The sequence below is a fragment of the Erythrolamprus reginae genome, chromosome 1, assembly GCF_031021105.1.
Source record: "Erythrolamprus reginae isolate rEryReg1 chromosome 1, rEryReg1.hap1, whole genome shotgun sequence".
Lineage (NCBI taxonomy): Eukaryota > Metazoa > Chordata > Lepidosauria > Squamata > Dipsadidae > Erythrolamprus > Erythrolamprus reginae.
Genome location: NC_091950.1, coordinates 212650947 through 212723035, shown reverse-complemented (window position 1 = coordinate 212723035; position 72089 = coordinate 212650947).

Genomic DNA, 72089 nt, shown 5'->3' with positions numbered 1-72089 from the left:
GCTTACGAAAGGCAAGGAGGATAGGGGCAATTCTGATCTCTGGGGGGAGTTGGTTCCAGAGGGCCGGGGCCGCCACAGAGAAGGCTCTTCCCCTGGGTCCTGCCAAGCGACATTTTCTAGTTGACGGGACCCAGAGAAGACCAACTCTGTGGGACCTAACCGGTCGCTGGGATTCGTGCAGCAGAAGGCGGTCCCTGAGATAATCTGGTCCGGTGCCATGAAGGGCTTTATAGGTCATAACCAACACTTTGAATTGTGACTGGAAACTGATAATGCTGAACAAGTGACTTTTCCACATACTCTTAAAAAAAATGCTGAAGCTATAACCTGTGTTAGCTTGGCATTTACTTACTGACCACCGAGAGACATGAACTGTCACAGTCATGTAGGATGTATTTGCCTGGTTTGACTCTTGTGTCTGTTCAGGACCATCAGTCTGAAGCTCGTATTCAGATGGCTGAGAGGTGAATTGCACTACCAGCAGTGGTGGGCTGCTGCCAGTTCGGACTGGTTTGCCCAAACCAATGATAGAAATTTGGTCCCGCTCACTGAACCAGTGATAGCTGGCTGGCCACAGCCCCAAACCAGACTTCAAGTTGCTGTTCCTTGAAAGTGACTGGCAAAGAACCCTCTGCACATGGGTAAAGGCTTCTGTGCATGCGCAGAGGGTCATTTCCCTGACATGATGCAAAACGCACACTTCCGATGCAATGTGAACTGGTAGGGAAGGTAAGTGGAACCCATCACTGACTACCAGGCATATTGGAAGAACCTGTTCAGATGTGTAACAGTTCCCTGGAAGAAGAAAGCAAGGAGGTTAAGCCTTGGAGAGAAAATGAAAGATAGCCAAAGCAGTACTAGTCTTATTATCCAAAGAGCTGTGATAAGTATCTAATTCAATAAAATGACAAAACCAGTTATCATTTGATTGTTATCATGGCTGCTCATGCCAGTGGCAGTGTCAGGCAAGTACATCACACAGTTCATTCTCTCCCCCTCCCCCATGTGTAGAAATGAAGTTGCAACCCTGAATTTTGCCTTGGAAGCAGCACAGGAAAAAAGCCTTGAAATCTGCCAATAGCTTCAAAAGGCTAAGTACTGCTTTATAGCTGCATGGTTTATTTCTCTGCTTTGAATTTGATCCCCCTTCAATCATGAATCTGCTTTGATGGAATGATGTGATCAATGCTCCATCAAATCAAGCACCTTCCATATCTGTAGGCAGCCTGACTTTTTATCTCCTCTGTATGGAAGGTGCGAGAGGCTCAATTTCCTAAGTTTTTCTCTCCCATTGCTAAACTAAATGTTAAGTCTTGCTCAAGACCATTTTGATCTGATGCCAAAAATGAAATATTGTGCCTCTTCCACAATTCTAAATAGGAAATTCAAACAAACTAGTCATTGAGTCTAACAATTCAAGATGTCCTCCACATGATGACTAATTCTGCTGACTGTTAGGTGTTCGAACCTGAACCGCTCAAAGTTGACTCAGCCTTCATGTTTCTGAGGTCGTTAAAATGTGAACCCAGATTGTTTGAGGCAACATGCTGATGTTGAAAACTGCTTAGAGAGTGCTGTAAAGCGCTATGCAGTGGTATATAAGTCTAAATGCAATTGCTATGCTATAAAGATAATTGCTTAAAAGCTTTTAGTATGATTACTACATCAGGCTGAAAAGTTCTGAATGATCACTAGATGTCAGCAAAGAAGCTGACAACTCTTTACTGCCAACTTAGTGTCATCCAGTATTTTGCAGTTCAGATATATGAGACTCCTAACTGGTTTTTATTGCACGATCTTGCTGATCCAACACAGAGAGGATTTCTCTTCAATTTACCAGTTTAGCATTACTCCCTTATTGGCTTCCTGTCAGTTCTTATCACTTTGGCATATCCTTTTGAAAGCACATGCTATCCAAAAATATTTTTCCCCCTCCCCTATGTTCAGCCAAGGAAATGGCAATTTTGTTGAAAAGCAAATGGAAAAATGGAACAGGAAATTCACACTAGGAAGAACATTTATTCCCTTGATTCCTTTTACAGGATGATAAAAAGAAAAGTGAATATTTGGGAAAAATAATTGGCATTGTGCATCACACTACTGAATATACCAATGAGATTATTTAGTCACAGTCTAAATATTCACACTACAGAATATATCCATGAGATTATTTAGTCACAGATGAAATATGATTTTTAAAATATAGGAAGCATGCAGATTATGAAAAGCTACTGTGATGTAAGTTTTCATGCTTATGAACATTTCATGCTTTAAATATATGGCTGCAATATTGTATTTAGGAAGATCTATGAAGTGAAACATACTATTATTGCATCATACTCATGGAAAAAATAACAGCAAAAGCCAGAATTTCCATTCTCATAGTTTCAATAATAAATTCTCATTGAAGGCTGATTGGACAAGATTGTATATAATTATCTTACCTGTAAAAATGGTGTAAAAGCAATAACTGCAGCAGGTAAAAATTATCGTTTCATGTTATGAATATTTAAAAAAAGCCCCACCACTTTATTATCCAAAGATGGTAATTACCAGGTTTATAGAACAGCATCGATTATTATTTCATTAAACAAATAAAACAAATAAAAAGTGTTTACAAGAGCAACACAGGTTTACTTGGATGCTCAGGGAACTGGTGGGTGGTATAATAATTCTTTGAACTAAATTGAAGCTTCTGTTTCAGGTTTTTAAAAACCTGAAAGCTTTAGTTATTTAGTGCCTCCAGAATCAAGTCATACGCATTACTCGCTGCAATTTATTTTTCAAAAATATCATCTCACCCATGAAATATTATATTCATTTTGTAAACTAGATAATTTAACCTGAGTTGAAACTGCTCATGTTTTTTTTAAACAAGAACAACATGGAGTGCAGTCAAATATACATGTCCCAGGATAATGTTGCAGAATCCAATCTGGATCAGGGTCATCGGAACCAGATATTTCAGGCTTCTGGAAGATTAAATCTGTTTTCCTTATACAGTGGTACCTCTACCTAAGAACGCCTCTGTTTAAGAACTTTTCTAGATAAGAACTGGGTGTTCAAGATTTTTTTTGTCTTTTCTCAAGAACCATTTTCCTCCTACAAACCCGAGCCTCCAAAACTGAAACCGGAAAAGGCATGGAGAAGCCTCTGTGAGGCCTCTCTAGGAATCTCCTGCGAAGTAACAGGGCTGGAAAAAGTGGGGAGAAGCCTCTGTGGGGCCTCTCTACAAATCTCCTGGGAGGAAACAGGGCAAGAAAAGGCAGGAAAAGCCTCTGTGGGGCCTCTCTAGGAATCTCCTGGGAGGAAACAGGGCCTCCACCCTCTCTGTGGTTTCCCCAATCGCATGCATTATTTGCTTTTACATTGATTCCTATGGGAAAAATTGCTTCTTCTTACAAACTTTTCTACTTAAGAACCTGGTCACGGCACGAATTAAGTTCGTAAGTAGAGGTACCACTGTATGTGAAATTTTGTGCCCTAAGATTTAAAGTTGACACATGTTTAGGCATAACTTGTTTTTTGGGAAGGATTGGGGAAATGATGAATGGAAGAAATGTGGGGTGATTCAGGCTATGTCGTCACTGGGGTCTAACCTCACAGAAAAGGTTAACTGTTAATGTAATTATATGGGGAGTGTTTACAGATAAATGTTTGACAAAACAATATGTGGGCTGCTTTACATTGTACAAAATATAGGTGAGATAGAAATCTAACCAATAAAAATTTGCTTAAAAGTCTAAGGATGATTTGTGCTGCATAGTATTACTTTTGCTGCAGCATATACAACATAAAAGCCCACACTTCATTGGAATTTCTTGCATACAAGAAATAGCACTTAGAGATTCTTGGTGGTGCCCTGCATGTTTTAATTTGGGAGACATGTCATCTTCTCAGAAATTAGGTTGACATATGTCTGAAAACGTTTGGCATTTAGCAATCACAATTGGGACCAGCAATTCAATTTTTAAGTGAAGTGGTAGCTGAGTGAAAACATTGACTGCACTTATTATGATCTGATTTCAACTTTTCCTTGCTTTACAGATCTGCAAAAGGTGTAACCGATCACAAAGTTTTTCATCACTGCTGTAATGTGGAATAAGGCAGTCGCTAGATGAGAACCTGTACCAGAAAGATGCTATAAATTGCCAGTGTAGATAGCTTCTGAAGCTTTGAGAAGGTTTCTTTTCTTTTACTCATTGAACCAGACCTTCTGGACCAAGGTGGATTATTTCCTAGGCAAAGTAATTAATTTCAAAATACAGTAAACAACTGGGAAAAATAGGAATGGAACGCTAAGGGGAGGACTTTAACATGAAATAATGGAAAATTATACTCACCATTGTATTATTTTCAGGGAAGCAATATTATGATTCTATTCTTCAGCTTAAGAATACAATTAGCTTTAAAAATATGTGACTTACTGCCATAAAATAGATTCCCACTGAATGTTGAAATGTTTGAAAGCTCATATGATCTGGAAGGAATTAGACTCTGTATTGCTCTAATTTCTTGGACATTCTTGGAGTAAGCAGCTGGCACTGATAAATTGCGGGTACCAGTGTCGAACAGAATGCAAAATGCTGTAGTAATGATAAGTGACCTAGAACAGGTCTTAACAATTGAGGGATCACTAAGGTGATTGTTGCTGATAAGATACAGAAGTAAGCCAAAATTGGAAAAAGTCTTATAGTAAAGTTGTGCATATTCTACTTCAGAGGCAAGATTTGTAGGTGACATTATCTGGTTCAAATTTTTGATCTGAGATTTAAAAGTGAGAAGATTAAGGGAATCATTTGAAACAGATTTACAACTCAGTTAGTTAAAAGTAATGAACATTGAGTACAATAAAGAAACAACAACTTTTCTGAAGGTTTCCCCCTTCTTTTTGGGAACAAGGGAATTAAAATAGTAGTAATGGGAGGCCATTTAGAGAATATTGAACCTGAAAAGTTACACCTAAATTCATGGTAATAATGTTCTGAAATATTTTCCTGTACTTCTTTTAAGTCAAAGATAGCAGAGATGAAGTAAGACCATTTCAGCAGCCTCTATATTATACAATAAAGATTCCACAGAGAAATTGTGTTACACCAATGTCCAAAATCCCCTGCTCTAACTTTTAGAAATCATTTTCAAATCAAGCTCTTTGAAAAATGGAAGAATGATTATCCTCTTGATTGTTTCCTATTCTGGAACATTAAGGGAGAGAGAAGAGGGAGATATGTGTGTATGGAAGAGAGAGAGAAGGAAGGCGAGAAGAAGGAAAGAAGAAATATCTTTCAATGTTTCTCAAATTTGGTAAATTGCCCCAAGAGAAACACTAGGTCAAGCATGTGACCGTGAACTACTTGGGTCAGGTTCATGGTTATCATGGAAGCCATGGACTCCTGAGCTGCATCAGAGGATTTGACAAGTGATGGCAAGTTAAAGTCCCCCAACACTATGAGCCTGGGGAACTCCACCGCCAGTCTGGCTACCATCACTAGCAGCTCAGGCAGGGCCATTGTAATGCAGCTGGGAGGCAGGTATGTCAGCAATAGATCCAACTGAACCCCTGAGCCCAACTTCAGGAGGCGAGACTAACACCCAACAATCTCCAGGGCAGGGATCCTGTGAAGGCAAAAGCTCTTCTGAACAATAATTGCCACTCCCCCACCCCTTCCCTGGGGTTGTAACTGAGGCCATACTTGAAACCCATCGGGGTACATGTCTGAGAGTAGGACATCCTCCTCCTGGCCAGCCAGGTCTCAGTTATACATGCCAGGTTAGCTCCCTCCTCCATGATTAAATCATGAATGAGGGGAGTTTTGTTGACAATAGACCTGGCATTAAACAGTAGCAGCTTGAGCCCAGGTTCCTGACATCCCAAGTCGCCAGGTGTATGAGCTGAGCTAGGGGGGATGGAAGACGTAATTGCTTTGAAACACTGAGCCCTAACTCCCTGTGAGCAGCCTACCCCTTGGTTCCCACCATATCTACCTCTCCCAGTTATGACAATAATACTCTGGCTCTCCCCCCACCCCAGAGATCTCCTCCCCTACCCATCAGCTCTCTTCTTCTCCAGCAGGCGACATATCTCACTCATACCAAGCCTAGGGTCATAACCAGGCCCCCACCTGATTCTGTTTGCATACTCAGCTGTGTGTGTGTGTGTGGATCCATCTCTTGCTTCCATCTCTCTCATTCTTCAAAATTCAATCATTCCAATCACTCACTCTATCCGAATTATCCACATCCTCACACATACACCCAAGTGCGCGCGCGCGCACACACACACACACACACACACACACACACAAGGTAAGATATCAATGTAAAAACCACAGTGAGTTAATGCAGGGACATACAAGAAAGTGTGTATGGCAGCTGCCAACCAGCCAGAGTTTGACCTTTCTTTTTGATGTCTTCATCATAACAGATGGTAGCTCTCAGGGCAGGAAATGTCCTCTGCATTTCCAGGGATCTCCATAGCCATCCATCATTCGCCCTTGGAATTATATTTGATCCATAGCACTTCCCCGGTGCGATGACAAGCCTTGGGAGAGTAGATGGTACAGATGACGATGGTAAGTCCCCCAGTGAAGATGGTATCAATGCCCCAAGGACCTTCTCCCCTAAAACAGTCTGCTGTTTTCCCCAGCAGAGTCCCACAGCAAAGTGCTGCTAAAGCCAAAAATATTGGCCTTGTTGTCCCATTTCCTCCTGCTGCTAGCTGCTGTGACACCAATAGTAATAGGTGAGGCAGTAGCTGGAACTGTAGGCAGAACTGCATGGGGGTCCCATCAGTTGAAGTAGGCCTCACAGCGGCAGTGGCACTCAAAGAAGAAGCAGCAATATTAGGGAAAGAGAAGGCTGTGTCCATGGCAGTGAGGGTCATTTGGACATTAAGTTGACCTGGCCATGCGGGATGCTGCGAAAAAACCTGCTGCCTCATAGGAGGCTGGTGGTGCTGGCAATAATGCTGGTTGGGCAGGTTGGTGTTCTCCCACACTAAAAAGTCAAGCTTTGGGTCTAAGCTTGGATCAGAACAATACCACAGGTCATCATTACATAAAGAAGGCAAAGAAAGTCAGACAGAATTTCATCTTCTTTTTCTTCACCCAAATGAACCTTTCTAAACAGATGAGTAACACCCAAACTGCATAGCTGCTTTTTCCCAAGCAAGGTTTACAGGGGAGATTAAACTCACTGGGTCGCTACCCATATCTGTATGAAACAACCATTCATACCGTGAGCATCCCTTTCACCACTTTATCCATTTTGGAAGAGAAGCGGCAAGCATCTTTCTGAAAATTCAGGTGGTTCAACAACTCTCCAAATTGTCTTGAAAGTTTGCTTTGAAGCCTTGGATAATTTTAAATAATGTAAAGTTACATCTCATAGTAATTTGATCAAGACCTGTTCAAATAATTTCTTTGAAGCTTTGTTCAGCTCCATTAAATAGGGCAGAGTTACAGTATCTTGAGATTTTGATAAAATGGGGGAGAAAGTGAAACTGGCAAATGCCCACTTCTAGGCACAGTTTTTCAGAGTTTAGTTCTCTCTAGTCTAAATGAATGTGGCCATGTGTTTAATTCTGATGCACCTTTTCTATGCAGACAAATACAACACAATTACAGAATGAGAAGTTGGGTCTTTTTTTTTTCTTAATTCAAAAGTCTTAATTTAAATTCCTGTGTTTGTGAGGTTGAATTATAGTCTTCTCTCTCTCTCTCTCCTCCTCCCTTCTGAACATTTTTTTCCTCTTTCCTGTGTACTGGTGCAACAGAGCTCTGTCCTTCCAGGGATGGTTGCATCCATGGACTTGATAAATGCAAATGTGTGAAGGTTTCATACCACTCAGATTTCGGAAATAAGAGTTACCAAAATTCACGCTTTTCTTCAAAAATGCAATGGGAAAAAAAGTAAAGTTTTAAATATTCAGATGTGGGAGGAATCAAAATTGACAGATTCATCTGTCCCCAGCTGCCCCCCACCCCACTCCCATTTACAGAACCCCAGGTGGGCACTGAAAATATATCTCTTCCGGAGGCTCTATATGGCTAACATTCAAGGTTGGTGGGTTGTATTGGATGAGTCACAAGTATTATTAGTCTGATTTAAGTTGTACACGACTCCTTTCTACTGTAGAAAAACATCTTGCAAAGTGACTATAAATAAACAGAGAAGCACTTGAGTGTTTTTGTTTTTTGCTAACATAAAGTTTTCATTTTGCATGTCATCCCATGTTTATGCATTTGAATTTCTATGCTTCTTTTATGCCGAAGCAATACCAGCTCCTGATCGATGATGATATTGCATCTATTTCCTTGTTTATGTCATGGCAATGAAGGGAAGGAGAAAATCAATTCTTGGCCACAGCATAATTTACCAGCAATTAAATATTGTAGGGTTTCAAATAAACCATCCATTTTATTTGCCCTGATGGTGCCAAGCAAACGTTGCCTGCTCTCTTCTTTGGGAAACAAATTGCATTCAAAGCTACTGGATTAATGATGCTTATAAATAAATAAGAATCTTCAATTTACTGTTAATAGAAGACCAGCTGGCACCCCACTGTTGAGCTAGAGGGGCAGGAGGTGCTGACAGAGATTGGTGATAAGCTGCTGATTCATTTTTCATTTGCCTGTTAGCTGCTGCTAGCACCACCATGGCTTCTGTTGCATGAAGAACTTCCAGCCCCAATGCGGAGTTCTTCTCCTGAAAGTTAGTTATCACACTGGAAAACAGAGAAATAAGGAATTTGAAGTTTAAAACGAAACATTTAAACTCTCTGCATCTCTCTTCCATTCAAAAGAAGGACAGATTGATATCCTATTGTATTTTTCAGAGTATAAGATGCACCTCCCCCCCCCCCCAAAAAAAGAGGATGGAAATGTCGGTGTGTCTTTTGTACTGAATGCAGTCATTTTTTGCTGTCCCGAAGCTCTGCCTCCTGCCTGCAGAGAGCTCTTGGGTGCTGGGGAATGACAAAAGTGCCCCTGTTTTTGCCATACACTGGCATCCCCCATCCCCTTCTCAGGTGCTGGGAGATGGCAAAAAAAACCCACCTGTTTTTCACAAAGATCGGATCATTTTTACAATCCCCCAGCACCCAGGAGCTCCCTGCAGGCTCCCCAGATCCTTTGCCTACCCAATTTTTGTGAAAAAAAATGGGCAGAGAACCAGTTCATTGTTTGCAAAACTGCCTTTTAATTGCCCCATCTAGCATGACTGGAGGAGGAATTCTGGGAGTTGAAGTCCACTAGTTTTAAAATTGTCAACTTTGAAGACACCTGGGTTAGGGATTAGGGGTGCAAGGGTATTCAAACTTGGCAAGTTTAAGACTTTTGTATTTCAACTCCCATTCCTGAGTTAGCATGACTAGAGGAAAAATTCTAGGAATTGAAGTCCACAAGTCTTAAACCTATCAAGTTTGAAGTTGGTAAAAAGTATACATGGTTGTAAACAGCATACATGTCAGTAAAAAGTATTCTGCTACACTTGTATTTTATTAAATTATATATTACTACACCATTTGGTTCAGAATACTTTTTTCCTTGTTTTCCACCTCTAAAATCTAGATGTGTCGTATACTCCGGTGTGTCTTACACTCCGAAAAATACGGTATTTTATTCTAATTTAACATAACTATCAGTCAGAAGACATGTGTGAAACCCCTTTACTTCACAACACATGGACAAACTCAACCATAGTTTCAGCTGGGAAATTGTGAGCATCCTAGAACAAGCTAACCCCAAAAGTGCTCATCAGACTGAGTTAGGATTCATCTTAACCTGTTATCTTCATTGGAAATTAAATTATTTAGAGTGGTATGATATACCCATCCGATAGCAGCCCTGATGATTAGACAAGTGGCAGAGAATGTAATGATGAACTTGTTGTGCTCTTGGGAAATATATTAAGATATTCCTGAACTGGGAGAGCCATGTTAACAAGGCATAGCAACTAAGTCACTCAATAGAAGCTAACCACTTCTGAGTTTGTGCAGAGAATCAAGATTGGAAACTTAAGCTTAAGACTGAGTGTGCTATTCCATTCTGTGCTATCTGTCTACTCTGCGCTCTCTGCCCACTCTGTGCTTCTCCGCTCTGCTGAAATGAAATTAACTCTTCTACTTGAAGAAATAATCTACCTGTAGTTTATGCATGCATACATGCATGCATTCATACATACATACATACAAACAAACATCTATATGAAGAAGTTAATGAATCCAGCTGAATCAGTCATCTGTGTGAGCTTCTGGAATTGACTTTTTTGCAACAAACTCTGATGAACCATGACAAAACCTCAGCATGCTGAGGTTTTCGAAAACATCATAGAGAACGGTGTAGCTATTCTATAAAAGGAAGGGCAGGTGCCACTCCTAAGCAAAAATATTGTAAACCAAAGTATTTTTTTTAAAAAAATATTGTATACAAAATTACAGCTTTATACAACAGGAGCAGATCCTGTGGCAAATCTAAATATGGAAATATAAAAATAGGTAGTAGAATTTAAATAGAGTATAACTTGACAGAGTGATGACATTTATGCCTGTTTCATCTCCAGTCTTTAAATGAGGATAGGTGAACCTCCCTCTTCTTAGGCTTCAAAGTGGTGTTGAACTAGACAGTGCTTCAAAAAGAGGACTCTTTCAAACAGAGACCCTACAACAAATGACTTTTGTTTAGTTAAGTAGGGGACCGGGCTACTGTACACAGAGGTAAATTTGTGCTATGGGAAATGTCTGATGTCTGATTTGTATCTCTTAGTCTGATACCAGAATAACTCTGTGAATAGACCAAAGGAACTCTTTTATTGTAGGTAACCAGGACCAGAGGTTTTGTGTTTTGAGCTTTCAGACTCATATTGGATCCCATCTTCAGGAAACGTCTTTCTATCGGAATGTTAGAATTCTAATAGAATTCCATTAGAGAGAAATTCCCTGAGGATGGGCTCCAGGATGAATCCAAAAGTTCATAAGAGTAAACCTCTGAACCCAGTGACCCACCCAGATTGGATATTGCATCATTATCCTGGTCTATGTACATATATTCACCTTCACTCCTTTATTGTTGAATGCCTAATTACAGGAATCTTGCGAGACTGTCTTCCCTTTGGAAACAATAAATATATTCTTAAGGGTTTGATATTGCATGTTTCTTCTCCAAAATTGACTCTATGCTGGAATGTGTCTTTATTTTCCCCCCTACGGAGGTACTTATCTCTTTTGGCCATCAGCTCCATATATGTGATAAACATGTAGGAGCTGTGGTTCCATGAAGGGGGGGGGGGTGAGGGAGGGAGGGAGAGAGGGAGAGAAAGAGAGAGAGAGAGAGAGAGAGAGATGGCCCTCATGTAACATTAAAAGTCAGATCATAGTTGATGAAAAAAAAACTTTATTTTCTCTATTTTGGGAAAGAGATCACCACCTCAATTATTTGATTCAATGATTTGCACGTGAGAAGAATAATTTGCTAAGAAAAACAAGGATAATAATATTGAGATGGCAGAAGATAAAATCCACAATAAGCACAGCCATGCAGTCTTTGGAAAAGGTTTTCCTAATTAAAAAAAAAAAGACACATGGTCGAGGACAAAATACGATTTTTTAAAAAAAATAAAGCCTGGTTAGTTTCTTGAAGCATATGCCATTCTGGTTGGTACTTCCAAGTGAATTTAATCTGGACAAAGCATCTCTGCATTGCAACTTATATTAACTCACAGTAGTGAGTTGTGAGAGTCAATTTGGAGCAATGGGCTAAAGCACCAAGCTAGAAACAAAGAGTCAGTGAGTGAAAGTCCTACCTTAGGTTTGAATCCAGCTGCGTAAGCTTGGGCCAGTCCCTCTTTCTCAGCTTTAGGAAAGAGGCAATGACAAAATCACTTCCAAAAAACCCTTCCCCACCAACCAACCCACCCACCCCTCGCTTGCAGGGACTTGTCCTACCAATTGCCAGGAGTCAAGTCGGATACAAAAAGAAGAAAATAAAAAATGAAAAAAGTGAGGTCATATCCCCTGAAGTGTTTTAAAAAAATGTTAATTATAGTATTTTGATAGTTTGAAAAATGGAATTCCATTCCTATAAAATGGAAGAAGATGAAAAATGATAGAAATTAGATTTCCACTAATAGATGTATTCAAGGTTATCTGAACAACGTCTGAAAAATTGGGTCAATTTTTTTGTTCTAAGTCAATTCTGGGCAGTGTTAAGCTTACACTTAAACCAAGTATGCTTGAAGTAAACATGCAAGCTGCCACCTGTTATGTACTGGCTTATATCTGATAACTTCTTCTGTGCAGGAGTGTTTACTTCACTAAGCCTTCATTTGCTGAAGGGATATGAATGTTTCATTCAAAACCTTTCCACTGCATGATGGAGATTTGAAGCTGAATAGGAATCGAATAGAGTTTTGCCTTTTAAGCAGCTTGTCCAAATTAGTAAAAGTATTCACAGAAGCAGAAAAACAGTGGCACACTCAAGAACTGAAGAAGCTTCTTGAATGAGAAGTAAAACATTTTCAAGAAAAACAAAGAAAGCCAATTGCCATTTGGGAAAAAAAACCCCACCTTTGGGGCATTCATGACCTGGTGATTGAGAATTTCCATAGACAGTGACCCATTCTGTGGAAGCTGAGGATATGATGCGGAGGCTCAGGTCTGGCTTCATTGATGAAGTCAGATGTCTTCAGTTCTTTTGATAGGTTTGAGTTATTTGCTCTGAATAACATGCAGGAAGCTCTCGGACCAATCTGATAAATAGAATATGTATTTCTCCCCCAAATCTGATACTCCATCCACTATATTTAGTAATGAGATAGCTAACTGGAATCAAGTTTGATTAAATCCATTGGCCTTTATTTCTCAGCAGGCTTAGAGTTCTCAGAAAGATCTATGCCTTCCTGTGACTGTGGGCTATTCTATTCCCATTTAACCATGCTGCCCAAACCTGGCGACAGATTCATTTATTTCTATTGGCAAAACAGTTAAAGAGCTTGTAAAAAGGTGAAAGTTGTTGCAGACCCCATCTGCTGGTTAATCGCAGGCCTTGTAAAAGGTAATAAAAAATAGAAGCAGTAGCCCGTTTAATTAAGATTAGCTGAAAACCCCAAAACATTGTGCCAATTTGGTTTCAGTGGCTTGGAGTGGTTGCCTCTCCCAAAAATGTAACACAGGAAGAAACTCGGTGAAAATGCATAAAAACATATAGAGAACAAAAGCTTCAAATCTGTTTGAAAACAATGCAGATTATATAAAAGGTAAGAATAAAGTAATCCCTATGGATTTCATTCCACCAGTCATTGCCGACTATAGGGGGGCAGGTATTCATCTCCATTTCAAGGCTACTGAGCCAGCGCTATCCAAAGACATTTCCAGCGTCGTGTAGCCAGCATGATGTTATGGAGTGTTGATACCTTTACACTGAAGTGATACCAATTTTCTACTCGCATTTGCATGTTTTTGAACTTGCTATGTGCAGGAGCTCACCCTATTGCCTGATGCTTGGGTCTTGAACCTGGCCTGATGGTTTTATAGATGACAAACCTAGCATCTTAACCACTGAGTCACTGTGCCACCATGGATATTATATAGAAATAAATACTTGCATTGTTCAATACTCATCTAGGTCCTGTTTCTTTTGAATAGTACCTTCATATTAAGGGCAGGGAAAATGTATTCAGGTGACATTGCAATAAGAAGCTCTGCAGTTCTTGACTCAGAACAAGCAGAATAGCATATGTTTCAACCAAATTTTAATACAAATTTTAAATTTATAAATATAAATAAATTTTAATATGTATGAGTGTAACATATTTTTTTCTAATAATGAAAAGGAAGGAATACACACACAGAGAGACACACACAGAGAGAGAGCAAATGCATGCAAAATGTGTGTATTCATGAAAAGAATAAAGAAATGTAACTAGCAATAAGGCATGCATTTAATAAATTTGTGTGCACAAAGGTATTCCTTGGACAAACTTGTAAAAATGTAGGTAGTTAGAATTTTTTTTAAAATACATATGATTTTCCCTTGTTTTTAAATGTACAGATGTATAAAATAAGCTTTGAGAAATTTAAATATATTCCTGACTTTGGGATTCGTATGTACAATGGAAATAGTCTGTTTAATACATGGCATTCCAACCATTTTTGTCATGATAAAAACTATCATGCAGAACAAAAATATTGTCACCCCATCTTTGAACAAAGGGGATAGTTCAAGGGGCAGTTTGTTTCATTGGCCTTACCTTTGGCACAAAAAGTTGGACATTTGATCAGCAGGGGGTACAATTAAGAAACCTCATCAATAAATAAATACAAAAAAACAGAATAATCCTTCCCTGTTCCTGTAACTTGAATTGTGGTATCTCTGACTACATTGTTTTGACTGCCACATGTACATAAGATGTGGACGAGGGATTTGTTTGTCTTGTCTTAAAATTAATTTTTATTGAAGAAGTTTTACAAAGTAAAAACCATACAAATTAAAAAAAACAAAGTACTGTACAAAAAATAGGAAAGAAAGGAAAGAAAAGAGACTTAGAAAATCAAAACAAAATAAAGAAGTAGCATCCAATCTTCTTCACAGCGGTTACAAATGCATTTATATTTTGTTCTTTCTCTCTGAGGTTATGTCATGTCTCCCTTCTCTCCATATGCTACCCTTTCTAATTATCAAACCCAGAAATCACAAGTTAATTTTTTTTCCCATTTTCAGGTTTTTTAAAAAAAGTACATAAAGGGTTTCCAGTCAGTGAATACATATAGTTAGTGTCTTCATTCTAATTAAATGCATCCATTTTGCATCTCTGGCAAAATTCTCTCATCTTTGCCAACCATTTCTCTGTTGTGGGTATTTCATAAGTATAAAGAGTGATGTTTTGTTATGAAAAATAATTTAATCACATTAGCGTTCCTATGTTAAGGTAGGAAGATTCTATCCTCTTCCCTTTTGGAGCAGAAATATGAACTTACCTTGTTCTTAACACAGGAGTTTGATCATCCACAGTGAACCATTTTCTTTGTAAGAAAATGATGAGTATAATTGAGCAGAAAATGGAAAATAAGTCAGATAGAGGCTTTGAGGTGAAGAAGGGTGACTTGACTTACCGGTGTTGCATTTTCCCACTTATTCCTTAGAATTTTAATTTGGATGGGATTTCTTTCAGTTCCACTCAGTTTATTGGTTGGTGGAAAATTTGGGCATCCCAGCTGTTGTTTAATGTATTGCTAACCATTGCAAACTAGGATGAGAGAATAGGGGTGAGGGTCATATTTGGATCACATAATTTGCACTCAATGAGTGCCCAAGTTGACACTGTCAAACAAAAACCCCTTTCCTACTATCATAGAATAATCATATTAAAGTAATCCAGCTTTTGGAACAAGAAGGCTGAATAAAATCATATCAAGCAGACAGCATTTATAGGATATCACCTATTAAGATAGTAGATACTTTCTCCCATAAGAGGTATTGGCATTTGAGAGCTGTGGCGGCGCAGTGGTTAGAATATTTCTGCCAGCTGCCTACAATTTGGCAATTCTAATTTCACAAGGCTCAAGGTTGACTCAGCCTTCCATCCTTCTGAGGTCAGTAAAATGAGGATACAGATTGTTGGGGACAACATGTTGATTTTGTAGACCAGGTCTAAGTGCTATTGCTATTGAGGTACACCAGGTATTTTTTTAAAAGTGTGCTCTTGTACCCATTGCAATAACCAGCCAGAGAAAGGCTGCAAAATGAATTAACCTTAGAATTGCAAGCAAGTAGGGCAGTATCAAAAAGTAACTGAAGTGAAATAAGAATGTGCTATAGGAAAGATAAAGTAAAAGATAAAGGAATCTCTGTGGATTTTATTATGCAAGTCATTGCTGACTATGGAGGGCAGTGCTCATATTTGTTTCAGCCAGCATTGTCAGAAGACATTTCTGCAGTCATATAGCCAGCATGTATGGTCACTCAAGTAATGGGTGTAAGTCAAGGATTACCTGTACTATCTACGCTCTGCTTTTCCAATTGCTATGGGCAAAACATATTTATGTACATTGTGATTTAATGTCATGAAATATCTAGAGTATTAAATTTTGGGAGAATATTATGGCAAATATTATACGACTTCAACACTGATTACTAACATCTTGCTGGATCATCGCCAGGGATGACTTCCACTTATCTTTGCCACCAATTCACATTGCGATGTTTCGCACATGCCTCCTCATGCGAGTTCACTTCCGTGCATGCTCCGAAGGTGGTTTCAGCCCAAAACACAGCTGAGGAGCTGTTCAGCCCTGCTTTGGGTGAAGAAATAAAGGTCGGTATTAACCCAGGGACAGGCGGGATGGCTTTTTTCAAAGCAGAGGATTAGGACAACCCATCCAAACATAGCTAGATAGATAGAGAGAGAGAGAGAGAGAGAGAGGAGAGAGAGAGAGAGAGCAATAGCATTTAGACTTATATGCCACTTCATAGTGCTTTTACAGCCCTCTCTAAGCATTTTACAGAATCAGCATATTGCCCCCGATGGGTCGCTAACGATTCAGGCAATTTGGTCCAAATTGGGAGGATCATTGCCTTGTATAGGTGCTTCCTGCAAAAAAGTACATGGTTTTCCAAAAGAGCAAGTTTCCAGATAGGATAAATCCCACTTGTCTTTTAACCCAATTATCCCAGTTTGGGAAAAACATTTCTAGTCAGAAACAGTAGTGTTAAACAGACTTGATTAAGCTACTAAGAAAGGAGGACTCCATCATTGTGATCTGTCAATACTTGAGGTATTGGCATTGTGGGAGCTTGGCACAGAGTTTGGCAATGAGGATCAATGCTGTGGTTGTCAGAAAAGATGCCATACATCAGCAAAACAATATTCACCAGCTGACATTTCCTAAGTGGCATTTTAATTAAAACATTTTAGGAGTTCATGGCCAATAATCGTATGATGTGTTTCCCCTTAAGTATTATTATTGAGTTTGATATTACCCTCACAAATTGTATGACACTTGTGGACTTTATTTTTTTCTTTGGCATTAACGAAAGAAACTGGAATAATGATTTTTCCATTGGGACTTGTTCAGTCTGGTGTAGTGTACATGCAGTATTTGCAAAGCTTCTTGAAGTACAGATTGCAGTGGAGTCATTTCTGGTATTATTGTCTTTGGATTGAGATATAACCAGTTCTGAAATTTTCATGTTGTCATTTTTTTTTAAAAAAATGTATGAATATACCATGTTTCCCCCAAAATAAGATCCTTTCTTTTATTTTTTTTGAACCCTGAAATAAGCACCTGGCATTATTTTTGGGGAGGTCTTATTATTTTGTGGAGCATTTACCAAAATTGGGCTCCTCTTGCCATCTTACCTGATTTCCAGCTTTGTCTCCCTAACTCTAATCAGAGGAAGTGGCAGGGACCAGTTATGTATACATTTAAATATTTAAAATATTTTTGGGAGGGCTTATTTTGGGGGGGAAGGGCTTATTTTTGGGGAAGTGTTTATTTTCAGAGGATGTCTTATTTTGGGGGAATGTCTTATTTTGGGGGGAATGCGGTATTTGTAGTGAGAAGCCATGGTGTCAGTATATCCTGTTTTGATCAATTATTCTCATAATGTCAAGGGATGGTCCCATTCTCCAATTCTAAGTGGATTTGATAGTGGAAGTCTTGGTTAATTGAACCCACATTCAACAAATATCCCTAAACTGCTGTAAGCTTTGATGTAAAGACACCATGGCCTCAATATAAATAACAGATTAATATAATTGTGTTTCTCTATGCTGTGAAGTCTGTTTCTTTACATACATATTGAAGCTAAGCAGGACTCTAGCTGTTATGAGTTGATCATCACAGTGTTTTTTTTGTAGGTAGAACAGAAAAGCTGAGGCTAAAAATAATCTTATTGTGGATATAACTACTAAATCTATATAACAAACAGACACATATAAAGATCCTAATGACTGATCTGCGAGGCAGGCTTGGGCAATTGTTTTATCATGTGATCACTGAATATTTTTTCAAGCAAGAGCTATTTCCATACCCTCCTGCTTTTAAAAAAAAATAGCTGTATCTCCTGATTACACCCAGATCATCAGCACTGTTTAATGAGTCATCTAGAGTTATGCACATTCTAGTTAAATTGTTAATGCTCTCTTTTAATTACACATTAGAATTATCTGAGATTGTTTGTTAGTGTTCCTCATTAGCCTTGAGATTGCTTTGTAATTCTCCCCTGATCTCCACCACGGTATTTTCTGAATTTGCTATTAGCATCATTCCTTTTTCTTTCCCTTCATGCTCCATGCAGGAACAAGGTGCAACCAGTATCAGTTATGCTTGTTTCAACCGATCTGTCATGAGCTCATTTGATGGGGGTCTTTTTCTAAATACCATGTGAACCAAGTAGTAGCATGCTTTATGTGGACAAGGCTCAAAGACAGTGAAGCTATAATAGAAAGTACAGAATACTGTAGAAGAAAGTTCGAGTTTGCTCCAGTAGCAGCTTAGATCAGAAGAGTTCCTGATCATCAACTGGTTGTAGAAAGTGAGTTTGATATTTTCTGCCAAACAAAATTTAACCTGGAGACAAAGTTTAAGCCAAAGGAGTAGATTTGTAATTCAAAAGAACTAAAGTACAGTACATGTGCTGTTTTACATTTCTATGTTTCTGATTGCTTACCCACAAAATGGATGGACGGACTGCAAAATAGTTAGATGGTTTCACTTAGTAGTTTAGTAATTTAGAATCCCATTCACAAAGTAGTTTTACAATTTAGTAAATTAGTCTTAAGCATTTAATTGTTTTAGTGTTTTCTCATATTTATAGTGTATTTTATTCTACATATGAGTGTGATTCATTTATTTCTATCAGTCATCTAGTACATCTTTATGTATTGTAATTTGAGTTTATTGCATAAAATGCTGGGCACTGATTGTAATAAAGATACTTCAGAATAAAAATCATGGCCAGGTAATTGAGGGCCATTACTAGATAAGACAATGTAGGAAATCTCACGTCAAGAGAAAAGATAATTCATATGGCCAATAATCTGTACAATGGTTATGTTCTCTAAGAAACCAATTTCAGGGTAATGAGAAGTATAATCTCATTACCACTATTACCATTATTAAGTAGTAATCCTTGCCTGTCAGAGTAAACAAATCAATACCCACTTTGTACCAGGCTTCTAGGGTGTCTTTATTAATCCACGTAGGTTCTTTGTTATTTCTAGACTAGACTAGTGCATGTATATGATTGTGACCATCCTTTTTAATAACTATTTAATGGGGTTTTGTTTTAGATAATGTTTTAGTCTTTGATAATGTTTGACTTCTTTTATCGCTTTGTATCTATTTATGTTGTATTTTTATTGTTGTTGTAAACTGGCCTGAGTCCTTCGGGACTGGGCGACATAGAAGTATAAATAAATAAATAAATAAATAAACAAACAAACAAACAAACAAACAAACAAACACATACATACATACATCGGGAATCACTACTCACAGTCACTCATACCCTCATCATCTCGAGATTCAACTACTGTAATGCTCTCTACATGGGGCTACCTTTGAAAAGTGTTCGGAAACTTCAGATCATGCAGAATGCAGCTGCGAGAGCAATCATGGGCTTCCCAAAATATGCCCATTTTACACCAACACTCCGCAGTCTGCATTGGTTGCCGATCAATTTCCGGTCACAATTCAAAGTGTTGGTCTTGACCTATAAAGTCCTTCATGGCATTGGACCAGAATATCTCCGGGACCGCCTTCTGCCGCACAAATCCCAGCGACCGATTAGGTCCCACAGAGTTGGCCTTCTCCGGGTCCCATCGACCAAACAACGTCGTTTGGCGGGTCCCAGGGGAAGAGCCTTCTCTGTGGTGGCCCCAACCCTCTGGAACCAGCTCTCCTCTGAGATTAGAACAGCCCCCACCCTCCTTGCCTTTTGCAAACCCCTTAAGACCCACCTCTGTCGTCAGGCATGGGGGAATTGAAATATCTTCCCCAGGCCTATACTGTTTATGTATGGTATGATGTGTGAATGTTTTTTAAATTATGGGTTTTTAGTTTTCTAATTATTGAATTTGTATTTTACACAGTTTTTCTGTTGCTGTTGTGAGCCGCCCCGATTCTGTGGAGAGGGGCGGCATACAAATTAATTAATTAATTAATTAATTAATTAATTAATTAATTAATTAAATACATACATACATACATACATACATACATACATACATACATACATACATACATAAATAGTCTGAGAGGTTACATAATTGATATTAATAGGAATATCCCACCTTTTTAAAAGAAAAAGCTTGATGCTTTAACTCCTCCATCAGATTGGCTTTCTCTTCACAATAATGTAGACTTGAGAAAGCCAATTCCTTGTAACTTTTTATTTATTATATATTTATTAATAAAATTTGTATGCCGCCCAATCTTGAAGGACTCAGGTTAGCTTACAACAATAAAAACAATAAAAGAAACAGTTTAAAATCCCATTAATACAGTCATATCATGTCATGCAATCTTACAGGGGGCCGGAGTTAAAAGTGTCAATTTTCTCACGGCACCCAGGATTTCAAGATTTTCTGGAAAGCCAGTAGGTGGGGCAATACGGATCTCAGGGGGTAGTTGGTTCCAGAAAGCTGGTGCTGTCCCAGAGAAGGCCCTCCCCCATGCCTCCATCAGCCAACATTGCTTAGTTGATTGGACCTGGAGAAAGCCAACCCTGTGAGCTCCAATCTAATTTTTAATCTTCTGCTTATTTGTAACCCTTGAGAACTATAATGATTTGGTAGCCTGTAGTGTACCTGCCCACAGAAGGAACAAATCTTTGAATATTTATTTATTTATTATTTGGATTTGTATGCCGCCCCTCTCCGAAGATCTTAGTGGTGTTCCAAAAATAGCATATTTTATATTGCCTACATTTTTTTGGATCAACATATAGCCCATATTCTGATTTTTGTCTTCCAAATAGGTGAGTTTATGACCTTGCCATTTAGATTATTGTCTGCTGGATTTCAGGTCAGCTATTTTAGTCCATTCCCACAAATGTCCAGAGTGGTCTTTCTTCGAGCAACCCTACATTAAGAAGTCATCATTATACCAGGAACCCCATAAAATATTTCATGTACTGTCCTATTAAATGGAATCATTTTAAAAAGTAACTCCCATATTCTTTTGACATTTGCTGAATATGGATCAAACCCTTGACTGAAATCCTAAGTTCTCTCTTATTGAGGAGACCATTTATTGAGCAGAATTCAGCTCACAGAATATCCTACCCTAAAGAAGGACATGGTTAGGATTTCTCTGTTTCCCCTTCCCCGCAAATCTCATGTGTTAAACCTTTCCTTCAGTTCATATTAAACCCCTCGCATTTGTTCTTAGTGTCTGGGGAGTTATCATAAGACAATCAGAAGGCTTGGAGTCAGGTCCCTGTCAGGATTTTCCTTCTCTATTGCTTTGACCTTGGGTCAAACAACTTAATCAGAATCAAGGTCTGAGCCAACTACACCCAATCAAAGATGCCTCAAGAAAGTTTCATGTCTGCCTATAAGAATATACATAAGATGAATGAAAGGGATAGAGCCGTGGAAGATAGTGAGTTGCCAGATGTCTCCTGAAGAGCTTGCTTCATTTAATTCCTATATAACACTCTGACAGTAATGATGTATCACTTAGTACTTTAAAAGATTCTTCAAACAGAGCAGAAAAGCAATGAGCAGCTCTTTTGACCCTGACACCCAGAATAATCATGATTATCTGCACTATTTAACCTCCAAAGAATTGAACACTGTTCATGGTCTGTTACTTTAGCGATGATGGTTGATAATTTATACGTGCAAGTCAATGAAGGTCATTCAGCCTTAGACCACTTCCACTGCAGTTGGTTCACCTTTACCCCAATCATGCTGTCAGCTCCCCAGCTCTGTTGGCCCTACCCATCTTGCAAGTTTTGGCTGAAAGATGAAAATCAATTTCACTTTATATCTTGCCTATAGAATGATATAAATAAAGCAATTGCTTGGCTTGAATGATTAGCATGAAAGTTGTTACATACAGTACTGGAGTCTTGTGCCAGAGAAGAAAATCAGAGTATAGTCCAAAATACACAGCTAGTATGAGCATTTTCAGAAGTCAGTGGGATGAGGTTCAAGATAGCAAACTTCAGCACATTTAACTGGGTGAAAACAATTTAATAAAAACCAGTCTAATTTAGTCCCAAAAAAAGGGGGGGGGATAGTACCTAATGTGACATATACATGCAATTTGCTTCTTTGCTTCAGATAAAGTAGTCCAGACTTGTCATCTAACAACCCAATGGGAGACATCATATGACGGAAAAAATGTCTAGTCGTCACTGATGTCTGCAGTGCAGTAAGAACTCATTTGGATTTGTCAACAGTTATAATGATTGGTTCTCACCCCCCACCCACCCCACCCCCCAAGGTAATAGAAGTTTCTCTGAACTTTGTGAGATGTAGTAGATTGTTATAATGCAGATTAGACTGTAAACCATCAGTTTTATGAGTCTATTAATGATTTAAAGAAACTCCTTTACATATTGAAATAAAAGTGGAAATCAATAAACAATTATTTTTGTGCAATTATGTTACTCTAGACTTTTTCTGGATTTCCCTAGTTAATCATGAATTAATTTTCATTATATATTAGGCAAGGGCATAATTGATATTCATAAAGCAAGATAAAATAAAGCACACTGCAAATTATAATTTATAAAAAACAATACTGTATAAAGGTAACAGATCAAAGAGGTATTCCCATTGTTATAACACAAAATAAACCTCCCTGTTTTATGATTTAATTCAAATATATTATTTAAAGTAAATTTTTGATCAGGGCACAACCATCTACAAATCTTGTTTTGGAATATGATGCTTTAGGATGTAAACATTGAAAAAGAGTTATATTAGATTAAGAATCTTTGCAGAAATATGATATTGGTTTTGGAAGAACCTTTAAGGGGAATTTAATTTTTATTGAGTAAGTTAAAAGAATTTGAAGCATTAGCTAGATAAGGAACTAGATTTCAAAATTTTCACTAAAATGCCACTAAAGACAACAGATCTACCATATTTTTTGGAGTATATGATGCACCAGAGTATAAGAAGCACCTTATTTTGGGAGAGGATAATAGAGGGGGGGGGGTCTACCTACAAGGCTGGCTAGCATCCTTAGTCTGTTCAGCTTTAGGACATTATCTTATCCCTTGGTTAGGGCTGAAAAAACCTTTTTCAGAGGGATTAGGAATGAAAACAAGCCTGCAAAGACTTAGGGCAGGGGGAAAAAACCCCTTCTTCCGAGGGAGTAGGAAGCCAGGAAGATTGTTAGCATCTAGTTAAGGCTTGAAAAGAAAGCTTTGAAGAAGTTACATTTGTAGTATAAGATGTACTCAAATTTTCAGTCTCTTTTAGGGAGGAAAAAAGGTGCATCTTATACTGTGAAAAATATGGTAAATAACAATTTATCTCAAGATCAAGAAAGAGAAGACAAAGATGTCAACAAAATGCATGAAGATACAAGATAAAATAGAACTGATGAATAAGCAAAATTTAAGATTGAAAAGAAGGCAAAATTCTTGGGTATTATTATATATGATTTCATGTTGTTTCAAAATAACTTAATACATGAAATGAAATTAAAAAGTTATGCTAAATGGGATAAATTGTCACTATTGAGGAAAAATTTATGTGATTAAGATGAATGTTTTATCCAGAATGCTATTTTTGTATTAGCAAATATCTATTTTGACAATTGATATACCATTTAAGCAATTGCAGAAAGATATATCTAAATTTGTATGGAGAGAAAACTTCTGAATTAAATATAAAGTATCAAAAGATGCAAAGATAAAAGGAAGATTGGGTTTACTAAATTTGAAATTGTACTTTACAACTTGCCTGAAATGTAGTTTGGGAGAAACAGTGGATATTGCTAAAAAGAAGGCTATTCTGGAGATAAAAAGACATGATCTACGATTTGGGTGGCAGGGATATCCAGTTATGACAAAGTTAGAATATGGAATAAGTATAAATTTAAGTTTTCACTTTTCTGGATCTCAACACAAAAAGTATTTTAAAAATGAGAAAGAATAAATAACCATAAATGGTTAACTTTTGTGATGTACTAGACTTTTCTCAAGAGCATTATAAAATCATTGAGAGAAAATTTGACAATAGAAGGATATACTTGTCAATGGTTTTTTAATGTACAATTATCAGAATGGTTTAAAGTGGATAAAAGATTTTGAACAATGCATGATTGAGGTTTTAAACAGAATTACATACTAATGATAATGTTATTGCTAAAATGTATAAACTTTCACTGACATATGAGACTGAAGAAAAAAAATGTAAGAATACGTGATACAATGGACCAAAAGTTTAGGAGATTTTCAGGAAGCCATGTGTACTACACCTGTTATTATTACAATTATTGTAACTTCCTGTTGCAATCAATAGATTAATACTCATTTGGTCTGAATAAAGCAGACCTTACACAAGGTAAATTAGCTCTGCAGCAGAAGAGATGGTTTGCACGTTGAAAAATTCTAGAACTTAAAAGGCCATTACTGGTCTGTATGTATTACAGTGGTACCTCATGATACGAACTTAATTGGTTCCAGGAGGAGGTTCGTAAGGTGAAAAGTTCATAAGATGAAACAATGTTTCCCATAGGAATCAATGTAAAAGCAAATAATGCGTGCAAATCCTTCCCAAACTTTAGAAGGGAGGGGAACAGAGGGCAGGGAGGAGCAGCTAAAGGGGCGGGTGGAAGAAGCAAGGCTAGGCTAAAGGGTGAGTGGGAAGGAAGAAAGGCAAGGGGGGCGCCCCTCCCTTTTCTTTCTTCAAAAGACACTCTTTCAGTTTCTGCAAGCACGCTGTTCTATTTTTTTACATGCAAACATTTCCCCTCCAAGCGGCCCCTCCCTTTTCTTTCTTCAAAAAAGGGGGGGAAAAGAAACCCCCTTCATCCCAGCAGCAGCTGCTTGGGTTTGTAAGGTGAAAATAGTTTGGAAGAAGAGGCAAAAAAATCTTAAACACCAGGTTCGTATCTCGAAAAGTTCGTATGATGAGGGGTTCGTATCATGAGGTACCACTGTATATTGTATAATTGGCAAGATGGAAAAATGCTCTGCTGTCTATCTGGCAATATACTAGTTTCCTATATCTATTTATTTTGGTAATTACAGGGTTTTGTCAAAGGCTTCACAAAGCAATTGGTGTTTGGGACATAGTAGCCAAAGAAAGAGGAACCAGAACACCAGAATCTTGATCAAGGATGACTTTGGTAAGTGCTATATAATTATGTAATTTCTTCTATTATCAGCTCAGACTGGATCACACTCATGGCCCACCAGCTGGATGTGTCATATGATGGCCACGCCCATGTCCAGTTTAGCAAAGGGGGGAAAAATCCGGATGCGACACATGACGCTGCCAAGATGATGCCATGGCCAACTCACCATGGCTAACTTACCACAAACAAGTTGCTGCAGGGCAATTCAGTACTGTACTAATTGTTTCATTCTGTTACTTTTATTAAGAGTTGTGGTGGCACAGGGGTTAGAATGCAGTACTGCAGGCTAATTCTGTTGATTGCCAGCTACCAGCAGTTTGGCAATTTGAATCTCATCAGCTCAGAATTGACTCATCCTTCCATCCTTCCAAGGTTGGTAAAATGAGGACCCAGATTGTTGGGGAAAATATACTGACACTATAAAACTACTTAAAGAAGGCTGGAAAGAACTGTGAATCAGTATATTAAGTCTAAATGCTATTACTATTATTGGTGACCACATTTTCATAGAAATTATTGTACTGTAATTCTTGTATTTCTGGATTTTCTTTATTTTATTATTACTGGACATGGTTCCATTGAAATTAATTTAATTTTTGTATTTGTTGAATTGTCCTTCAGCGAGATGTTCTGCAGCAAGTTGGCTGTGGTGAGTTTTCCTGCAGTGAATTGGCCACGGCAAGTTAGAATTGGAGTTGTCCCATTATGGTTAAGACCAACTCATTCAACTTGTTTGTCTTTTGTAATTGTGTCAAATTGTAACCAAGATAAATTATTGTGTGGGTATCATTTAGGTATAATTCACAATTAGTAAGAGGAATTTGCATTCCTCACAATTTGCACTAATTCAGTTTCTATTGGATTTTTCTTTTATTTGATTATAATGGAATAATTGTTTCAAAGAAACTGTCCGCCAGAGACCTATCAGTGAATGAAACCTAAAACAACAAGAAGAGATGAAATCAATAGGTACTAATGACAATTTCTAAACCCACATACAATAGAGGAGAAAGCCTGAGCCATACGATGAACAAGAAAGACCCATTAATAGAAAACAAACACCTGCTTAGAAATCAATAGAATCTACTGCAGTAAGAATTTTTTTAAAAAAAAGGGTGATTATTTTTGATCCTACCATGTGGTTACAGATTCCCCACCCTCAAAACAAAGTTATTAGATTTGTAAACATTCCATATTGTTGCTCTCCTTGCTTCATCCAAGATGGAATCAATGAAAAACAAAGGTAGCTATTCCACTCCCATCCATACTCTTAATTTTGCCACATTGGGATTTGACTTGGAGAGGAGAAACTGTGTACTTAGTCACTGTTGAAGGATGGGAGTAGCAAGACACTCTATATAGGGAAGCATGGGAGATGGTATGAATTTCTCTCTCTCACCAGAGCGCAAGACACTGGGGCATCTTGGCTTTCCCAGCCTTCTTTGGGAGAATGCCTTGGATTCTACCAAGAGATAATATCTTAGAGGCAGGATGAAGAAGGAGTTCCCACTCGTGGAAGCCTCTCATTCTGCCATCCCAAGGGAAGTTCCACAAAACTATTTTTTACTGAAGCAAAATTAATAATATTAGCTTTCCAAAATAGCCAGAAGCCCTCATTTTAATGGAAGTATGGTACTGATGTCAAGGTGGTATATCCACTGCATTTTTAAAAAATGGTGTTTTCAACTGGCAACATTTGAATTAAGAAAGATATCACATTTGATTCTGGATCTTTTGTTTTGTTTTTTGTTTTTTAAAAATACATTTGTGGCTTGTCACCAAAAAGTGAACACTTGGTCAGTTTAAATTCAAGCCAGTGGTGGGATTCAAATAATTTAACAATCGGTTCTCTGCCCTAATGATTTCTCCCAACAACCAATTCTCCAAACTGTTTAGAAAGCTAACCACTTCTCCCCGAAATGGTTCAAAGTGGAATGGTTTGAGAAAAGGCCAAATATAGTTTCTCCCTTTACAGAATCCTCACCAAATTGAGCCCTGCAAACTCACACATTTTACATCATCAACCATAGAGCTTCATTGGATGATTTGGGCTCAGTCATGGGATGGGAAGAATAACAAGCAACAAATCCGGGCAAGGGATTAATTCTTGGATGCACCAAAATGATGAATAATAATTTCCTAGACTTGTATTAACTTTGTGGCCTGGGGAAGAAGTTATAGGAACTTTTTGAGGTCCATTTTAATGAACTTTAGCCTGCTGCTGTGGCCTAGAGGTGAAGCCCCTGCCTCACAATCAGGCGATTGTGAGTTTCATCCTAGGTAGAGGCTGATGTAGGGTCTCATGCTTGGACGTCCCTTCTAAGACTGAGAGTGGGAGCTTTGATATTAGTGAACTTGCTAGGTTGCCCTGTCCTTCCAACTGAGTTTGATAAATCTGACTTGTTCATCATAATATAGATGGCATGACGTTTATTAAAATATGTCTTCCTTAGACAATGTCCCTACACCGGTAAGAATAATTTCAGATCCTTCTGCATGTAGTAAAAGTGTTAAAATGGTAGTTGCTATTTTTTTTTTGATAAATGTTCCCTGCCAGATCTTTGTCCTCTCTGGGGCACAATATTTATATCAATTGCAGCAAGCTTGGGTTGTTCAGGAAATTTTACAAAATATGGCAGGGTTAAACTGGTCAGCTCTCTGTTTATTCAACAATTGCTTTATTGTTTCCATCAGAATGATCAATAGAGCCGATGAACAGAAAAGGTCTGTTTGCTAGATAAATGTAATTCTAAAAAAAATATGAAATACTGTACTTGCATTTATTTGCTAGGGATTCTTGGTACCTTAAATCAGAGTTCTAACTTCTATTGGTAACATAATTATCAGCACTCAGATCCATTAGTGATGGTTAAGGTGCCACAGTGAGGCGTGCTTTCCCTTCCCTTTCTAGTGCCAGAAAAGACAATAGAAACATAGAAACATAGAAGACTGATGGCAGAAAAAGACCTCATGATCCATCTAGTCTGCCCTTATACTATTTTCTGTATTTTATCTTAGGATGGATATTTGTTTATCCCAGGCATGTTTAAATTCAGTTACTGTGGATTTACCAATTATGTCTGCTGGAAGTTTGTTCCAAGCATCTACTACTCTTTCAGTAAAATAATATTTTCTCATGCTGCTTTTGATCTTTCCCCCAACTAACTTCAGATTGTTTCCCCTTGTTCTTGTGTTCACTTTCCTATTAAAAACACTTCCCTCCTGAACCTTACTTAACCCTTTAACATATTTAAATGTTTCGATCATGTCCCCCCTTTTCCTTCTGTCCTCCAGACTATACAGATTGAGTTCATTAAGTCTTTCCTGATACATTTTATGCTTAAGACCTTCCACCATTCTTGTAGCCCGTCTTTGGACCCGTTCAATTTTGTCAATATCTTTTTGTAGGTGAGGTCTCCAGAACTGAACACAGTATTCCAAATGTGGTCTCACCAGCGTTCTATATAGCAGGATCACAATCTCTCTCTTCCTGCTTGTTATACCTCTAGCTATGCAGCCAAGCATCCTACTTGCTTTTCCTACCACCCGACCTCACTGCCATTTTGAGACTGTCAGAAATCATTACCCCTAAATCCTTCTCTCTTCTGAAGTTTTTGCTAACACAGAACTGCCAATACAATACTCAGATTGAGGATTCCTTTTCCCCAAGCGCATTATTTTACATTTGGAAACATTAAACTGCAGTTTCCATTGCTTTGACCATTTATCTAGTAAAGCTAAATCATTTACCATATTACAGATGCCTCCAGGAATATCAACCCTATTGCACACTTTAGAGTCATCGGCAAATAGGCAAACTTTCCCTACTAAACCTTCCCCTATGTCACTCACAAACATATTAAAAAGAATAGGACCCAGAACAGACCCTTGTGGTACACTGCTTGTAACCTGTCTCTGCTGAGAATACTCGCCATTAACAATAAATCTATGATGTCTACGCTTCAGCCAGCTGCAAATCCACTGAACTATCCAGGGATTAAGTCCAATCTTCACTAATTTATCTATCAGCTCTTTATGTGGAACCATATCAAAGGCTTTGCTGAAGTCCAGATAGGCAATACCCACGGCACCACCTTCATCCAACACCTTTGTGACATAGTCAAAGAAATCAAAGAGATTAGTCTCACATGATTTGCCTTCAGTAAAGCCATGCTGATTTGGGTCCAATAAGTTATTGTTTTTTAGGTGCTGATTTATCCTCTTTTTGAGTAGAGTCTCCATCATTTTAACTACAACTGATGTCAAGCTAACTGGCCTGTAGTTACCAGCTTCTTCTCTACTGCCCTTCTTGTGGATAGGCACAACACTGGCCATTCTCCAATCCTCAGGAACATCTCCTGTTAACAGGGATTGGTTAAACAAATCAGTCAGGGGGCTAGCAATGACAAATCTGAGTTCTTTAAGAACTCTGGGGTGGATGCCATCTGGACCCATTGCCTTATTTATCTTTAATTATCTTGACTGAAACTTATGACATACCACATGGTGTTTTGAAACTGCTAAATAACAGGAACAAATAACAAAAGGCATTAGTATCTGTGAACAAAGATTGGCTTTTATGTGGGGAATACAACCTCATTCTTTTAATTGGCAATGGTAGTCCAAAGGTGCTTTTTCAAGAGGCTACTGGACATTCTTTGTTTTTCCTGGAAGACGTTTTTCTTCTCATCTCAAAAGTGTCTTCAGTTCAGAAGAAAAATGTCTGAGGGGGAAAAACCCATCTTCACAGAAAAACAAAGAAAATTCAGTTGCCTCTTGAAAAATCACCTTTGGGACGACCTGGTTGAGAATCTCCACAGACATCCACAACGATAGTATTGATATTGAATGAACATTACAAACTAGTTCTGCTTTATGACTACGGTTGCTCAGTATCTGTCATAGGCAGATAAAATGTACGATATCTTTGATCTTTGGTAAAGTATATGTGTATACACCATGTACAATATCATGACAGGTTATTTTATGCAAGCATGGAAAGCATATGCAATTGTTAAATATATATCTGATATATCTTATGGAAGGGACACATAGAAATCCTTGTAAAGTACATGAGTAATTACATCATATGTAATTATTTTTAATCCACATACATACATACATACATACATACATACATACATACATACATTGATTAAAAGAGTCTACAAGACTTACTGATTCTACTCACATTTTGCCTATAGGATTTCTTTCACTGTGACAGTGAATCAAAGTTGTTGTGTTCACAGGATAGAGACTTTTTAATTCCTTCTGAACTGGAACATTTTTAAAGAGTAGCCAGGAGCTGATTTATGTGGCTTCTCCTTGTTTGTTTACAGTGTGATCTACATAACGGATCATTAATCTCATGATCCAAGGGGTGGCCTTCTCTGAAGGGACCTCATTCTTCACATTTGCCATGAATGAACCAACAGGATGGAATGGTAATGAAGCCCAGATCACAGAGGCAATTCTATTATATGAATGCTTAGAGCGTCCTGATAATTTCACAGTTAGAAACAACATTCTCACACTTGATTTAAATTCTGTTGCTGCTTCCTCCTCCTGGAGAAAGAAATGTGTTAAATTTTGGATTTGGATTTCACACATCACCCTGTGATTTTTTAAATTTATTTATTTTGGTCTAACTTCATTTTTCTCTTAGAGCCTTAACTAATATAACTTTTGCACTTTTACCATGACTACTGCTGGGTAATTTTTTAAAAAGCCCCTCCAAAATGTCATTTTGTTTTAGCTAAGCTATTAGCTAATTGCGTTTAGAGTTTCTAAAGAACGCATCCTTTGAAATGTATATCCTTTAGCGTATGAGACACACACTATTTATCCTTAGCGTATTATTATGAGTAAAGAGTGTCTTTCTATCTTGAACTAAAACCAAAATCTATGAAAGATGAACAAGCATAATGCTGTAAGGTTTCATCATTTTTAGTTTTGGAACTGATTCATAGTTTGAAGCCGGGCAAGGCAGAGGAAATCTAGATATCCATTTTGGGGAAGATCCCTATTGTGCCTTTTAAAAGCTATATTTTTATTTGACAAAAATTTATAAATAGATATCTTCTTAATGCTATCTCCTCTTCTGCACTATAAAATATCCTTGTGTGGGGTTCCATGAAAACTACATAGGTTACTATGAGAGATTCAGGATATTTTTTTTAAAAAAACCTTAATAAAATAAAATATAATAACCTTGAATGAAGACCATTTTCTATAATTAAAACCTGATGCCTGGACAACAGTTCCTCCTCCTCCTCCCCCTCCTCCTCCCCCTCCTCCTCCTCCTCCTCCTCCATCATTTAGCAACCTGAAAAATATGAAAGAATGTATGTAGTTAGCTTATCCAATTTAGAGATTGTCCATCTCCCTCTGGGTGATCAGAATTAAATTTAATCAGAATTAAAAAGGCAGGGATGGGGCTTCAGGGTGCTAACCAGCTACATGGTCCTCTATGAGCTCCAAGCAAGATGGCAGAATGAGATCTTTAAATATTTTTGGAAGGCCAGGAGAATGTGGTCTCACCACAAATCTAGAGGGAGTATGTTCCAGAGTATCAAAGATGATGGTAGAGAAGGCTTTCTTCCTGTACTTCCCAGTTGAAATTTTTGAATGTTTGAGGCTTAATATCAGTTAAATTATATAATCATGGAAGTTTAAACCCTCCTTGGTGCCAGAATCCAAATCCAACTATCCTTTAGCAATTGTCAGGCAGATGTTAAGAGTTATTTTTAAATACTTTGCTTGCAGAAAGCTGCTATTGTTGAGATTATGTGAATGCAAAATTAAAAATATGACATTGTTTGTTGTACTTAGGGTACATACTGGTATTCTGTTCATACTCTAGGGCTTCGTCGGTTATTAAATTGCAGAGTGCATTTTACAATAGTTTGGGTTATTTTGTTAAACAGTTTGTTGGTTCAGATTTATTATAGCTGTAGATCAACATAATCAAATCAATAAACATATCCATTATAAGTATATACCAACAATATAAATAAAAAAGAGTAAAAGATTTAAAAGCTTGCAAACAAATGCCAAACAAATAAAAAATTCTCATAGTTCCATAAACTTAAATCACATTACCATATACATGTATTTATTAACCTGTTTTAGTGGGCTGCATTCTAGACACAATCTTACGTTCTGATAAGTTATCAGCATGAATTTCAACATATTGAAGACTCTACCTGGAAATGCTTGGTAGTTTTGAAATTACCATATTTTGGTGAATAAGACACACCTCCCCCCCCCCAAGTATGTGAAAATGTCTGTGCACCCCATTTTCAGCCTCCATATGCCCCTTTTTCAGCCATTCCAGGTGACAGGGATAGGCATCAGAAGGGATCCAGGCAGCAGGGATAGGCAGCGGCCAAAACTGGGAAGAGTAGAGGTCAAAAATGGGGCCTGCAAAGGCATTTATAGGCAGCAGTGGGTGATGGGCAGCGATGGTGGTGCTAGGTGCTGGCAATCCCTGCAGACTGGAACAGCTGATAGGCAGTATTCCAGGAGGAAGATCCAATCACCAATCAACTGCTCATGCTAAATCAGGCTGTGCTGAAGTTGACCAGGCTGTTTGATGTTTGCTGCAAGGCAAAGGCAGATTTTTTACTTGTTTTCCTCCCCAAAAGCTAGGTACGTCTTATAGTCTGGAGCGTCTTATATTCCAAAAATGCAGTATCTCTTCTTTAAGAGTCATGTATTATTCTCCTCTTTAATTTTTGCTGACTATGTCTTGGTGTGCATGCAAGTATGCTTTGTGCTCTGATTGGAGTATTTCAGAATGAACCTAGATGGTTTGTTAGAGGCAATTATGTAATGTTATAATCATTGTGTTATATTTATTAGTACAAAAGTTGTAATAAGTAGTTGGCTTACTCATGTTGCTCCTAGTGTGGTCAGCTGGTTGGTTGGCTTCTCCAGCATCTATACCAACTTATTAACTCACTCCAAAATGCTTCCATTCAAGAAAATTGAGAAAAAATAAAAATTCTGACCTGTAATATGTTGGATGGATATCCTAGATGGATCATTTTAAAAGATCAAAAATAGTTTAGTTTAGTTTTGCTTGATAACTTTTCTACTTGAAGGATTCTAATTATGAAATAAGTATTTTTTACAAGAAATTGTATCCATATCACAATGCCTTTTTATAAATAGATTTTATTTTTTGTTGTTCTATCTTTCTATTTAAAGATATCCCCTTCTCACTCTTTGTGCAAGTTGTCTAGCTGGTTGCCCTCAGAATGGACTGTCTCCAAATTATCCTTATGACCATGGCCTTCAAAGCAAGACATGTGTTCTAAGGTCTATCTCTATCTCTCTCCCCCCACACACAAAATAAGAAAGTTAATCAGTCAAGCTTCATTGAGTTTAGGATGTTGAAAATAAACCAATCAAAAAAATTGAACTAAAAACAAAGCATATTGTTTACTACTTTTTTCTATGTGACAATCATTGCTGGTGCCTGGAGGCTGTTGGGGTCTGGATGGGTGTCAACAGGTTCAAACTCAACCCTGACAAGACAGAGTGGCTGCGGATTTTGCCTCCCAAGGACAATTCCATCTGTCCGACCACTACCCTGGGGGGGGGGGATTATTGACCCCCTCAGAGAGGGTCCGCAACTTGGGCATCCTCCTCGATCCACAGCTAACATTAGAGCGCCATCTTTCAGCTGTGGCAAGGAGGGCGTTTGCCCAGGTTCGCCTGGTGCACCAGTTGCGGCCCTATTTGGACCGGGAGTCTCTGCTCACAGTCACTCATGCCCTCATCACCTCGAGGTTTGACTACTGCAACCCACTCTACATGGGGCTACCTTTGAAAAGTGTTTGGAAACTTCAGATTGTGCAGAATGCTGCTGCAAAAGCAATCATGGGCCTCCGTAAGTACGCCCATGTTTCATCAACACTCCACGGCCTGCACTGGCTGCCTATCAGTTTCCAGTCACAATTCAAAGTGTCGGTTGTGACCTATAAAGCCCTACATGGCATCAGACCAGAATACCTCTGGGACCGTCTTCTGCCACACGAATCCCAGCAGCCAATTAGGTCTCACAGAGTGGGCCTTCTCCGGGTCCCGTCGACTAAGCAATGTCATCTGGCAGGGCCCAGAGCAAGAGCCTTCTCTGTAGTGGCCTCAGCCCTCTGGAACCAACACCCCCAGAAATCAGAACCGCCCCTACCCTCCTTGCCTTTCGTAAGTTGTTGAAAACTTACCTTTGCCGCCAGGCTTGGGGAAATTGACACTTCCCCTAACTACTGTTTTAGGTATGGTTTGATTGGGTTGTGTGATTATTTTATTAATAAGGGTTTTTAAATTGTGTTTTTAGATATTGGATTTATTGTTGTGAGCTGCCCCGAGTTCTCGGAGAGGGGTGGCATACAAATCTAATAAATTATTATTATTATTATTATTATTATTATTATTATTATTATTATTATTATTATTTAGGTTGTGCTACCATATACCCATCATTCATCTTTCTTCGAGATTAGGTAAAGTTAAAGGTTCCCCCGCACATGTGTGCTAGTCATTTCCAGCTCTAGGGGAAGTGCTCATGAGATGCCTCCATGGTCATGTGGCCACCGGCATGACTAAATGCCAAAGGTGCATGGAGCACTTTGACCTTCACACCAAAGTTGTCCCTATTTTTCTACTTGCATTTTTACATGCTTTCAAACAGGTAAGAGGAGCTCACACCGTTATGCGGTGCTAAGGATTCAAACCATTGAACTGCCAACCTTTCTGATCAACAATCAGGGATGGGCTACTGCCTGGACGGGGGTGAATGCAGTGGGGTAGCAAAAATGGAGCTCCACCCCAGATCACCAAATTTGCACTGAAAGATGTTGAAAGAAAATGCATGGCGTCCTGTATAAGACACGCCCACAGTGTGGTAGTAAAAATTTTAGTAGCCCTTCACTGTCAACAATCCTCCAGATTAAATAGATACAATTTTCTCAGTTTTTCCTCATAAAATTGCATTTCCACTTTTCTGCACTTCTTCTGATTTGTCTTTTTGGGCAATAAGAAATGGACCATGAAGGACATGGTGCTTCATATGGAATATGTCCAGCAGAAAGTATAACAAATTTATTATTTCCTATGATCTGGAAACTGCATTTGTATCCATCTGAATCCATGTCAGAAGCACCTACAAAGCTAACCAGTGGGTGCTTCTGTGCAGCTCACAAATATATTTGGCTTTTTAGTAGCCATATCATGCTGCTGACTGATATTTATATTATGTTCAATGACAATTTTAAAATTATTTTCAAGGGCACTCATTTCCCATCATATAATTTGGGAGGATTTTTTCCCCTTGTAGCAAGAAATTTGACGTTTGGTTGCTAAATTTCATTTTCTGCTTCTGTAATCTACAATACTAAGATTTTAAAATTTATTCTTATCTACTAGTGACCCCATGCTGTTTTGTACATTAAGAAAATCTAATATTGTACCACATGCAAATCTAATAAACTTAATCAAAATCATTAATAAAAATCTTGAACAGTAATGGCCTCAATACTGAACCCTACCACAGCACACTTAGTATTTCACTCAGATTTGATCATGAACCATTATTAAACTCTAAATTCAATTTCAAGCCAATGGCAAATCCATAAAATAGAGAACGCATATAGGCCATTGTTTACTAACTAGCTACTAAACAAAATACCATGGAATATTCTTTTACATTCTTTGTTGGAATCAAGCTGTATATCTGTGGCATGCTCACAGTCTACTAACCAAAATATTCAAACAATATTGAAACAGGAAGAACGAATCAGATCTGAGATGACATCATCCTGGTGGGAATAGCCAACATTTTATAAAATGGGATCAAGATACAGTAGGATCTCAACAGACTTGAATGCTGGGAACTATATAACAAAATGAAATTTAATGGCGAGAAAAGTAAGGTTCTACCGTACATCTAGGCAAGAAAAGGAGGTACCTGGATCATTTAAAAGTGAAATGATGTGTTCTGTGTCACTTCATCATCACCAGATACAGAATTTTGTCTGTGTCCACTTTCTTTGGTCTTTGTATTTCCCAAATATGTGGATTTCATTTTCTGGAGTTCCCCAGCCAGCATACATTACTAAATAATCTGGGAGTTGAAGCCTGCAAATAAGGAATGGGCCAGGGTTTGGGAAGATTAGGTTACAATGACTAGCACTAGTTTCCCATGGTTTCAATAGTAGCAATAAAGGAGAATATTTGCATGTAACAATACAAATATCAGTATACAAAAGAAGGATAATAATTACCTTAGGAAGTATGACTTTTATTACTCTTTTACTTCTCAATGTATCTCTTTCTATATTAATTAGTAAAATTTACTTATGATAATTATATGTAAATATACAAAATATAAAGAAATGTATCAGAAAGGTAATAGAAATGGATTAAGATCTGTTAAACTAGAACAAAACATGTGAGAAATACTGCTTTTACTCCTTATTTTTTTACTTTTTTTCTTTTTTCTTTTTTTCTTTTTTATTTCTGGAAAACAATAAAGATACTTTATAATTTATTTATTTTTTTAAAAGGAGAATATTTGTAGTACTAGGTTGAAATGAGGGGTCCTTGGTGCTCTCTGAGCTTAGTTGTTTTCTTGCAGATGTTTCATTACCCAAAGTAGGTAACATCATTAGTGCTAGTAGTGAATAGATGTTACCTAGTTTGGATACCGAAGCATCTGCAAGAAAACAACCAAGTTACCCTCAGTCAAAAGTGATCCCCAGTCTAACTTGGAAGGGCTGGTTGTAAACTGTTGATTTCTTTGTTTGTCAAGCTAAGGAGAGACGAAAAATAAAATAAAACAAAATTCTGAAGAATTTGGATTTGGGCAAGCAAAAATCCCTGAGTCCCACTGGCATTGGGCGGATAGAAGTCAAATAAATTAAATTAAAAATTAATCCTTGAGCTCACCAGCTCCATGCACTGTATTTAGAATAGAATAGAATAGAATAGAATAGAATAGAATTTTATTGGCCAAGTGTGATTGGACACACAAGGAATTTGTCTTGGTGCATATGCTCTCAGCGTACATAAAATAAAATATACATTTGTCAAGAATCATGTGGTACGACACTTAATGATTGTCAGGGGTCAAATAAGCAATGAAGAAGCAATATTGATAAAAATCTTAGGATATAAGCAACAAGTTACAGTCATACAGTCAACGTGGGAGGAAATGGGTGATAGGAATGATGAGGAAAACTAGTAGAATAGAAGTGCAGATTTAGTAGAAAGTCTGACAGTGTTGAGAGAATTATTTGTTTAGTAGAGTGATGGCGTTCGGAAAAAAACTGTTCTTGTGTCTATTTGTCTTGGTGTGCAGTGCTCTGTAGCGACATTTTGAGGGTAGGAGTTGAAACAATTTGTGTCCAGGATGTGAGGGGTCAGTAAGTATTTTCCCCGCCCTCTTTTTGACTCGTGCAGTATACAGGTCCTCAAAGGAAGGCAGTACTTAAATACAGTACTTCTAGCTAATCTTGTTTTCCAAGATTAGCTAGAATACTATGTTTTCACAAGCACCTACTATTTCAGAGTTTCCCAATCTTTCCAGCTTTGTGGATGGTTTCCTGTGGAGGGTAAGCGCATGTATGCCCACTGCTCACATAAATGGAGCACATGTGTGCTTGTCTGCCACTTGTGCAACTGGGGATGTGAGCAAGCATGCTCACATCCCCAGTTCTGAAGGGCTCGAGGACTGTAAAAGTCCTTTCCAACTCTGTTAATCTGTCTGTTAAAGGGGTTAGGGACTCCTGTGCTACCCGAATTAGCTGCCTGACTGTGCCAGACTTTTCCCATTCATGTCGCATGGGTCAGACTGCTGAGTATGCTTGAGCTTGATTTTCTCTTCCTCAAGCCTATGAGGAAGAGACAATAGTCAAAACTTTTTTTTTTTTAACAAGCAACACTTTCAGCAGTTCTCTGTCTGGATCAATTTATCAGTCTCTGATTATATTTGAGGGTTCAATGACTCTTCCGGATTGGGAGTTATACAAACTACTTTAGCATCTGTCACTGAAGGACAACAAATCAGATCTTCTGAATGTATCCAGCTCCTGCAGGGGAAAAGAGGCACTCACTTCCCTGCAGCAGCTCTCCATTTCATTTCATCAAAGGTGTTTATATCACATTTAATAAGATAAGGGACAGCACAGGGTTCAGCGCATTGAATGAGATAACTATAACAGCTGGGGAATAAACACTGACCTGCACATAGCAATTGACACTTTGATATAAAGCCAATGGGAACAGCAACAATGAAAGGACATATCCACCAGTCAATTGCAAAGAACAGCTTTATATGGGTTGATGTCATATATATGTTTATATTGTTGAATGTCATTGCATTGGAGTCTTGTTGGAACTATCATTAGGTCTTATGGAGATTGGACTAAAAAAATGGGATGACAACACGGAGTAAATTAATTAGTGGCAAATTCACCTTGATCCAGATGGACTTCTTGTGAAGGTAGGCTTTGCTACACAGAATATAACCTGAGCACAGGAGTGGCCTTTTTTAAAAAATTAAATCCAGATTTAGATGAAAGGTCAGGTCCTGTGCTACATACCAGGGCGGGTGGACAGGGCCTTACACTGATGTTGCTGCCGACTCTACAGCTGCTGGCAGGAGTGCCTAGGCTGGGAGCATTTCACTCCTGCAAAAGATACAATACAGGTTTTTTTAAAAATGAACAAAGAAGCCAAACAAAGGGATAAAAGGATGAACAGAAAATTAATACAAAATGGAATAGTAGAGAACCCAAGAGGTAAGTAGTTGAAAAAGGGAAGATCAATGAGGGAGGAAGAAAACTAGGTTTTGTAGAGGTGATATAAATAGCATTTAATAAAATTGTACTAGTATTAAAATCTTTTATTGTTAATTATTGGAAAAATGATTCTTCTTATGTATGTTAAACTGAAAATAGATTTTTAAAATGATTAATGTTATAAACAGTAAAATATTTGTAAAGATAGAATGGAGAAAAAAGAAATGGGATTAATCTTGATTGTAAAATGAAGTAAGCTGATAATGAAAAATGGGTAAATAAATGGGTTGTTAAAAAAAACAAGTAATGAAGGGCGTTTAATGGTAAAAAGTTCATTTTGAATATGTATGGGAAGGAAAGGGGGAAATGAAGTGTACTAGTACTAAAATGTGGAAAATGGTTTTATATATTTGTAAAAAATAAAATAAGATGAATTATGTTATAGATGATGGAAAATTTCAGTAAATGAAATTAGACTGAAATTAACGTTGGTGTTTGTTTATTAAATTTAGTTAATTAATTAAAGATTTAAATGGGGAGGGTTGAAGAATTAGAAGGGAAACTTAAAAGGTGTTTAGAGGAACAGAGACTATAATAATAGGGATGATTAACACAATGATATGTGTTAAAATTATGTATAAGAAAAAAATGAACATGGATAACAAATTATGGGGAAAAAGAAGAATATGGCTGAAATTGAAAATAAGATACAGTATATTATTGATTATATATAAGAAATGATGTAAGAGAAAGGATCCAGAAAACACTTTCTTTAAAAAAAATTATATATGTTTTGTGTTTAAAATAATAATAATAAACTTTTTTTTACAAAAAAAGGTGGATAAAGCTAAAAGAAGTGATGGGCTAGAGATCTTTATAGCAATCAAAAAAGTGAAGAGGATATCAGACCCGTACAAGTGAAGCCTCCTTTTTTCTATCTAGATCAATGCCATGTCCATGTGCAAAGGGGAGAGGCTTCAACCACATGACTACCACCATCATTTTGACTTTTTTGATCTTTTGAGCAGTTACCTCTGCCTTAAAATGGACAGTGCTATTTCCCTTCCTAATACCTTCCTGCCCTCTCAGGATGCAGCTGATACAGAATTGAACGGAAGGTGCCATTTGAAATCAGGCCACAAAGAATTAGTCTTAGTATTTCACAGGTTGGAAAATCATAAACTAGCTCATCTTTCTCATGTGACCCTTCACTCCAAACCAAATGTCAGTTTGCAAACCTCCATCTCTCTTTTTTTATTTAAAAAAAGTCTAAATCCTGCAGCTCAGTGTCCAGTAAGACTGTCATTCCAGAATCAGGTCCATTCTTGCTGTTTCCCTTATCAAATTTCTGGGAGAGATATTTTAACCACATGCTTTAATTTCTAAATGTGGTACAGATTACACTTGGAACTGTGCCTTAATGTTTAATGGAAGCACAGTTCCATATATGTGATTTTAAATTTCACGCAATATTTGAAATTATCTCTAAGAATTTGTTCTTTCTGAGCAAAGAGAAGAGCTTGTTTCATGGAAATCAAATATGATAGCAAAATGGGAGGAAGTTTATATTTTCACCTGCTCATTAAGGTAGGCAATTTATCAAGCAGCATCATTTTGGTGAGTGAGAAAGCTTTAGTAAAAAAGCTGTATGGAGAGGCATTTTGACCTTTTCAAGTGGGGTTAGCCAGTCATTAATTCAGATGACAGTGCATTATCATAATCTTTTGCCCATCAATTGTAAAGCCTATGTCTAGTCTCATTTACATATGCAAATACAGATAGCATTGTTTCATTAATTGTGATGTTGTGGTTTAATCTAGAGGCGATTAACATGTTTTCTTTAAAAGGTCCAGATGACATATGTTTATAATTACCCATTAGAATGCTTGCCTAATATTAAAAAAGATGAATTATGATGAATAGAACTTATTCATTTGAATGTGACAGATATAAATGTGGCACACATTCATCCATTATTCATATTTTCACACATTTTTAGACAGTCTGCGGTATTGCAATTGCTGCAAACCTAGGTGAAATTTACATGAAAGTGTATTTCTTTCATCTTAAGGCTCAGATCTCAAACAAATAAACTCCCTCCCCAATTCTCCTCTGCAATCCTTGTGGGCAAATGCCCTCCAAAACCATGCAGTGTGTTAGCAATGAATATTTGATACCATTTTGCATCCAATTATTTTCTTGTTACATTCCTCATTGAATGACTGTATGACTCCAATAGCTGCCAGACTTAAAAAGCATTTGACAGCTGACATGCAATTGGATTAGGCATGTTGTACTAACATTAGTTTATTTCATCAATCAGGAAATATACCCTTGGGTATTTGGAAAAGAGCCAGCTGATTTACAAATTCCATTGTCAAGTGTCAAAATAGAAATGCAAATGTTGATACTTTTCTCTAAATTTCTTTTCAGATTTGTGTTTTTCCAAATGTTAAAATTGGTATGCTATCCTGAAATTGGATTTGTACATCAGCCTGAACCCAGTCATTGTGGTTGGTGCCTCATGTCTCATGACTTAGAGTAATGTATGAATTGAACAGCTTTAATTTGTATAATAAACAATGTTTAAGCAAACAATGGCCATTGCATGTTTGGCGATATATTTGTTAAAGGTCTCTTCATAGACTATAGTCCAATTCTATTCAGGACACAATAAACTGGAAGGGTGAAAGCATATTAACTCAACATTCAGAAGCTTCCAGATTCCACTGAGGCTTGTTTCGGTTCCTTTCTTTGGGAAACTCAATTGACAATAATGTCCTTAGGTATAATGTTGTGGCTATTTCTTGAACTCCTTGTCTGGACTACATTAAAGAGCTAATAATATATCATTCAATGATAAGGTAGTGGCAGTACAAAGAAGTGGTGCACATTTTTTTTCCTGACCCAAGCCAAGGGTCCACATTTTATAAGGATGAGGCTTTGATAATTATATCTACCAATTTTGCTTTTTTGAGCCACTTCCTCCCATGGACATCTCTTGCACGAGAACCACTTTTTACCTCTGAGTACCACATTCTGAAGAACAGATGGAGCTAGGATAAAAATTAAAATTCTCCGTGTTCTGCCTGACTGGCTCGGCAATGCGTAATAGTCCAAGGAAAAGAAATCAAACACACACGTGCTCTGCTAATCAGCAAACTTGTATTAGATAAACAAAAATAGCTTACTCAAAAAACAGTTCTTAATGTCCGAAAACAATGCAAGGCTTACTTCAGCCGCATACAAAAAACACAGGGAAAAACAAACAAAGACAACCTGGAATGAGCAAAGACATTTCAGGAGTCCTTTTGAATCATTGAAGCAAACAGCAAGTCCCAGAGTTTTCACCTCCCACTTGTCTGAAAAAGCTGGGTTGAAAACTCCAACGGCAAAGAAACTTTGAAGCAGGAACCACAAAACAACACAGATAAACAGCCACAGTTTGCCTTGGCCTTTGTTCCCTTTTATCCCTGTAGCCCTCATTAAGGGAACCACACCCAGCCCAGGTGCTCCTATAATGATTTGTAATACTCCTTTAAGCGATCCCTTCTTTACATAGCTCTTTGGCTACGTAGATCAATATATTGATCTGCAGAAGAACCCAGGGAGGAAAGACTGTCTGCTGAATCCTGCATCCCAGTGGCCTCGTCCTCCTGGCTGTCTGCCACATCTTCCTGGCTGTCTGCCACATCTTCCTGGCTGTCAGCCAGGCTTTCACATTCACTTTGTGCCACGTCTCTCCCATCTGTGGGAGCAACGGCTGGCCCAGGCCCAAACACATCACTCCGCATCACTTTACATTTAATTAAAATGTAACATTGTTTACATGGACGTCTACCCAGGGGTGGGCTACTTCCCAGATGGTAGGGAATGCAGTGGGGTAGCAAAAATGGAGCTTTACCCCAGAGCACCCAAAGATATTGAAAGAAAATGCAGGGCGTCCTGCATAAGCCACGCCCACAGTGTGGTAGTAAAAATTTTGGTAGCCCTTCACTGCTTCTATCCCAACAAAAGTGAAGCTTTTTGACTGCTGGGAGTAACCCTAATGCCTCCAGGGCCATGCTGAGCCCAAGGACATCATCAGGGCATGTCTTGCCCTTCTGACATAAAGTAGAAGAGAAGATGTACTACAGAGCAAGATTTGAACATGAACAAAAATGCTGCGTTTGGAGAAAATGAGAGTTCTGCTCAGCTGTGTTCAGATTCTCTCAATATTGCTATTTTTTTAAAAAAAAGACACAGAAATGGCAAGACTCATTCTCAGCTCAAGTTATCAGTCTGGGGTGGAAGTGATAGGACTCATATCCAATGTATTTGGAGCAGAAAAGGCTAGGAACAGTGAAGTTTTAGAACTCTGATCAAACTTGAGACAATATTATTTTGTGAAAACCTCTGTATTCAGGTGCTTTTTATTTTTTGGTGAATGCTGATACTTTATACTTAACTTTATTTTTGTAATACTATAGGTAAAGAACTGGACTTCTGGAAGGATTTTATCACAAGATTGAAATAGTTCATTACTTTATGATTTGCAATGGCTTGTCCTTGGAATTCTAGATTTGTGATTGAAACCTTTTGAAGAAGTATTGAAAGGCAGAAACCAATGTGATGCTGTGATTAAAGTGCTGAACTAGAAAAAAAGGAAACTGGACATACTTGTCAGGCCTTGGACTCAAAAGCCAGCTGGGTGACTTTAGGAGTTGGTCAATCTCTCTCAGCAAAATTACACCATGGGGCTGTTATTGTTTTGGGTGAAAGTAGGGGCAGGATCCTTATGTATACCCATTAGAATTGTAGAAAACAAAGGTACGTTGTAAATCTATTAAGAAATAAAATCTGGTGTGGGTTGGTTTGACATACATGAATATAAATACCATGCTATAATTTCTTTAGTTTGCATATGGTATATAGATCATGATTTGCTTTAATTAGTTTTTGAATTGTTAGCACAACAGTTCATTTCCCCCTAATTTTAATTATTAGCACCTTAATTTATTCATTTGTTATGGACAAATGAGTCAGGGCACTCATTGCAACTGTTGACATATTAATTAGGAATTATTACCATAATGCTAAGTCAAGTAAAAGGAGGTAAATTCCAAGTTTTTAAAAATCTTTCTTTCTCTCTCTCTCTCTCTCTCATTTATTTGAAATCAGACAGATTGTCTCTTATATATATATAAAAACAAAATTTAGCTCAGAACTTTTCAAGGTGGGAATAATCACCACTGCTTCCAGATGACATGCATTTTAATGTGGTAGTAGAATTTTTTTTTTTTACTTCAATGCTGTTTTCCAGAAAGATTCTATTTTTGTTCTCTCTTTTTAAAATAATAATAATAATAAACCAAGATAAATTGAAATTCATATATGCGGCTGAGGTTTATTTTCTTTTTATTGTTACACAGGAGCATTTTAAATGATTGGTTTAACTGGATTACCCACTTACACCAAACACATCCCTTTGAGATTTATCTTTTTTACTAAGCAATTGAGCAGGACTTTGTTAATTAGTGCTTTGGCTTGATTTTCTGCAGCATGAATGTTTTGTCATTAGCTGGCTAACATCTAGCACAATCTGGAAATTAAACCAGCTTGGTGATGTGGTGTGTGTATGTTTTATATAGGGTTGAAATTAATGGTTACTATTTTATTTTCCTCTTGCACAAAAGGTCTGGCTACTCTGCTTCATTTCTATGCATACCATTCATATGATCAAACTAGACAATGTCATTGTTTATGTGTCTAGCACATCCATCCATTAGAATTAGAGTTAGAATATTATTTATTAGCCCTATGGCTAATAAAACTTGGCTAATAAAATGGACAAACAAGAAATTTGTCTCCAGTGCATAAGTTCTCAGGATTCATATAAGCAATCAAGTGCTAAATCATAAATCATAAGACACAACCAACAAAGCAATAGTTATAAGATATCAATAGCAGTAGGTGATAGGGAAGATGAGAAGGATGATAGTAATACTGATCTACCACATGGTTAGATATCCTTAGGCATAAGATAGTGCTGTGGAAATTATGTGATTTAGCAGTGTGATGGCATGAGGGAAAAAAACCTCTTTTGGTCTACTTGTTTGGCATGCAATACCTTATAGCAGTGTCCTGAGGGAAGAAGTTAAAATAGACCTATAAAGCCCTACATGGCATCGGACCAGAATATCTCTGGGACCATCTTCTGCCACACAAATCCCAGCAGCCGATAAGGTCCCACAGAGTTGGCCTTCTCCGGGTCCCGTCGACTAAACAATGTTGGCTGGCGGGACCCAGGGGAAGAGCCTTCTCTGTGGCGGCCCCGACCCTCTGGAATCAACTCGCCCCAGAGATCAGAACTGCCCTCACCCTCCTTGCCTTTCGTAAATTGCTTAAGATACATGCATTGCATGGATTGCCAGGCATGGGGGAATTGAGACATCTCCCCCAGGCTTATAAACTTTTCTCTAAATTAATATATTATTTCACTCTTTTCTTTTGAGATTACAGTATTTATGTACAGTATTCCTGCTGTTGGTAACATGCCTAAACCTTTTATAACTTAGACCAGGAGTGTCAAACTCAATTTAATTGGGGGCCACATAAGGATTGTGTTTGACCTTGGGGTTCTAGGCGCATGGCCAACTCAACATCACTTGTGTCAGGGCACCTGTGGTGGCTTGAGCACTCTGCCAGCAAAAATGAACTCCCAAGCTATGTTTTTGGCTGGGATGGCCTCCTGAAACCCTCTGCCAGTTAAAACAGAACTTGAGAGGGCCTCCTGCAGCCCTCTACCATTTTCACTGGTAGAAGCACCACAGGCTGGTCCTTTGCTGTTTCCAAGGTGGCCCCACAGGTCAGATTTAAGCACCCCATGGGCCGGATCAAGTCCCTGGGCTTTGAATTTGACACCCTTGACTTAGACATATTGTCTTTTTCCTTCTCTCTATCTCATCCTCCTCCTAACCCCGTATGGCCTACTTCTCTAAATAGCTTAGGCCTGGAAGCCTTTTGGGCATTGGCTCTTCAGGCCTGCCACATTTAATGCTGTGGGAAATTAGAGGGGGGATTGAATAGAGCTGGTGAGATATGTAGTCATAATATCATTCCTTTCTCAAAGAGACAAAATCATTCTGCCATGCACCTGGAGGGGTGTGACTGGGAGGCATCTCCAGTTGGGATGGTGCCTTGATTGGACTATGTGATAAGACACGTGGGTGGTGGGGCAGGGTCTTGGACTTTCTTTTTGGTGGGGAAAATCTGGAAGCTTTCAGATTTGGTTTTGCCAATATGGCATCTCTAATAAAATGGAACTTTGAGGCACTTCAGACCTCAAAGTCTTCTTTCATTGGGTGTTGTTACTTGGAATACTGACATTACATTGTAATTTGAATTAAACTTTCAATTTTAAAGTTCTTCTAAAAATGAACATATCATTCTCATCTTCCTATTTAATTCTCTCTTGCTTCATGTTTGTGCTGTAAATTGTGAACTAACTAACACATATAGCAGTGTTTCCCAACCTTTTTTGAGCCGCGGCACATTATTCATATTTTCAAAATTCAGTGGTACACTGAGGGGGGGGCAGGAGGGGGGGCTAAAGAAAAGTTTGGACAAAAAAAAAATCTCTTCCTCCATTTCACTCTATTTCTCCCTCCCTCTTTCTCTCTCTCCCTTCCTTCCCTTCTTTCTCTCTCTCCATCCCTCTTTCTTTCTTTCTTTCTTCCTCTCTTTTTTGCTCTCTTTCTCTCTCCCTCCTTCCCTCCCTCTATGTCTTTCCCTCTCCCTCCTTCCCCCCTCTCTTTCTCTCTCTCTTGCTTTCTTTCTCTCTCATTCTCTCTCCCCTCCTTTTTTTCTCTCTCTCTTTCTCTCTCGTTCACCATGCTGGCAACAGAGAGAAAAAGAAAGTGAGAGAGCCGGAGAGAGTGGAGGGAGAGAGCCGGCGGCTGTTGTCTTCGTCTCCGCCCGCTGGCTCTGCAACTAAGAGACAGCAGCCATCAGCCCCCTCGCCCTCCCAGACGTCCCCAGCGCCCAGCCACACGGTGCCTCCCGTTAGCCCAGCTGACTTTTCCCTGCTGCCGTTTTCTCTTCATGGCACAAAGCCACAGTCCCGGACTCCCGGATCGCTCGCTTCTCCAGCCAGCAAGCCAGCTGCCGGAAAAGCATCGCACTTTTTCAATGCGCGGCGCTTTCCTGGGCAGATGGCTTTGCTGACCGGAGAATTGAGCGATCCGGGAGTCCGGGACTGTGTGGCTTTGCACCATGAAGAGAAAATGGCTCGGGCAGCAGGGAAAAGTTGGCCGTTTTCTCTTCATGGCACAAAGCCACACAGTCCCGGACTCCCGGATTGCTTGCCCCAAGGCAGGAAGCGGCAGCGGAGGAGAGGGGGCAGATCGTGCCCCAAGACAGGAGGCGGCGGCGGAGGAGGAGGAGGAGGAGAGGGGGCAGCTTACGGGGAACGGTGCTCGCAGCTGTCCCCTGGCTACTGCCAGATGCCGCTGTTTCCAGCGCTTTCCTGCTGGGCCCCAAAGAAGGAAGGTGGGAAAAAGGAGGCGCAAATAATGAAGCTCTCCTTTTCCCCGCCTTCCTTCTTTGGGGCCCAGCAGGAGAGCGCCGGAAACAGCTGCATCGGGCAGTAGCCGGGGGACAGCTGCGAGTGGGAGCTCCAGGTCCGAAGCACCGGCGGTCCGGCACCGGCAACGCCCCGCCCAGCTGGAGCTTCCCTAGGCTTCACGGCACACCTGGCCGTGTCTCGCGGCACACCGGTTGGAAAACGCTGCCATATAGGACTGAGCAAGATATAATTCCTACTCCTCTTGATTCAGAAAAAAAAAAGGACAAAGATGTATAAGATTTAAATCAACGCCCAAAGATGTATTCCTCTCTCCACTTTTTGCCTGCAAATCTGGCTGGCCTATCCCTTTGAGAAGACCTTATGTTGTCTAAAAATATCATCTTTTCATTAAAAAAAAGTATTAGCTAGATATGCTTTCCCATGACAGTCAACGAGAGGCATAAAGTTTTGGGCTTCTGCATGTTATTTTAGCTTCATTTCACCAAGTGAACACCCTCCAATGTGCTCTAAATTAAACTTGCTTATTTTCAAAATCACCAATTTGGTGGTAGGACTTCTAATAAAAAATGTTTTTTATACTGACAATATTTCATTTAAAAAAAATACCCTCATAAGGAAAGGAAAGAAGATAAGCAGAAAGACCGAGAAATGACTGTTGATGTGTCACACTACAGTGATCCCCCGCTCGTTGCGAGGGTTCCGTTCCAGGACCCCCCGCAACGAGCGGGTTTTCGCGAAGTAGCGCTGCGGAAGTAAAAACACCATCTGCGCATGTGCAGATGGTGTTTTTAACTTCCGCAGCGCTAGCGAGAAGCCGAAGATTGGGGGCGGCGGGGCTGTTTTAAAACATTGCCGCCGACATGGGGGGCTCGCTAGCACCCCCCCGAACCCCCAACCCAGGTTTGGGGGGGTGCTAGCGAGCCCCCCATGTCGGCGGGGACGTTTTAAAACACCCGCGCGGCTTTCCAATGAGTCCCGAAGACAAACACGGAAGTTTGACATTTGTCTTCGGGACTCATTGGAAAGCCGCGCGGGTGTTTTAAAACGTCCCCGCCGACATGGGGGGCTCGCTAGCACCCCCCCCAAACCCGGGTTGGGTTGGGGGTGCGAAATGACTTGGAGGAATGTGAAGCTGAAACCGGCCGGTTTGGACTTCCCATTCCTCCAAGTCACTTCGCCGCTCGTGTCCTGGCTAAACCGGGCAGCAGGAGACAGGCTTTGAGTTTTGGCTGCGGGGCGAGGGAGTTAGGAAAGTCCTACTTCTCCCCCCGCAGCCAAAAACTCAAAGCCTGTCTCCTGTTGCCCGGTTTAGCCAGGACACGAGCGGCGAAATGACTTGGAGGAATGTGAAGCTGAAACCGGCCGGTTTCAGCTTCACATTCCTCCAAGTCATTTCGCCGCTCGTGTCCTGGCTAAACCGGGCAGCAGGAGACAGGCGGTGGGCTGGGAGCCGCAGGCGAAAGGAGATCGGGCATTGTTCTCCGGACCCCGCCCGCAGCCTGGAGAGGGAAAGGGCCGCCGCGGGGCTGAGCGGGCGGGGTCCGGAGAACAATGCCTGGCGCCGCGCTCCGATGCCCGAGCTCCTTTCGCCTGCGGCTCCCAGCCCACTGCCTCGCTGGTTGGCTTCTCCTCCTGCTCAGCCTCGCCTCGGCCTTTGTGCGCCGCTTGTCCCGACAGCCCCCCCACCCCAGCACTTTGAATCCAGCAGCTTCTGCTGGATACGGGCGGTGGGTGGGACGAGCGGCGCAGAAGCCAGGGGCTGTGGCAGCTCGCCCCCCCATCGCCCGTATCCAGCAGAAGCGGCGGGATTCAAAGTGCTGGGGTGGGGGGTGTCCCGACAGCCCCCCACCCCAGCACTTTGAATCCAGCAGCTTCTGCTGGATACGGGCGGTGGGTGGGACGAGCGGCGCGGAAGCCAGGGGCTGTGGCAGCTCGCCCCGCCCATCGCCAGTATCCAGCAGAAGCGGCAGGATTCAAAGGGATTCAAGGCTAACTTCTGCGCTTGGCTTGAGGACTCAGCTGGGAAGCGGCACGGGTGTTTTAAAAGGTCTCCGCCGGCATGGGGGGCTTGCTACCACCCCCCCAACCTCCAACCCGGGTTTGGGGGGGTGCTAAGAAGCCCCCCATGCCGGCGGAGACCTTTTAAAACACCCGTGCCGCTTCCCAACTGAGTCCCGAAGCCAAACGAACCCGGGTGGCCGGGCGAGCAGCGAGCAAATGGCGGGTGGCCGGGCGAAGGGCGGGTGAACGGAGGGCGAGCGGGTGCTGGGGGGGGCTTCTCGCCCTCCCGCCAGCAAGAGGGGAAAGACCCAGGGAAGCCGCCCAGCAGCTGATCTGCTCGGCGGGGAACACCATCTACGCATGCGTGGCCATAGGAAAAAAGGGCGCACATGCGCAGATGGTGTTTTTACTTCCGGGTTGAAAAATCGCGATGTAGCCCGTTCGCAATGGTCGGGGACGCAATAACCGGGGGATCACTGTATTTCAGAATTTTAACTATTAAAATTAAGTTTGCTTTACTTGGTTCTTTAAATCCAAAAACATTATTTTTTAGTGCTGCCATAGTGCAGATAACTTCATATCAAGCAGTTCAAAAGCATGCTTTTTGTTTATTTAAAAAAGCCTAAGCAGTTATACATGTCAAAATCAAAATTAACTACAGGAAGACCTAAACCATAATTGGGAAGGATCTATGTAGCCTACTTCCTCTGTGGCACCATTTAATTGGTACTAAAGAAGAGGGTTTTTTTTCTCATTTTCACCAACTAGTTTGTCTAAAGCTTGAGATTCAAGGTAATCCTCTTCAAGAGATGGACCAATGCCTCTCCTATTCCTGGGTCTGCTTTCATTCCTACTGTATTGCCACAATTAATGGGCCTGTGTCCTGACCTTTTCCTGGGGCCTGATTTCCTATTTTCCTTTTGTTTTAACACAGTTGATGAGCCTTACTGTATCTGAGATCTACAGCAATTGCATCTCTCATTCCACAGAACCAAGACTCAGTTCTCTGGTGCAATGATAAATCTGTGTCTGGCTTGTGACACTTCAGGCTGCAGGCAGGACTCGCATGACTGAATGTTCCTGTAGAAGGAAAAAAATATCACTGTCATTCTAATTCATTTTTCTAAGTATTCTTCTTTCTGGGAGAGTCTAAACTTACAGCTGCAATTGCAAATTGGTCCATCCCAAATTCTCCTCTTTAGAGAAATAACAATATTTAGAACATAATTATATAGAAAAAGGGGTAAGGCTATGTAAATATGATCATATGTGGTTTTTAGTGGCAAAGCTCATCAGAGGCAAAAGATAGATTGCACTCATTACTGTCTCTTGATGGCTTAATGTCTCTCATGTGAACCCAACACTTCTTCCTATGGGCAAAATATAAGGTAGTGCATTCAGCGGTACATTTTCACCCGCCCCCCAAGGATAAACTGAGGTACACATATTCATACACTACAGTACTGTACTTGCCATCAGTAATAGTTTTCTCATTAGTGATAAAAAAACTGTATCTACTTCAGATATTTTATTTGATATCTGTGTTGATTTCTTTTTTCTTTTGGCAATATAATGTAGCTCAGCTGTGTTGGCCTTCACAAACACTCTGAAGAATAGATAAATGAATAATTATAGTTAGTGCGATGAGATACACTGGTTACAGGGATTTAAGGATGGCATTAATCATTTACAGAACATTTAGTCAGTTGAAATGTGCCTATATGGGTGTGCTATTACCTTGGTTTCTTTCTCTTTTTTTGAGAAAAATAATTTTGAAAAGAAAAGGTTGGTTTTAATTGCTTTTTTAAAATAGCAGCTGTTAATTTCAAAGCTTTGAAAAGCATTGGTTTTGGAAATAACAAGAAAACATATTTCAAATTCCTGAAGTCAGGATTTTATCAAAATGTTTCAAATTCTGATTGTATCTGAAATGTTTAGTATTTTTTTTGAAAATGCAAATAATGACCAATTGCCAGTGTTTTCTCTTGATCTACATAGAGAGCTTTCTTTTTCACTTCTTTTTGGCTCATGTAGATTATTTTTTTTTGCCATCTCTGAGCAACTGCATATATATATCCCTATTATTTTTCTATTTATACCCCTATTATAAAGAATCTTATGTCACCATTAGCATTGTACAAACAATTCTAGAATTCATACCCCTACTATTTTCAAAGGAACAAAAGAGATATCACTAGTATTACTCTGCCAAGCTTTTTTAGAATTGTGTATGCTTTTTTCTATACAGTTCATAGATGTTTCCAGAATTTTCCTCTTTTTTTTTTTTGTTGAAGAAAAATGTAGGGATTATTTTGCAATTGTGCTTCTTTTGGCTTTCTAGTAACTTGCAACCAAAGAGAGTCCCAAAGATGCTTTTTCAAGAAGCAAAACCCCACCTTTGAGACAATCTGACCTGGATGACTGAGAATCTCCATAGACGTTAACCTTGCTGTTGTGTTCACATTTACTATACACTTGTACTGTTTCAGGTGTAACAAAATGTAACAATCAGCCTAGCATGTAGCAAAAAGAAAACAAAAAGAAAAAGAAAATCCCACACTCATAGTAAGAACCCCTCAAATGAGGAAAAGTCAATTAATCACAATTGAGATCCACATGACAAATAATCTATAGGTCTCAAATTTCACTTCGGGTCATATAGACATGAGCAGAACAGCAAGGTAACCAAAGATGATAGATAAAATGATGAGTTAAAAACTGGGAAACTGAGTTCTAATCCTGCCTTATAAAGTTCTAATCCTCCTTTATCCTCTGAAGCCTACATTATGTATTGGATAAAATAGATAGATAGATAGATAGATAGATAGATAGATAGATAGATAGATAGATAGATAGATGGATGGATGGATGGATGGATGGATGGATGGATGGATGGATGGATGGATGGATGGCTGGATGGATGGATGGATGGATAGACAGATAGATAGTTCCTTTTCAGTCATAAAAAGAAGTTACTAAGAAAAATATAAAGACTTGTCCAAGCAGTTGCCAGGACTCAATACTGATTTAAAAGCATGCATAATTACACAAAAATAAGCACTAGTCACCATTAGAAAGGATCATTTCTGGGCTAGGACTGAAACACATCAATGTGCCTTTATCATGAGCAATATCAGTTGTGAAGAAATGGAAGTTAAGATGAAAATGGATTTTTTCCTGTGACAAAAACATTAACTTTGTCCACATCCTAGTATTCTGAGTAATTTTAATTTCATCCAGGAAGCTTCTGATTCTTTAATCATTCTTACTTTCTAATATCAAATGACTGTGAAATTGTTGCAAACATATATTCTCTCCATGTTTTCTCTCCATATAATAGATATATAAAATTAAGCATTACAGTATTATTATTATTTTTTAAAAAGAGGGAATGTAAACATTCCATTTTGGATCTAAATAGTCACAGACAAAACAGCAATAAAGGAGATAAAGCAAAATGTTTAGGCACATAATTTCTCTTAATTAAAAAAATCTTTGCTGGATAGTAATTCCTCATAGCATAAAAGATGCATCTATTAGGCTTGAACAGAGAAAATAACAGAAACAAAACATGTATGTTTTAAGTATTTAAACTCAAATACAAAATAATAACAATAACAACAACAACAACAATGATAACAACAACAACGATAATAATAACAACAATAATAATAATAATAATAATAATAATAATAATAATAATAATAATAGATGATGCACAAATCAAAGACAATTGGGGGGGAAATAACAAAATACCTCAATCTATAAATTGAAGTTGAGAGATCAACGGTTGTACCAATAGTAATAATACCCAAAGGGTTGCCTAGATCAGAGGTCCCCAACCTTTTTTGCACCAGGGACCGGCTTTAAGTTAGACCAGTTTTCCACGGCCCGGTGGGGGGGGGGGCTTTGGTCAAATGGGGGTGGGGTTATGGAGGGGTGGAGCTTAGTGACGCAGCCCTCCACACTTCTCCACAGGGCGGGGAGAATCAGGAGGCTCCTTTGGCGGCTGGGGGCTGCCTGGCTTTGTGATTTTGGCTGGGGGGGGGAGTTAGGAAGGTCCTACTTCTCCCCCCCCCAGCCAAAAATTCAAAGCCTATCTGCTGGATACGGGCGATGAGTGGGACAGAGCGGCGCGGAAGCCTCTTGCAGCAGCTGCCACAGCCACTGGCTTCGGCGCCGCTCGTCCCGCTCATCGCCCGTATCCAGCAGATAGGCTTTGAGTTTTTGGCTGGGGGGGGAGAAGTAGGACCTTCCTAACTCCCCCCCAGCCAAAATCACAAAGCCAGGCAGCCCCCAGCCGCCAAAGGAGCCTCCTGATTCTCCCCGCCCTGCCCGACGCCCCACCCTGTCCTGCATAATGTCCTCTGCCGGGAGGGCAGCGCCGCCGTGGACCGGCTGGAAAACCCCAACGGCCCGGTCCCGGTCCGCGGACCGGCGGTTGGGGACCTCTGGCCTAGATAGATAGATATTTTGAACTTATCAGACCTGAATATTCTGACTTTGCCAAAAACCACCTTACTCAGAACTGCCTACATAATCAGATGTTACCTTAACAGCACTTAAGTTCTTGGCTATGACTTGAACTGTTAAGTTTTTACTAGTCTCAGACTTTGCATTGAATTAAAAACTAAGGCTTAAATAATGATAAACAACAACAATAATAAATCATCATTTAGAACAGAACATGGCAGATATCACAGTCATCAAAAAATGAAATGTACAATTTATTGATATTGTTGTACTAGGAGATGCCAGAGTTGAAGGAAAAGAACTAGAAAAAAAAAACACCAAATATATCAACCTGGCCATCAAAACTACCCAATTATAGATGAAACGTGACAGTGATACCTATTGTCATCGGAATGATGTAAACAGCACATCAAGAAATTACAGCTTCCTGCAATAACACCAGCAGAACTGCAAAAAACTGTGCTACTTGGAACATCGATACCTAGGATGCTGGCCACAAGCTGTTTTAACCATCAGTGCCAGTTAATAATATTTGTGATACATTTTAAAATGTTAAGTTGACTGAGTTTCATGTTTAATGATAATAATAATAAAAATTGGGCAGTACTTCTAGATAATTTACAGGTAAATTAATGCTTTCAAAGTTGGTGAACCGTTTGCTTTCATGGTGTGGAGACAATAATTTGGTCCTTAACACCAATAAGACCAAGGAGGTTATAGTGGACTACAAAAGGACTAGATCAGAAATCCATCCCTTGGTTATCAATGGGGACCAAGTGGAACAATTGGCCAGTTTTAACTTTTGGGGTATTATCATAAAAAGAGACCTGATTTAGGGCACTCATATTGCAGCACTGGTCAAAAGGGCCCAGCAGAGATTATCTCAGGAAACAACAGCTGAATGAAAAATTGCTGGTGATCTTCTACCGCTGCACCATAGAGTGTATTTTTACTTACTGCACCTGCATATGGTTTGCCAATTTCACAGTGGCAGATAGAACAGCGCTCCAAAGAGTTAATGTCATTGCCAGAGGATCATTGGTTGCCCTCTTCCTTTTTTGGAAGCGCTTTATAGCTCCTGCTGCCTTAAATGTATGAGAACTCAACTGCTGCTGTCTGTCACCAATTGGGAGGGAGAGGAATTGCCAATCTATCCACTACAGCGTGAAGCACTGAAATGCAGTATCTATATATATATTTAAATATACCATAACCGTCAGGCATGGGGGAACTGAAACATCTCCCCCTGGGCACGTTTAATTTATGCATGGTATGTCTGTGTGTGTGACTGTTAGCATATGGGGTTTTTTAAATATTTAAATATTTTAAATTTGTCTGATTGCTTATGATTTGTTTTTACATGTTGTGAGCCGCCCCGAGTCTTCGGAGAGGGGCGGCATACAAATCTAAGTAATAAATAAATAAATAAATAAATAAATAAATAAATAAATAAATAAATAAATAAATGAATGAATGAATGAATGAATGAATGAATGAATGAATGAATGAATGAATGAATACACCTCCAAATCTTTTACTTTCATCAACAAGCAAACTTCCTAGTTGAAAAGAAAAAGTAATCCTGAAGATGTGCTTCAACTTCTCTGCAAATCAGAAACTAGATTTGGTGGCCAACAATATTTCTGGCTAATGGAGTAAATATTTCAGTGGAAAATTCAGTTTTAGGAGTTTGGTAGAGACAATTGCATTACCTCTTAGAAGGCCTGCAGGCAATGCAAATAAATGAATAACTCTAAATATTAATATTAGGCATGATGTACAACTCAAATAAACAAGGCTTTTTAATGAGAGGCTTTGTGTGATATTTTATTTGGGTAATCTTGAGGATTTGCCAAGGCATTATGGCTTTCTATGAACATAATTTGTCACACATGTTCAGGGGTGGGTTCCACTTTCCTTTGCTACTGGTTTGCATCATGGTGTTTGCTTGCATGCGCTTGCTCCACTAAACTTCTCCTTCAATTCTGCTTCTGCACATGCTCAGTAGCTATAATCAGCCTGAAACACAGCTGACGAGCTGATCAGCTATGCTTCAGGTGAAGGAATAAAGGTAAGTATAAACCTGGGGGTGGCGGGAGGGTCCTTTTTTAAGCAGCAACAGAAGAAAGTGGGTTGCTACCAGTTCGGGTGATCTGGGAGGAACCTACCCCTGCATATGTTGTTTTATATAAGTCTCTACTTCCCTTCTGTCTGTTATATCTCTAAGAGGCAAAGTCAGATCAGGAGGGAAGTTCATTTTACACATCAGATAGTATAAGTGTCTATATTAAAACTCCTGGATAACTGAAATATTTGTTTCAAGGCTGCTTGTGAAAGAAACATAATCAACAGTAATGTAATAATTTATTTTTATTTTGCAGGAGGTTTTATTAATGTAATATGTGGTGCCCAGTTCCTTTTACTGGCATACACCATGTCAATCAGAGCTGGAAAAATAAAGTTGTCTGATTTATTAGATTCCATTTAGTCAAACCATGATCATTCTTCTTTATGCAGCCAGTGAATTTGTATGCCTCTTGACACCACTAAGCAGATAAGGAGGGAGGTGGGAGGGAGGGAGGGAGAATGTATGTGAGAGAAAAAAGTCTAGATTTAAACTTGCCAGCTGTTGTCAGCTTTCCTAGATATACTGGTCAGGAAACAAGACTAGGTGAGCTAAAGTTACTTTATTGCAATTAACAAAATACTGCAAGTCTGCAGATACAAACATCCTGGTATCACTTTTAGCCATCTGATCTGTTAAGAGTGGATCCTTCTTAAGTTTCTTTATGGGACTGTTAAGCCCTTGGTGGCTTTCCCATCTCATCTGGTTGTTTGCTAAGCAGCATCTCTTTCTTTCATACTCCAAAGTCATCTACACCTTCAACTACACTTATGTCAATCCAAATAACAGACAAGTCAGAAATTCTATTAACCAACTTTAAAGCAAGAATGGACCATTCAATTAATGAACTTTATCAGCATAGCAAGGACCTTTTTAGACCATTCCCAAAATTCCATGGAGAATACTCAATAAAGGAATCATGATTTCCCATCAATTGTTTGATTGAATTTTTAAAAAGGGTAATGGGTAACATATTCTCTAAAAGGAAGGGGTTCCCAACTTTTTTTACATGTTCCTTATCTCCAGATTCTTATCCAGAAGTCCTGTTCAGAATAAGACAGACCTTTAATGCCTTCAGATCATCCACTTGCATGTGAGTAAAGTTTCAAAATTTGCCCAAATACGATGGAATAGCATTGGGGTGAGTCAGTGAGTCTCTCCATAGAATTCTACTACCAGTTCACCCGAACCTATCTGAATCAGCTGTGATTTTGATCTGTGGTTGGATTTCAATGGTGATCAATGTATCTTTGAGGGAAGACAGGTTATATATTGCATAACCTCCAGATGCAATTCTTTTCCAACCCATTATTTCTGAATTACAACTTCCCATTTGTCTAGGATAATTGTTCATGCTTGCCAAATTTTCTAATTTTTGTAGCTTCGTCTCCAGTTTTCTTAAGTAGAATTCATGGAAAGCATCTATCATCTGCAGCTATTTAAAAATACAATTCACAAGCAACAGCTTTTTAGCAGAGTTTTCATGACAGCATCTTCTCAGATGACGGGGTAGAGAGGCTTTCAAGAGCTCCTTCCAGGTCAACATATGGACCAAAAATTGTAACTAGTAATAGCAGAAGTCTCCATGCACACAGAGCAAACATGTTTGCTGACACAGATTTATTTGCCCTCTAAGGCACAGATTTTATGATTCAAAACCAACATTGCCATTTAAAAAGATATCAAGTAACATGGTAGTAAAAAAAAAATCTATTACTTGACACTTTAGTGACAGTCTCCAACTCCAATGAAAACTAGAGGATAAAGCGATCCTATGATTGGATTCAGAACGAGGAGCTCATTAGAAACTTGAACATCCAAAAAAACTTTGATTGAGAGGATAATGATACCTTTCTCACCAAAGTTTTATTATTCTTAAAATGAAACAAATGTTTTCTAGAAATGCAGAATGAGAAAAATGAATGTTAAATTATCATCACAAAGCATGTTTTAAAGTAATTTCCCCCCTGAAAGAGGCCAACAAAAAGTAATTTAATACCTAATATTAAGTGATTCAATAGAGAAGCAAATAGATTCTGAAGGAAGCTAAACACACAAATATGCTTCAAATAGGTTCTAAAGGGAGGCTAAATACAAACATAATCAATTAATGATTATAAGAGGTAGGAGGAAAATATCTAGATTTCTTCCTCCCTGACAAGGTCTCATTCCCCAAATGACTGTATGATTGTAATTATACTTCCTATTGTTGCAATATCAGATTTCCCAGGGTTTTTTTTTTTTAAAAAAAGAAGTCTAAAAATGAAAGTGTATAGGAAAAGAAAAAATATTTATTACAATATGAGGGTCAGATTTGCAGAAGTGAACACATATAGGGTTTCCACATATGATAAATTTAGACTTTAATATTACCCTAGCTTTCTGGGCTGCAATCAATAGGATGAAATCCAATAAAAGAAGATGCATGTAAAAGCATTACTCATGGAAAGGAAGAAAGGAAGATGCACATATAAAATAGTAGGAAGCAATTTGGAGAAGATTTGCTTTATGTAGCAACATAATTGCTTACATAAACAAAACATCTAATTCATGAGAAGTAGTAAACCGGAGGAGGGGGAAAAAAAGGGTTGCGGAAAATTGTCTATCAGTTTAGAGGCTGTTCAATGAAAAACTAAGAGGAGACAAGAATGAGTTCATTCATAAACTAATAGGAGTGGCAAATCATTTTTTTTAAAAAATGTGAATAAACTGGGAAACAAATCAGCATTATGATTTCTACGGATGAATGGAAGGAAGGAGGATTTTAATGTCTCTTGCCACCTTCCCAGGAGAAAACTGGGGAAACCAGTGGGCAGGTTGTTCCTGCTCCCATTGCTTTTTTTGCCTGACTGAGATCATTCTGTTTTTTCTGTTTAGGTAAAAAAAATATCTCTGAAAAAAGGAACAAATGGGTCATGGATTATCTAGTTTATGATAAAAGCAGGATAAGGATTTCTATGCTTAAGATAAGGACAAGTCAATAAGAATAAGAAGATAATTGTAGAAACATTCCTTTATAGAGGACTGTAACTAGCCATCCTATTGAGAGATTTCATCAACGTAAGAAAAATCTAGGGCCTATATGTTGTTGTGGTTAGCTCTGGCCCAGCTCCTGCCCCAAGGACTGTGGATGTGGAGGAGACATCCACATGCTGCAGGCCTGTTTTGCCCCCAGTGGAATCTGATGATGAAGGCTCCTCTGACCAAGAAGATACGAGTGACAGGGAGGAGGAAAGTGTGGCAGACAGCTCAGAAGGAGATCAATTATCAAGCTCCTCCTTGGATTCAGAACAAGAGTTAATGATACAGCCACGCATGCGGAGAGCGATGCATAGGCAACAACAACTGAGAGATTATTATCAAAGAAAATGAGGCCACCTGTGGTTGGGTGGGGCTGTGGTAATTAGTGAGGCTGCTATAAATAGCAGCCTGTGGGTTTGGCCATTGAGGAGGATTATCTGATCATTGTGTTTTGTGCCTGCTTTGCTGTGTTTGACCTTTTGTGTGCTGATTTTTCCCGCTTTGAAACTAAACCAGAGCAAAGTGTGTTTCACTTTGTGAAAGAAGAAAGACTGTGAATTGCCTCACAGCTGCAAGTTAAGTATCACAGAACTGATAAGGGACTTGTACCAATTACCAGTTGTTTGGAGACGAGTGCTCTTTGCTATACAAAAAGAGGGCTTAGTTTAAGTGAATTTTCATTATAAAGAACATTGTTTTGAATTTTCAAACGTGTGTGTGTCTGAAATTTGTACCTGTGAATTTTCAGGAGGAGTCTACCAGAGAGCTCGACAGAACATATGTTAAAAGAGTTCTTTAGTCAATTTGGCATTAAGAACCTTTGTTTTCAAAAAACAAAGGCCTTTTCTAGCAATTTTGAGAAAAAGGGGAAAATATGACAATATTTGGAGATTTGTTTACCAATTTCTTTTCCTTATCCCCCAAATCTCATTAATTTGTATTCCATGGGGGGGGGAGAATCCAAATATAATAAGTCCTTTCTTAATAATACATTGAAATAAATGTCCTCAGCAAGATAGTTTATGGCCTACAGATCATCAAGAGACATAGCACTTTAGAAGTAGTTAGTCATCTAAGGTGACCAGACGTCCCGCCTTCAGTGGAACAGTCCTGCTTTTGAATGATTTTTCCCACGTCCCGTGGTGTTTTAAAAATGTCCTGATTTTGGAATGGAAGAGAGTGGTGGTGATGGGAGGTCAGGAGGGGAGAGGCATATTTCAATTATAACCCCAACACCTCTGCAAAAAGTTTGGAGCCAAACGCGGGCACAGCCCTTCCAGAGAGGCGCTGAACTTCCACCATTTGGCTTCGGAGGCGGCTTCTCCCACAGCTGCAGTGCCCTGCCTGGTTGCTGTTTCCCTGGTGATGGTGGCAGGTGAGCTTTGGAGCTAAGCAGCGGGTGTCTCAGCTGACTTACCTCCGTCCCAGCCCAGCCAGTGGGCCATTGCCAGCCCCACGTCCATGCCCAACGTAGCACCAGCAGGTATGGTATCCAGCAACACATCCAGCCACCGCTGTTGGTGCCTCTGCCCTAGAGCTCCTGGTTGCAGCCAACCACCCCGCCACCGCTCCATGGGTACTGCCCGGTGTGGCTACTGCCCGGTGCCACTGCTGCCGGCGCCTTCCCACTTCTCGACCCATTCTTGGTGGCGCCACCTTTGCTGACAATCTCACTGCCCTGCGCCACCAGAGCTGCCCGGCCCTGCTGCCCCTGCAGGCCGATCTCAGGCCTGAGCCCTTCCTGCAATGGGGGCAGTGGCAGCATGGTGTACGAGAAAGAGAGGGAGAGGGAGAGAGAAACAGAGAGATATCAAGAGAGAGAGAGCAAGAGAGAGAGACACACACACACACAGAGAGAGCAAGAGGGAGAGAAAAAAGAGAGGGAGAGAGAGAAAGGGAGGAAGGAAGAGAGAGAGAGAAAAGGAGAGGAAGGAAGAGAAAGAGAGCGAGAGGGAGGAAAGGAGGGAGAGAGAAAGAAAGAAAGAAAGAAAGAGTCAAGGAGGAAGGAAAAGTGAGAGAAAGAGAAAGGAAAAAAGAGGAAGGGATGAAGAGAGTAAGAAAGAGGGAGGGAGGGAGATAATTTTTTTTGCGAAATTTTTTTTGCTAAACTTTTTGTAGCCCCCCCCCCCTCAATGGTGTCCCTCTTTCCCAATCATCAATCAAAATTGCATGTGGGTTGTCTTTTTCTTTTTCTACCTTTTCTGTCAGGAACCAAGCTTGAGAGAAAGAGACTTTCCAATTAATTTTAATAATAATTGTTTTCAACTGACTTTGATTCTCTTGAATTCTTCTTGGCTAGAAGCAGCTCTCCCAGATGGTTAAACCAGAGATCTTCAAACTTGGCAACTTTAAGACTTGTGGATTTCAACTCCCAGAATTCTGAGACCCCCCTGAGTTAAACAAACAACTATAGAGACATTCCCAACAAACTGAGCAACTCTGCTTAGTCAAACTTCTTTTTTCAAAAATAATTTTATTAAAAATTATAGATGGAAAGATTAAAACTCAATACAAACTACAAAAAATGCAAACAGAAAAATAAAAAAGGGTGTGTGAGTGAAACATTTAAAAAAGAAGAAAGTGAAGGAGAATCCTTTATCCTAACAGGTAAAAACTATTTTAGTAGTTTATCACCAAATCTAAATAAAACGTAATTTCTTTTTTCCACACAGCTTGTATTTTAGATTTTTTTAAAAGTTCAAATGCTACATCAATCAATCTTCATCAGTAAAAATCTAATAAGGACAACCTTATTAGATTTGATTGTTAGAAATGATTGTTTCTTTTAACCCTTATTGAACTAGGTGATTTTAAAGATCTTTAGCATAAATTAGACAATCACTAATTTTTAACCCCTCCCCAAGAAGTCATTGAGAAAGTCAGCTGATAAATTGTGTTTCATAGGGAAAATCCTTTAGAATTTTAACAGATTTCTATTGTATGCTGCCCCGAGTTTTCGGACAAGGGCAGCATACAAATAATAATAATAATAATAATAATAATAATAATAATAATAATAATAATAATAATAATAATGTATCAATAGTAAAATGTTGTGATTTCTAAAAAGTCTTATCAAATCTTAGCAAAGCTCTTTTATATGTCCAGAACAACAATAACAAATTATCCATATCTATTTCCTGGATTAACATCTGGTCAGCTCCTTTAGGGAATGGGTGCTGTTTAGTCCAAAAAGCATATGTTTTAAAAACTTCTAAAATCAAATTTACACTATCACCTTTCAATGAGATAGAATGTCACCTGAAGAACATAATAAAACCTTTCCAAGTTAAGATCAAGGGTCTTAATCTCTCCAGTATGCAAAAGATTAAAAAATCCAAAAAATAGATTAAGTTATAAGTCTCAATTGAGTTTAATGTCTGTAAAGGCTGTTTCACAAATGTCAGCTTGATGTAATTTCAAGTTTCAGCCACTCTACTCATAAACTGGCTATAAAAATATGATTTTCATGGTTTACTCAGGAGAACTGGCTGGGAGTCATATGGATGATCACAATAATCTATGTTTTGTTCTGGAGACATTACACCAGTTGGATCCTGTATCCAGCAATGATTTCCATCACAAAAGCTGTCTTGCTAGCCCCTGAAAACCAGCAAGGCATCAGCTTGCCAGGCTGCTTACAGAAAGTCTACCCAGTCAAAATTCTTCAGCAAGCAAAACATGAAGATGATTGCCAGAAGAGCTGAATTTCCTAAATAGATTTGGAAATAGGTAGTGTTTTATAGAGAGCCAGTTAACTCAGTTTAGGTAGACTACAGTGAGTTCTAGTCCTGTTTTAGGCATGATACCAGCTTGTTACCATGGGCCTTCTCTCAATCCTAAGAGGGAATGGCAAACCACTTCTAAAATCTTGCCAGGAAAACTGCAAGAAGCTATCCAGGCAGTTGCCAGGAGTCAACACTGACTTGAAAGCATACTTATATGCAATGATTTTCCCTGTTTTGTAAAGCAAAAATTTATTCTCCTTGTTGACATCACTGGTATAAAATCCCTTGAGATCCTCAAGGAAGACAACAAAGATACCATAAACAGTTGTACTTTCTGCCTCTACCATTTTTATTTATTTATTTATTTGTTTGTTTATTTACTTACTTATTTATTTTGTTCAATACACAATAATACACAATGAAGGTTATATAGAGCAGAGGTCCCCAACCTTTTTTGCACCAGGGACCGGCTTTAAGCTAGACCAATTTTCCACGGCCCGGGAGGGGGGGGGGCTTTGGTCATATTGGGGGGGGGTTATGGAGGGGTGGAGCTTAGTGACGCAGCCCTCCACACTTCTCCACAGGGCGGGGAGAATCAGGAGGCTCCTTTGGCGGCTGGGGGCTGCCTGGCTTTGTGATTTTGGCTGGGGGGGGAGTTAGGAAGGTCCTACTTCTCCACCCCCCAGCCAAAAATTCAAAGCCTAACTGCTGGATATGGGCGATGAGTGGGACAGAGCGGCGCGGAAGCCTCTTGCAGCAGCTGCTACAGCCACCGGCTTCCGCGCCGCTCGTCCCACCCATCGCCCGTATCCAGCAGAAGCTGCTGCCTGAGTGCTCTTGGCCGGCGGGATTCAAAGTGCTGGGGTGGGGGTGTCCCGACAGCCCCCCCCACCCCAGTGCTTCGCCTCCCACTGGGACACCCCCCACCCCAGCACTTTGAATCCCACCGGCCAAGAGCACTCGGGCAGCAGCTTCTGCTGGATACGGGCAATGGGTGGGACGAGCGGCGTGGAAGCCTCTTGCAGCAGCTGCCACAGCCACTGGCTTCGGCGCCGCTCGTCCCGCTCATTGCCCGTATCCAGCAGATAGGCTTTGAGTTTTTGGCTGGGGGGGGAGAAGTAGGACCTTCCTAACTCCCCCCCAGCCAAAATCACAAAGCCAGGCAGCCCCCAGCCGCCAAAGGAGCCTCCTGATTCCTCTGCCGGGAGGGCAGCGCCGCCGCGGACCGGCTGGAAAACCCCAACGGCCCGGTCCCGGTCCGCGGACCGGCGGTTGGGGACCTCTGATATAGAGGATATAGTAGAGAAGAAATACAAGATATAGGAGAGACTATAGGACAGGGGACAAAAGACACTCTAGTGCGCTTATGTACGCCCATGTTTAAGCGTCATAGTTCTAAGCTTTCAAGACCCAGGATTGTAAGTCTACTTTCGTAGTGTATTCTGTTTCGAGTGGAGGAATGAAGGGCTCTTCTTGTGAAGTATCTTTGAACATTTTCAAGGGTGTTAATATGTGAGATGCAATATGGGTTCCAAACAGATGAGCTGTATTCGAGGATGTGTCTGGTGAAAGTTTTATAAGCCCTGGTAAGTAGTGTGAGATTTCCAGAGCAGAAGCTACGTAGGATTAGATTAACAACTCTTGAGGCCTTCTTTCGTTGGATCCTTGAAAACAAACCACAGATTTATAATGCCTTCTCACATATAAGAACACAGATTAGAAAACAGTTGATAGCACTGGAATAGAGACTATATAATGGGATATGATAAGTCATTGTCTCCTGAAGGATAATAAAACACAAAACGGGTCAACAAATATTTAATAAGGTAATAATGCCTCAGATAGCTGGTCTTGGTCGTTCCATAAATTGGCACATTTTTAACTTCCTTCTTTCTTTCCTTCATTGTGGTGGAGCAATATGAAATTTAATTCAAATGTGAAAATGATTGGACCAAAAAGAGAAACTCTGAAGGAGAAAGGAATAATATTGGCGGCTTTGCCCAAGCAGCAAAATGCAATGATATTCAGCTCTCTGTCATTTAATATAACAGGACTTATTCCTAGGTAAACATGAACAGGACTTTAACATTTATTGCTTACAGTACAATTTTATGAATTTTTTCCCCTGTTAATGCGCATAAGGTTTATATCCAAGTGACTACCACATCACATGAAGTCCTGGAAAGTAAACAGTTTAATAATAATATTAATGTTTTGCAGGAGTCCTTGGTAAAATTATTCACATTGTCTTCTACTATAAATATCTTTCTTCAGTGGTAGGATGTTTTTTTAAAATGTGAAACCACGCTAGATAAATTACCGAATACACACATTGAAGATGTGAAGTTAACCATCTTATAACAGGAAAAGAAGCTTTGCCAACCCCAGGATGATGAGAGCCATACCAGAATATACTGTACTGTAAGGCAACCAAGAATCAACTCAAGTTTAAAAAGTTCATTTCTTTTTCTTTTTGTTTCTCATTCCCTACTGACACTCTACTTTGACCTTGTTCTATTGCTTGTGCTTACATAAGGTTGAATTCCAATATTGCATGATCACTCCCCAACCCCAAGGCTCACCATTGTAGCTTCAAAACCTTCTCTCATTAGATAGGCTTAGATAGCTTAGAGCTACATCACCTTCGATCTGATCTAAATGTAGTTCATAAAATCATCCACAATGTCCTACCTGTCAATGAATACTTCAGCTTCAACCAAAACAACACACAACCACAAAACTCAACGTAAACCGTTTTGCTTAGATAAGCTCTACTGCAGAAAATACGACTTCAGCAACAGAGTGATCAATGCCTGGAATGCACTACCTGACTGTTGTTTCTTCCCCAAGCCCCAAAAACTTCAACCTTAGACTTTCTACTATCAACCTCACCCCATTCCTGAGAGATCTGTAAGGGGTGTGCATAAGTGCACCATTGTGCCTAATGTCCCTGTCCTCCTGTCCTCATTTATTTTGTTTATGTTTACACAAAGTATGTATTGACTTTGTTTATGTTTATGCCAATACCTGCTATCTTGTATATGTTTTTGAATAGATAGATGATAGATAGATAGATGATAGGTAGGTAGGTAGGTATATATATATATATATATTTTCGTAAATTTTCACGGGTATATGTATGTAGATTGTTCTGAGTTCGGGTTTTGCCCTGTGTAATGTTTTGCATGTCTATGCGACGTTTCGGTAAAATCACATTTACCATCATCAGATCACGGAAGCATAGTCACCCAATCTATTTGCTACATTCAAAGCAAATCTCCACCCCCACACTACATGCTAAGAAGAAATGTCAGTTGCTAATATTCATTTGCAAAAACACAGAGATTGGAACTCCAGCCTGATGATGGTAAATGTGATTTTACCGAAACGTCGCATAGACATGCAAAACATTACACAGGGCAAAACCCGAACTCAGAACAATCTACATATATATATATATATATATATAGATAGATAGATAGATAGATAGATAGATAGATAGATAGATAGATAGATAGATAGATAGATAGATGATAGATAGGTAGGTAGGTAGGTAGGTAGGTAGATAGAAGTTATAAATTACATCTCCTTTAGTGAGAATTATGTCCAATATGGCTGATCCCCTAGTTCCCTTCTCCACTTTTTGGGAAACAAAGTTGTCTGCTAGGTTTGTAAGGAATGTGTTTGAGCTTCTATTTGGTGCAGTTTGTCTCCCAGTTGATGTCAGGGTAGTTAAAGTTCTCCATTACTATTGTCATGTGCTTCCTATATAACTTAGTTAATTGATTAGGGAAAAAAACCCATCTATTTACTCTTTATGTAGATGAGAATTTATATTAGAGACAGTGATTAAAAACTGATGCTTTATTTAACTGTCTTTATCTCACTATACATTTCAAACTCTGAAAGAAAAGCACTTTTTTTCAAATTAACCTTTATTGATCAAAATATAACTAACAAGGCTGCATCCAAGCATGCTATTTTATTCCTTCTGTATTTAGTGGTTTTTCTGAAATAAAACATTTTTGATAAATTCATATCTAAATTGTTTGCCAAGAAAAGTTTCCTTTAGAAAAGGTTAGATAATGTATATAGTGACCTGAACCTAAAGTGTTATTATATGTTAATGATTTTGACCTCATTGAGGGTTATAGTAATTGAATATGAAAGGAGCTAATTGATGTAGAAGGATTAAAAAAACCCACATGGCTCTATTTTAAAGAAGAAGAATTTAGATTAAAGAATGAGACAGAATTGTTATTGGATTGCCAGATCTGGGCTACAAAATTCTAGATGACCTTAGGATGGCAACAAAGAGAAAATATTTAACTCTCTGCTTCCAGTTAGTGATCATGTGTTGCATAGTAGGCCAGATGTGGCAAACCTAAGTGGGGCTACATCTTGAAGTTGTGTTTTATATTATTTATAGTATACTTGAATACTGGGAGAAGCTGTGTGTGTAGGAATATTAGCAACAGCATCATGGTTTCCCAGAGAGGAGATTGTATGTTCCAGAGAGAAACACAAATTTATTTTATTTTATTTTATTTATTTATTTTGCCACATACATATTGGTAGTATACAAAGATATAACAATGTTTATACACATGATACTAGTAAGAGAAAAACATTAGGCCAGGGGGTGGTAGGCACGCTACTGCACTTATGCACGCCCCTTAGGAATTGGGTGAGGTCAACAGTGGATAGTCTAAGGGTAAAGTTTTGGGGTTTAGGTGATGATACTACAGAGTCAGGTAGTGAGTTCCATGCATTAACTACTCGGTTACTAAATCATATTTCCTGCAGTAGAGTTTTGAAGTGGTTTGTATCTGTTGTATGCTCATGTGTTGTTGTGGTTGAAGATGAAGTAGTCATTGAGAGGAAGGACATTGTAGCAGATGATTTTATGGGCTATGCTTAGGTCATAGAAACATAGAAACATAGAAGTCTGACGGCAGAAAAAGACCTCATGGTCCATCTAGTCTGCCCTTATACTATTTTCTGTATTTTATCTTAGGATGGATATATGTTTATCCCAGGCATGTTTAAATTCAGTTACTGTGGATTTATCTACCACATCTGCTGGAAGTTTGTTCCAAGGATCTACTACTCTTTCAGTAAAATAATATTTTCTCATGTTGCTTTTGATCTTTCCCCCAACTAACTTCAGATTGTGTCCCCTTGTTCTTGTGTTCACTTTCCTATTAAAAACACTTCCCTCCTGGACCTTATTTAACCCTTTAATATATTTAAATGTTTCGATCATGTCCCCCCTTTTCCTTCTGTCCTCCAGACTATACAGATTGAGTTCATTAAGTCTTTCCTGATACGTTTTATGCTTAAGACCTTCCACCATTCTTGTAGCCCGTCTTTGGACCCATTCAATTTTGTCAATATCTTTCTGTAGGTGAGGTCTCCAGAACTGAACACAGTATTCCAAATGTGGTCTCACCATCATTCTATATAGTGGGATCATAATCTCCCTCTTCCTGCTTGTTATACCTCTAGCTATGCAGCCAAGCATCCTACTTGCTTTCCCTACCGCCTGACTGCACTGTTCACCCATTTTGAGACTGTCAGAAATCACTACCCCTAAATCCTTTTCTTTTGAAGTATTTGCCAACACTGAACTGCCAATACAATACTCAGATTGAGGATTCCTTTTCCTCAAGTGCATTATTTTACATTTGGAAACATTAAACTGCAGTTTCCATTGCTTAGACCATTTATCTAGTAAAGCTAGATCATTTACCATATTACAGACGCCTCCAGGAATATCAACCCTATTGCACACTTTAGAGTCATCGGCAAATAGGCAAACCTTCCCTACCAAACCTTCCCCTATGTCACTCACAAATATATTAAAAAGAATAGGACCCAGAACAGATCCTTGTGGCACACCGCTTGTAACCTGACTCTGCTCAGAATACTCGCCATTAACAATAACTCTCTGATGTCTACGCTTCAGCCAGCTGCAAATCCATTGAACTATCCAGGGATTAAGTCCAATCTTCACTAATTTATCTATCAGCTCTTTATGTGGAACCGTATCAAAGGCTTTGCTGAAGTCCAGGTAGGCAATATCCACGGCACCACCTTCATCCAACACCTTTGTGACATAGTCAAAGAAATCAATGAGATTAGTCTGACATGATTTGCCTTCAGTAAAGCCATGCTGATTTGGGTCTAATAAGTTATTGTTTTTTAGGTGCTGATTTATCCTCTTTTTGAGTAGAGTCTCCATCATTTTAACTACAACTGATGTCAAGCTAACTGGCCTGTAGTTACCAGCTTCTTCTCTACTGCCCTTCTTGTGAATAGGCACAACACTGGCCATTCTCCAATCCTCAGGAACTTCTCCTGTTAACAAGGATTGGTTAAACAAATCAGTCAGGGGGGTAGCAATGACAGATCTGAGTTCTTTAAGAACTCTGGGGTGGATGCCATCTGGACCCATTGCCTTATTTATCTTTAATCGTTCAAGTTCTTCTAAGACATCGGCTTCTAAGATCACTGGAGCTGAATCCGTACAGCTGGAAGCAATGCTATATCCCTCTATAGTATTATTTTGTAAGGTGTCTTTTGAGAAAACTGAACAGAAGTAGCTATTGAAATGGTCAGCGATCTCCTTATTCCCATTAATGCATGTATTATTCCCGGTACTAAGCTTCGTGATGCCGCAGTTTTTCTTCTTCTTATCATTAATATATCTGAAGAAGGTTTTATCCCCCTTCTTTACAGATTTGGCAATTTCTTCCTCTTTTGAGGCTTTAGCAGCATATATTATCTGTTTCGCCTCCTTCTGTCTCATTTTATATACCTCCCTATCAGCTATACTTCCAGACTCTTTATACCTCCTATAGGCAGCCTTTTTTTCATTGACTATAGCCCTTACATCATTGCTAAACCATAGCGGCTTCTTCTTCCTTTTACCTTTAGTTATTTGTCTTACATACAGTCCAGTGGCTTTTAAGATGGCCCTTTTTAATACAGTCCACTGGATGCTCGCTCCTGCCATTTTATCCCTCCCCTTTAATTCATTATCTAAATATTCTCCCATTGCATTAAAATTTGTTTTTCTGAAATCCAATACTTTGGTTGCATTATAGGATTGCTCACAATGAGTTTTCACATCAAACCACAAACATAGATGGTCACTGCAACCTAAATTTTCTCCCACCTTGACATCTGAAACCCAATTCCCATTCGTAAAAACTAAATCTAGAATATTCTCCCCTCTAGTTGGTGTCTTAACCAGCTGTGCCAGAGCTGCTCCTGTAAAGGCCTCTACTATATTCTTACTTTTGCATGTAAGGGCACTGGGGATATTCCAGTCAACATCAGGCATGTTGAAATCACCCATAACCACAATATCTCCCTTTACTGCCATTTGGGTAATTTCATCCACCATCTTGTTGTCATATTCCTCGGATTGCCCTGGAGGCCTATAGATCACCCCAATTCTAATGACAGAACCTTCTTTATTTTGCATGCAAATCCAGAGAGTCTCTAGATCTTGACACGTATTTTGAATTAGTGTTGTTTTTAGACTTTCTTTAATATAAATGGCTACTCCACCTCCCCTTGTCTCTATTCTATCCTTCCTATACAGTGTATATCCTGGTATGGATATTTCCCATTCATTAGAATCCTTAAACCATGTCTCAGTTATGGCAACCAGGTCCAAATTATCTCTAGATATTATGGCCATTAATTCACAGAGCTTGTTGCTCAAGCTTCGAGCATTTGTGCACATTACCCGAAGAACATTATTTTCGTTATTAGTTTGCCCCTTATCATCAACAACTACATCTATATTATTTGCAGCTCCCTTTTCATAAGCTTCCAAAAACTGCTTTATCCTCATTGGTCGGGGACAGAAATCACCCACATCAGTTACATCTCTGTCCCCTTTACCTAGTTTAAATGCCTGTCCAAAAAAGTTCTGAATTCCTCACCGAGCACCTGGGTACCTCTGTATGATGGATGCAAACCATCCCTCTTAAACAACTCCCTATTAGACCACCTACTGACATCATGACTTACATAGCCAAAACCTTCAGCTTTACACCACTGCCTTAACCACACATTAAACTCTCTGATACACGTTGTTTTATCCTCTTGGCCACAAACCGGTAACACCTCTGAGAAAGTCACTGAATCAGTTATTTTACCCAGCTCCACACTTAGACATTGAAAATCTCTTTTTACTACATTAACATTTCTCTGGGACAAATCATTTGTGCCAAGATGCACCACCACATCAACGTTATTACCTTTACTCACAGTCTTAACAATGTTTGTAATCCGCCTCCTGTCCCTGCTGGCAGTGGCCCCTGGGAGACACCTCAGCACCTTAACCACATCCTTGCTCTGTCCCAAATCAACACCTCTAACGGTCGAATCACCCACAAGAAAATGTGTCCTCTTTTTATTTCTACTAACTGTACTTGATGGTTTGGTGACATTTACGACAACTTCCCCTTTGAACATCCCCTCATTCTCTGCCTGAGGGACCTTTATATTTAAGGTGCCATAGTTCTAAGCTTTCTAAACCTAGGATTGTAAGTCCAGTTGCATAGGGTATTCTGTTGCGAGTGGAGAAGTGGAGGGCTCTTCTAGTAAAGTATCTCTGGACATTTTCTAATGTTTATGTCCAAAATGTGGTGTGGGTTCCAGACAGATGAGCTGTATTCAAGGATTGAATTAAGAAACATTAAGAAACTGTGCAGATCAGAGCTGGATGGGGGAGAGAGGAATAGTTTCTGGGTAGCAACATCCCATAATATCTCAATAAAGGTTAGAGGTTTACAGTTTTAGTCTGGCAAGATTTTGCCCATTAGTTATAAGCACTAGATTTCATTGTGTTGTCTTTGTGGTTGAGCCTGACATATGGAATCAAATACATTACAGAAGCTCATGTGGACATAGTACAGGAAGATTTGGGGCTGAGAAAAAGGCACCACTGGTCTATAACTTTTTCCTATATATCTCCCACACTGTGACTACTTTGGGTAGTTTAATTTAGAAACAAATCTGATAACTAAGA